The 72,089-nt window shown below is 45.1% G+C and overlaps 1 pseudogene; it reads left to right on the top strand.

Moving 5' to 3' along the window:
• Positions 1 to 32,576: 32,576 nt before the first annotated feature.
• LOC129040706 (neuronal pentraxin-2-like) lies at positions 32,577 to 43,975 on the top strand (annotated as a pseudogene).
• Positions 43,976 to 72,089: the final 28,114 nt, after the last annotated feature.

Genomic DNA, 72,089 nt, shown 5'->3' with positions numbered 1-72,089 from the left:
GATTTCTATGTTCTTGGCTCTCCTACTGCAGTAGACTGATTGCTGTCAGTTGGTGCTTACTAGCCTGGTGGTGGTGGACAAAGATGTTCCATATTTTCCTGGTCCAGCCTCAATCTTAGGCAGGTCTTGTGTCCCTGAGTCTTGGCATTGGGATTGTCTCAATGATTCTGCCCTCTTACCTATGGCAGGCAAACCACCTTGCATCCTTGGTGTGCCTTCTGAATGAGAAAATTTATTGTCCCTCAACCAGCAAAAGACCTCTGATGGAATTAGTATAAAATTCTGGGCCCAGAATGATTTCCTGCTCCTCCCTTTAAGATATATTTTTATTCTTTTACTTTTCTCTCACCTGCAATGGGTCTTCACCTGTGTCCTGGGGGTGACAGTGTTTTATGCTCTTCACCCAGCAGCTTATGGCCTTTGTTCCAAGGGGACAAGTATCTCAGTGAGTTCTGTGTCTCTCCTACAGGAGCAGCTCCTCCCCTCATCCAGGCATGCATGCATGGAGGTTTGCTCTAGTGTCCCATCCTATGTCTAACCTTTTGTGCAAGCTCCTAATGGAGAGATGAAGAGAAAAGCCCACATTTGCACCAGAGCTCTGGATTGTCATACTAGACCTCCCTTGGTCTTTAGAAATTCATTAAAATTTTTACCTAAATTCTTCTTACCTATTTATATGTCAACTGGAGCCTTTTCCTCCCACGCTCTGTCAGAGTTGATTCAGTGGCTGCATACCATTTTTCCTTAGATGGGCCCATCTTTCCTTAGATTTCAGACTATTTGGTTGCCCTGCAAACTTCAGCTTTCTGACGGGTTCAGGAAAAGTGATGGTTTTCTTATTGTTAGGATAGGAGTGACATTCTTTCTGGCATTGTACCTCCAAGGCAGAAGCAAAACTCTGGTTTTTCCACTTTGAAAAGAAAGAAAAAGCCTGGGTGTGGTGGCTCACACCTGTAATCCCAGCACTTTGGGAGGCTGAGGCAGGCAGATCACCTGAGGTCAGGAGGGTGAGACCAGCCTGGCCAACATGGCCAAACCCCATCTCTACTAAAAATACAAAAAATTAGCCAGGCATGGTGGTGGGTGCCTATAGTCCCAGCTAATTGGGAGGCTGAGACACGAGAATTGCTTGAACCTGGGAGGCAGAGGTGGTAGTGAGCCGAGATGGTACCACTGCACTCCAGCCTGGGTGACAGAGTGAGACTCTCTAAAAAAAAGAAAGAAAGAAAAGAAACAAGAAACAAGGAAAGTAGAGGAGGAACTGCAGTGGAATAGACAGGGAGTTTTTTCCAAAACAGTAACAGGATAGACCCAAAGGCTCCATTCTTCAGCAGACCCAGGATACGGCATTCTAGGACAAGGATGGGGGACGTTTGCGAAGATGCAATCAGCAGAAAAGCTTGAATCAACTAGAAGTCAAGATGTGACAATCCATTGAGACAAAGCCTGAATAATGCACTGGGGCCAAGGCTGTATCTCAGCCCTGCAGATTGATCCCATTGGAGTTGAGGGCTGGAGCCTGGTCCCCTGATATGTCTGATGGAAGGGGAGCGGGAGCTGGGCAAGTGCTGCCCTTTGCACAGTGAAAGGCAGCTGGCATACAGTACTATATCCCCAAAGTGTCCAGCAAATGAACCCCCAAATGTCTCCTCCCCAGCAATTCAGACTGCTTCATGCATGGGGGTTTTCATCTCCTGATTTGGGTAGCTTCAGAGTCCTGCCTGTTTTATTTTTCCTCCTCCAAATTTTTTCTTTCCATCCTCATTCTTTCTTTATTTTATTATTTTTTATTTTTTGAGATTGTCTCACTCTGTCATGCAGACTGGAGTGCAGTGGCACCATCATAGCTCATTGCAGTCTCAAACTTCTGGGCTCAATTGATCCCTCTGCCTCAGCCTCCCAAGTAGCTGGGACTACAGGTGTGCACCATCACACCCAGCTAATTTTAATATTTTTCTATAGAGATAGGGTCTCATAATGTTGTCCAGGCTGGTCTCAAAATCCTGGGCTCAAGCGATCCTCCAGCCTTGGCCTCCCAAGGTGCTGGGATTACAGGTGTGAGCCACTACACCTTGACAATTTGCTCTTTAAAAAGAGCTTTTTTGACATATACAGACCATAAAATTCACCCATTTAAAGTGTACAGGTCAGTGGTGTTTAGCATATTCACATGAACTGATATGTTCTTTAGATATTAGTGACTTCTGAGCAGGATTTGAGGTTATTTCTTTACAAAATTAAACACAATAGGAACAGGACAACTAATAAAAACAACACAGCTCCCCCCACATTGAAATAGTCTTTGCTGGCCAGGCAGGATGGCTCACGCCTGTAATCCCAGCACTTTGTGATCATTTGAGGTCAGGAGCTCGAGACCAGCCCGACCAACATGGTGAAACCCCATCTCTACTAAAAATACAAAAAAAAAAAAAATTATCCAGGCCTGGTGGCATGCACCTGTAGTCCCAGCTACTTGGGAGGCTGAAGCAGGAGAATTGCTTGAACCCGGGAGGCGGAGGTTGCAGTGAACCGAGATTGCACCACTGCACTCCAGCCTGGGTGACACAGCGAGACTCTGTCTCAAAAAGAAAATAAATAGGCTTTGCCAGGCACCCAAATGAGTTTCTCCATTTGGGCATTTAGTTCAGCTTAAGTCCCCCGGCAAAGAAGAGAAAAGGGAAATGGGTTGTATAATTCTCATTGTCTGATAAAACAATGAAGACACATTTCTCAAGGGAGAGATGCTCTTGATTGGCAAAGACTCCAAGTAGGGAATTTGCATAAAGAGCCATTATACATGACTCATTGATTTACCAAAGACACAATACTGACAGAACAATACTGACATTTCTCCACTTAAATAAATTTACTCAATAGATTTGTTGGCAGGAATAAAATGTCTAGTGTAACACTGCAATTAAGAACACAGGCTTTAGAGTCAGAAAACTTTGCCAACTTACCATCTTGGGTAACCTTCTGCAAGTTATTTCATCTCTATAAGTCTTAGTTGCCTCATCTGTAAATGGGGTTAATGATGGTTTTTCTATCAAAGGATGTTGGTGTAAGGATTTAGTGATAAAGGAAGGTTAGGATGGTGCCTACAATGTTTCTCCACTATGAAGGTACTACATCTCAGACAGGCGCAGTGGCTCATGCCTGTAATCCCAGCACTTTGGGAGGCCGAGGTGGGTGGATCACGAGGTCAGGAGTTGGAGAGTAGCCTGACCAACATGGTGAAACCCCGTCTCTATTAAAAATACAAAAATTAGCTGGGTGTGATGGTTTGCACCTGTCATCTCAGCTACTAAGGAGGCTGAGGCAGGAGAATCACTTGAATCCAGGAGACGGAGGTTGCAGTGAGCCGAGATTGGGCCACTGCACTCCAGCCTGGGTGACAGAGTGAGACTGCACCTAAAAAAAAAAAAAAAAAGATATGGTATCTCACCCTTTCTATCAATAAATAGGTTTTTTTTTCTGTCGCCCAGGCTGGAGTGCAGTGGTGCCATCTCGGCTCACTGCAACCTCCACCTCCCAAGTTCAAGCGATTTTCTTGGCTCAGCCTCTGGAGTAGCTGGGATTATAGGTGCCCGCCACCACGCCTGGCTAATTTTTGTATTTTTAGTAGAGATGGGGTTTCACCATGTTGGCCAGGCTGATCTCAAACTCTCCTGACGTCAAGTGATCCACCTGCCTCAGCCTCCCAAAGTGCTGGGATTACAGGCATGAGCCACTGCGGCCAACCTCAATAAATATCTTTCAAGGTGGTACTTTGAGATTATGTAAATATCCTGTTTTTCCTCAAAGTTTTACCCACTAGTTTTGTTATAGGAAAGGGGTTCCAATCCAGACCCTGAGAGAGGGTTCTTGGATCTCATGCAAGAAAGAATTCATAAAGAGTCCATAAAGTAAAGTGAAAGCAAGTTTATTAGGAAAGTAAAGGAATAAAAGAATGGCTAGTCCATAGATGGAGCAGCCCCAAGGGCTGCTGGTTGTCCATTTTAGTGGTTATTTCTTGATGATATGCTAAACAAGGAGTTGCTTATTCATGCCTCCTCTTTTTAGACTATCTAGAGTAACTTCCTGATGTTGCCATGGCATTTGTAAACTGCCATGGTGCTGGTGTGAGTGTAGCAATGAGGATGACCAGAGATCGCTCTCATCACCATCTTGGTTTTGGCCAACTTCGTTACTGTAAACCATTTTATCAGCAAGGTCTTTATGACCTGTATCTCGTGCAGACCTCCTATCTCATCCTGTGACTTAGAATGCCTTCACTGTCTGGGAATGCAGCCCAGTGGGTCTTAGCCTCATTTTACCCAGCTCCTATTCAAGATAGAGTTGCTCTGGTTTAAATGCCTCTGAGAATTCTATCATTCACTGATAGTTCTTACCCAAATCAATCACTCCCAGGGTAACCACCAAATGGTGATCTTCTAATGCTGTCATTCCTTCTGTAATTATTTGCTGACTTTCTACAGTAAGAAAGAGCTTTATGAAATAAAAGATAATCTAAATAAGTGAAAACACTTATTTAGAACATTCTTGTTCATGAATCAGAAAACTTAATATTGTTAAGACAGCAATACTCTCCGAATTGATCTATAAATTCAATGCAATCCCTGTCAGAATCCCAGCTGATGTATGTGTGTGTGGTTTTATTTTGTTTTTGTTTTTGCAGAAATTAATGAGCAGACCCTAAAATTGACATGGAAATGCAAGGTACCCAGAATAGCCAAATGATCTTGAAAAAGAAGAACAAAGTAGGAGGACTCACACTTTCTGAGTTAAAACTGACTTCAAACCTCCATTAATCAGGACAGTGTGGTCCTGGCATAACGATAAACATAGATGAATGAAACAGAATTTTTAGTGCAGAAATAAAATTTTAAATCATGGACCTTCAACTTTTGACAGAGTTGGCAAGACAATTCAATGGGGGAAAGGTTAGTCTTTTCAACCAATGATGTTGGGACAACTGAATATCCATTTGCAAAAGAATGATGTGAGATCCCTATATCAGACCATACCCAAAACAATCAAAATGGATCAAAGAGCTGGACGCAATTGCTCATGCCTGTAATCTCAGCAGTTCGGGAGGCTGAGTCAGGAGTATCGCTTGAGCCCAGGAGTTCGAGACCGGCCTGGGCAACATGGCAAAACCCTGACTCTACTAAAAAATACAAAAATTAACCGGACATGGTGGCACATGCCTGCAATCCTCCCAAAGTTAGGAGGCCGAGGCATGAGAATTGCTTGAACCCAGGAGTTGGAGGTTGCAATGAGCTGAGATCATGCCACTGCACCCCAGCCTGGGCAACAGAGAGAGACTTACCCCTGACCCCAAAAAAAGATAAAAGGTATAAATATATGAGCTAAAACTATAAAAAAATTAAAAAGAAACATAGGAATAAAGCTTCATGATCTTGGTTCAGCGTTAGGCAATGGTTTATTAGATATGACACCAAAAACACAAGTGACAAAAGGAAATAGATATAACTGGACTTCATGAAAAGTTTAAAAATGTGTGCTGCAAATGATGCCTTCAAGAGAACGAAAAGACATCACACAGCATAGTAGAAAATGTTTGCAAATCATATATCTGATAAGGGGCTTGTATCCAGAAATTGTAAAGTACCCCTACAACTCTATAGTAAAAAGATAAATCGGCCAAGCATGGTGGCTCATGCCTGTAATCTCAGTGCTTTGGGAGGCGGAGGTGGGTGGATCACCTGAGGCCAAGAGTTGGAGACCAGCCTGGCCAACATGGTGGAACCCCATCTCTACTAAAAATACAAAATTAGCTGGGTGTGGTGGCAGCCACCTGTAATCCCAGCTACTTGAGAGGCTGAGACAGGAGAATCACCGGAACCTAGGAGGCAGAGGTTGCAGTGAGCCAAGATCATGTCACTGCACTCCAGCCTGGTGACAGACCAAGACTCTGTCTCCAAAAAAAAAATAAATAAATAAATTATCTAGAATGGACAAAGGATCTTGACAGACATTTCTGCAATGAAAACATGTAAATGACCAACAAGCACATGAAAAGATGCTCAATGTCATTAGTCATTAATGAAATCCAAATCAAAACCAGAATGAGGTAAAGTTTCACATCTAGTAGGAAGACTATAATAAGAAAAGACAGACAGTAACAGGATGAGGAGAAGCCAGAAGACTCATGTATTGCTGGTGGGAATGTAAAATGCAGAATGTAAAAATGGTGAAGCTGTGCTGGAAAATAGTTTGGCAGTTCCTCAAAATGTTAAACCAGGGTCATATGGCCCAGCAAATCCACTCGTAGAAAAACCCACCCAAGAAATTAAGGCATATAGTCACACAAAAATTTGCAGGTGAATGTTCATAGCATATTTATTTATTTATTTATTTATTTATTTATTTATTTATATCGAGATGGAGTCTCACTTTGTAACCCATGGTTGAGTGCAGTGGGGTGATCTTGGCTCACTGCAACCTCTGCCTCCTGGGTTCAAACAACTCTCCTGCCTCAGCCTCCAGAGTAGGTGGGATTACAGGTGTGTGCCACCATGTCCAGCTAATTTTTGGATTTTTAGTAGAGACAGAGTTTCACCATGTTGGCCAGGCTGGTCTTGAACTCTTGACCTCAAGCAATCCACCCATCTTGGCCTCCCAAAGTTCTGGGATTACAGGTGTGAGCCACTGTGCCCAGCCGTAGCAGCATTATTTATAAGAACTAAATAAATCATGGAAGGAACCCATATGACTATCAGCTGATGAATGGATAAATGAAAATGTGGTGTATTCATACAATGGAATATTATTTGGCAATGGAAAGCAATGAAGTAGTGATACATGGTACAATGTGGATGGATGGATTTTGAAACAGTGAGTGAGAGAAGCCAATGACTACGTATTATATGAACCCATTTCCATGATATGTTCAGAGTAGACAGATCTATAGAGACAAAATAGACTAGTGGTTGCCTAAGGCTGGAGGGCATTGGGGAATAACTAGTAATGGTAAAGGACTTCTTTCTGGGATGATGAAAATGTTCTAAAATTAGATGTGGTGATGGCTGCACAACTCTGTAGGTACACTTAAACCACTGAATTGTACGATTTAAATGGCAAATTGATGTGTGAATTATATCAATAAAGTTGCTTAAAAAGCAATATATAAACATTAAAAGAATCAAATATATAAAAAGGAAGTACTTTCTCTCCCTCTATTTCCTTATTTATTTATGGCCATGTGGATTTGTGCATTCCACAGGTTAGAATCCTTCACTATCATTATTTATTTTGATGCTCAAAATTTTCCATATTTTACCAGTGGGAACATCTTCCAGCTAACCATTGTGTCCTCTTGACAGTCTCCCATGATTCTTTGAGCATTTCTTTACCATAGTTTTCTTTACTTTTTGGTACAAGATAGTCCAGGCTTGTCTTGTATATTTCTTGTCTCACCCTGGAGTCAGCCGTCTCCCCAAAGAGCTTTGGTTCCTGTTGGTGGAGAATAGTATTTAGAAACCAAAATCTGGGCACTAGGTGTGTTCGTTGCTAGTGGGGTGTCAGCACTTTCCTGAGCATGCAGAACTGAGAAATAGGTATTGGTAAATTCATGCACACATACATACATAGCTTTACAGTTTTCAGCTGTTTCTAAATCTAGTTATACTAAAATCCATGAGTTCACACTCATACAATTCAATTTCATCCCAACACTACAGGGTTAATTCCATCCTTCCCCCTTTCTACTCCTTTTCTGACAGTAAGAAACCTGACTCCCATTATCCACAGTAAATGTACTTACTCATTTGCTCAATCCCAGGATGATCGGAAAGTAGTTTCAGAATTGCTAGCTCATGTCTCTGAGAAAAAAGAAAGCTACTAATTAGAATTCAATATTTATTTAGAGTTCTTTTTGTTTTTTACCTGAGGGCATATACTTCAAATACTGTTTTCAAAAGTTAATTGGGTTTGTTCTTTTTCCCCCTATTTCAGTGATGTTATGCTACTCGTTGGAATTATGGTTCAGTTTGGGTTTTTTAAAATCAATTTTAGAATTCTTCCCAATCCTTGTTGATTTCCTTCCTTCCTTCCTTTCTCTTCCCTCCCTCCTTCCTTCCTTTTCTCCTTCCTTTCCTCTTTACTTGTTTCTTTCCTTTTCTCCTTTCCTTTCCTTTTTTCTTTCCTTTCCTCTTTCCTTCGTTCCTTTCTTTCTCTCTCTCCCTTTCCCTTTCCTTCCTTCCTCTCTCTCTCCCTTTCTCTTTCCTTCCTTCCTTTCTCCCTCCCTCCTTCCTTCTTATCACCCTCTCTTCCTACCTCCTTTCTTCCTTTCTCTGTCTCCTTCCTTCCTTCCTCCCTTCCCCCCTTCCTCTCTTTCTCCTCCTTCCCTCCTTTTCTCCTTCCTTCTTTCTGTGTAAAACTTTACTTTCTTCTTTCTCTTCCTTTCTTTCTGTGTAAAACCTTAACATGGTCCTGAATTCAGGATCATACAAAAAAATATATTCAGAGGAGTGTCATTTCCCCTCCTGTTCTTTCTGTCCTTCTTACTCCATCCCCAATCACATCCTGTAGGTAACCAATCACATTAGTCTCTTGTTTATCCTTCCTATAGTTCTCTTCAGTCAAATGAGCAGATAGATGTATATTTTCTAATTCACCCTTTCCACTGTACAAAAGGTAGCATACCATCAATGGTCGTTCACATTTGACATTTTTTTCACTTAAGAATATATCCTAGAAATTAGTCTCAATAAATTCATAGAGATCTTATTTTATTTTATTTTTTTTTGAGATGGAGTTTCACTCTTGTCACCCAGGCTGGAGTGTAATGGCGTGATCTCAGCTCACCGCAACCTCTGCCTCCCAGGTTCAAGCTTCTCCTGCCTCAGCCTCCCGAGTAGCTGGGATTAGTGGCATGCACCACCATGTCCAGCTAATTTTGTATTTTTAGTAGAGACAAGGCTTCTCAATGTTGATCAGGCTGGTCTCGAACTCCTGACCTCAGGTTATCTACCCACCTCGGCCTCCCAAAGTGCTGGGATTACAGGTATGAGCCACCATGCCTGGCTGAGATCTTATTTTTTACTGCTGCATAGGACTCCATGGAGTGGATGTACTATAGTTTATTCAATCACTCTGTTGCATTATGTGAATTTAGGTCATTTCCAATATTTTCCATTGTTGGAGGTGGTATCTTCAGCAAAAATTCCTGGAAGTGGGATTACTAGGTCAAAAAGGAAAAGCATATGTAGTTTTGTGAGCTAGACAAATTCCCTCTATAAGGGTTGTAATAATTTTCACTCTCATTGATAAGAGAGTGAAAGAGTGTAAGAGTGTCTATTTCCCTACAGTCTCCACAACACAGTAAGTTGTAATGCTTCTTAATTCTTTGCCAATCTGATAGAAGAGAAAAGGTAAATCAATGCAGTTTTAATGAGCATTTCTCTTATCATGAGTGAGGTTGAACGTATTTTTTTTTTTTTTTTTTGTCTGAGATGGAGTGTCACTATCACCAGGCTGGAGAGCAGTGGCATAATTTCAGCTCACTGCAACCTCTACCTCCAGGATTCAAGCAATTCTCCTGCCTCAGCCTCCCGAGTAGTTGGGACTACAGGTCTGCACCACCACGCCCAGCTAATTTTTGTATTTTTAGTAGAGATGGGGTTTCACCATGTTGGCCAGGATGGTCTCCATCTCTTGACCTTGTGATCCACATGCCTTGGCCTCCCAAAGTGCTGGGATTATAGGCCTAAGCCACTGCGCCCGGCTGGACGTATTTTTATACAGTTGATCCTTGAACAATGCCAAGGTTGGGGCATTGACTACCTATGCAGTTAAAAATCCATGTGTAACTTTGACTCCTCCAAAACTTAATTAATAATATCCCACTGTTGACTGGAAGACTTACTGATAACATAAACAGCCAATTAACATATTTGGTATGTTATGTGTATTATATACGATATTCCTACAATAAAGTAAGCTAGAGAAAAAATGTTATTGAGAAAGTCATAAGGAAAATATATTTTAATAACTTCTTAAGTGGAAGTGGCTATCATAAAGGTCTTCATTCTCATCATCTTCACATTGAATAGGCTGAAGAGGAGGAGAGGTTGCTCTTGCTATCTCAGGGTTGGCAGAGGTGGAAGAGGTGGAGGAGGTGGAACGGAAAGCAAGAGAGACAGGCACACTCAGTGTAATATTTATTTATTCATTCATTTATTTTTGAGACAGAGTCTTGCTCTGTTGCCCAGGCTGGAGTATAGTGGTGCAATCTCCACTCACAGTAACCTCCACTTCCCAGGTTCAAGCGATTCTTGTGCCTCAGCCTCTCGAGTAGCTGAGATTACAGGCACTCGCCACCATGCCCAGCTAATTTTTGTGTTTTTAGTAGAGATGAGGTTTTGCCATTTTGGCCAGGCTGGTCTTGAACTTCTGACCTCAGGTTATCCACCCGCCTTGGCCTCCCAAGGGGCTGGGATTACAGGCATGAGCCACTGTGCCCAGCCTGTTTTATTGAAAAAAAAATCTGCATTTAAGTGGACCCATGCAGTTCAAGTCCATGTTGTTCAAGGGTCCACTGTACTTTAAGGACCATTTTTATTTCACTTTTTCACTTTATAAATTATAAATTTATGAAGTTATTAATGTTAATATTATTTAATAAATTTATAAAGTTATTAATAAATTTTTACATGAAATTAATAAATTTTAAAGTGTCTTAGTTGTCTTTTGTTTTTGTTTGTTTGTTTTTGAGACAGAATTTTGCTCTTGTTACCCAGGCTGGAGTGCAATGCCACAATCTCAGCTCACTGCAAGCTCCACCTCCCAGGTTCACACGATTCTCCTGCCTCAGCCTCCCAAGTAGGTGGTGTTACAGGTATGTGTCACCACACCTGGCTAATTTTGTATTTTTAGTAGAAATGGGGCTCCACCATGTTGGTCAGGCTGGTGTCGAACTCCTGACCTTCTGTCTCAGCCCCCCAAAATGCTAGGATTTTTTTTTTTTAAGTCAGAGTCTCACTCTGTTGCCCAGGCTGGAGTGCAGTGGTGCGATCTCGGCTCTCTGCAACCTCTACCTCCTGAGTTCAAGCGATTCTCGAGCCCCTGCCTCCCAAGTAGCTGGAATTACAGGTGCCTGCCACCACACCTGGCTAATTTTTGTATTTTTAGTAGAGACGGGGTTTCCCCATGTTGGCCAGGAGTTCAGTCTTGAACTCCTGACCTCAGGTGATCCACCCGCCTCGGCCTCCCAAAGTGCTAGGATTACAGGTGTGAGCCACCATGCCTGGCATTTTTGCTACCTGTTGATCACAGACAATTTTGTACCTAAATTGTTTCCACAGCAATTTAACCCATTAATTTGCTGGGGACACTTTCAGTATTGCAACTTCGACAAGGACAAACTCTAAAAGCATGAATTGCTATGAATGCCTATAATCCTCTTCTGAATCCATGCTACCTCTCTGCCCCTCTCTGAATGAATATATATGCCTGGTGTAGACAAGTCACACCTATAAAATAAACTTGATTTTTTTCCAGATGCCATAAGTATGATGTTCAACAATGAGAAGCCGATAAGAGAGAAGTCTTTCAAACCGTGAAGCTGCATTTCAGAAATAGCTGCAGAGAGAGATATAAGCTATTAGGCCTTTTCCCAAAAGAACATGAGTAGAATGAAAAATCTGTCTCAGCATGGATGAAAGAAAAATAAGAAATAAGGTTTTTTGTGTGGACACAGTATTGGTATGATAAAGGGAAAACTGAACTTTGAGCATGTACAAGTCTGATATTTACGAATCACCAAATGTGTCATTTTCATCACTTTATTAGACCTCTTCATTTTTATGGTGACAGTAATAATAATCATTAGTGAGTGCTGCTGTATACTAAGTCCCACAGTCATCACTTAACAAATAAGTAGTATGTCATCCAATACAAAGACCCCATGAAAAGATATGATTAGTGCCATCTTATGGAAAAGGAAATTAAATCTGTTTTTAGGTCATCAGTTCAAGTTATAAGATTAGTAGTGAACACAGGTTTGTTTGATCTAAAGCCTGAATTCCTTTCTTATTTTTTATTTGTTAGAGACAGGGTCTTACTCTGTTGCTCAGGCTGGAGTGCAGTGGCATGATCATAGCTCATTGCAGCCTCCAACTCCTGGGCTTAAGAGATTCTCCTGCCCCAGCCTCCCTAGTGTAGTTGAGACTAGAGGTATGCACCACCACACCTGGATAATTTTTAATTTTTTTGTGTGGAGACATGTATACCATATTTTCTTTATCCTTTCATCCATTGATGGACACTTAGGTTGGTTCCATATCTTTGCTGTTGTGAACAGTGCTGCAATGAACATTTAAATGCAGGTATCCCTCCAATACACTGATTTCTTTTCCTTTGGATAAATACCCAGTAGTGGGATTACTGGATTCTATGGTAGTTCTAGTTTTAGATTTTTGTTAGCATTCGGAAGGCATCACTCCCCTGCCCTGTAGAGTTCAGTGCTGCTGCTGAGACACTTGATTCCATTCTAATCCCTGATCCTTGCTATGTGAATTTTTACTTTCTGGGAAGTTTTGCTTTGGGGACTTCTGTTTGCCTCTAGCATCCTGAAATTATATTATTACATGCCTTAGCGAAGGTCTATTTTGCACGGGGCCCTTGGTGGCCCCCCTCAATCTGAGTCCCTATGTCCTTTATCTCTGGAGACATTTATAAAATAGCTTTATTGAGATATAACCTATATACTATAAAATTCACCCATGTAAAGTGTGCGATTCAGTGGTTTTCAGTCTATTTACAGAGTTGTGCAACCATCATCATAATTTCAAAATATCTCCATCATCACCAAAACAAGCCTTCTACCCATTTGTAATAATTTCCCAATCTCCCCATCACCAGCCCTAAGTAACCACCAAACTACTTAGGGAATCATTCTTCAGAATTATTACTTTAATAACCACCCCCTCCATTTTCATTGTTCTCTGTCTAGAATAGCTATTATTCAGGTATTGGATCCCCCAGGTGTTGTTTTAATTTTCTTATTTCTCCAATTTCCATCTCTCTCCCTTTGTCTGTTCCGCTTGAAAGGAGGCCTCTGGCTGGGCATGGTGGCTCATGCGTGTAATCCTAACACCGTGGGAGGCTGAGGCAGGAGGATTGCTTGAGCCCAGGAGTTTGAGACCACCCTGGGCAACATGGTGAAACCCTATCTCTATTTTTTAAAAAACAATAATAAAATAAAATAAATAAATAGAGTTCCACAACTTAGCTTCCAAACCTTCCATTGAAGATTTTATTTGTTACAAAATGTTTAACTTGTTTTCTTGTTCTCTGAATGTCCTTTTGTAATTGCCTGTTCTTCTTTCATAGATGTACTATTCTTTTTTTTAAAAAAAGTCTCTGAAGATCTCACTTGAAGATTTCTTCCACTCCCTGCATTGTTTCCTTTAAGCTCTTCCTTTCTTCTATTTATTTTGGCCTCTGACTTTCATAGTAGAGCTTCCTCAATATGAGGTGATATTTGACTATAGACTCATGCTTGGGAGCGAAGTGCTCAGAAGTCCTCTGGTCTATGTGGTTGTGACTCATTGGCTGGTGATCTTTCCCTCAAAGGAGTGGTTCCAAGCCCACCCTGGCAGTATGTTTTCATCACCCAGAGGCTTTAAAACCAACAGAAATGCCAGGGCCATGCCCCTGGAGCATGTGGTTTAATTGGTTGGATCCCTGACATTCATATATTTAAAAGCTTCCCAGATGGTTCCATTGTCCAGGGTGGAGAACCTCAGCTGGGGGACCGGCCCCCTTCACTGGGAGGAACCTCAACTACCAATACATGCTTTCTTTCTTTAGGCTTATCATATTCCTTGGAAGAGAATCTTTCAATCTCCCACCTTATGGGTATGTGTCTAAGGTTCTAAGACCCTATTGGGGGAAGTGGCTGAGGGTCTCTTTAATCAGTATGTAGGTATGGAAATGCTGCAGTTGGGTGCAGTGGCTCCCAGCCACTTTTGGAGTGGCTGTACAGCACAGTTGGGTGCTGTAATCCCAGCACTTTTGGAGGCTGAGGCTGGAGGATTGCTTGAGGCAAAGAGTTTGAGACCAGCCCAGGCAACACAGTGAGACTTCATGTCTAGAAAAAGAAAAAAATAGGTAAGTAGATGCTCATGCTATTCCTACTCTCTGTATGGAAGCTGCACACTTGTTCAGGCATGATGACTCATGCCCATAATACCAACACTTTGGAAGGCCGAAGAAGGAGGATCACTTGAGGCCAGGAGTTTGAGACCATCCTGGCCAATATAGCAAGATGTCATTCTACAAAAATTTTAAAAATTAGCCAGGCATGGTGGTGTGTGCCTATAGTCCCAGCTACTTGGGAGGCTGAGAAGGGAGGATCACTTGAGGCCAGGAGTTGGAGGCTGCAGGTAGCTATGATTGTGCCCCTGTACTCCAGCCTGGGTAACAGAGCAAGACCCTGTCTCTAAAATAAATTTCAAAAAAAGAAAACCAGAAAAAGAAGCACACTTAACTGTGCCTTGTGTGCCTGTGCCTAGAATTGGAGTGTAAATATCTAGTGTAATCAGCCCTAGCATGAACAGTGCCTAGAAATTTGCTAGAAATGCCAGCTCTTGGGGCCTGCCTTGGATCTGCTGCCTCAGAAGCTCTGGAAGGTGGGGCCCAGCCATCTGCCCCCGGACAAGCCTTCCAGGCAGTGGGCTACTAGCTTGCCTTTGAGAACAACTCCTCTAGTCTTCTACTGGGGAGGGAGCACAGCCATTCAGTTCAAACTGGGGAATGACATTTGAGGATCCAAGTTCGTCTCTTGCAGTGTCTCAGATGGTCTTCCAGTGTCCAGCCTGACCTCCACACCCACTGTGAGAAGTGTCTAGGTCCCCAGTGCCTCCATCTGATATTTTGTATTAGAAAGCAGTGGGCCAGGCACAGTGGCTCACTTCTGTAATCCCAGCACTTTGGGAGGCTGAGGAAGGTGGATTACTTGAGGTCAGGAGTTCAAGACCAGCCTGGCCAACATGGTGAAACCCCATCTCTACTAAAAATACAAAAATTAGCCAGGTGCATGCCTGTAATTCCAGCTACTAGGGAGGCTGAGGCATGAGAATCACTTGAACCGAGGAGGCGGAGGTGGCAATGAGCCGAGATTGCACCACTGCACTCCAGTCTGGGTGACAGAGCGAGACCCTGTCAAAAAAAAAAAAAAAAGGCTGCTTGCGGTGGCTCATGCCTGTAATCCCAGGCATGGGAGGCCTGGGTGGGTGGATCACGAGGTTAGGAGTTCAAGACCCGCCTGGCCAAGATGGTGAAACCCCATCTCTACTAAAAATACAAAAATTAGCATGGACTCGGGAGGCTGAGGTAGGATAGTCTCTTGAACCCGGGGGGTGAATGCTGCAGTGAGCCGAGATCACACCACTGCACTCCAGCCTGGGTGACAGAGTGAGACTCCAACTCAAAATAAATAAATAAAAATAAAAAAATAAAAAGTGGACTGGGGCCTCTCTCCAATGTCCGGTTTTTATTTCTCTCATCTCCTAAGACAATTTCAGCTCATCCATCTGCTTTCCAGTTCTGAGATTTTATTGTTCTAAGATGTTGTCTTCTCCTTTGCAGTTCTCTTTATCCTTGCAGCTCATATCCATTTTAATCCCTTTTCTGTCACTTTCAGTGAGGTTGCAGGAGGGTATTTAATCCACCAGGTTTTCCTGAAGTCTCATGATACAGATTGAGTGAATAAAGAACACTGCAGAAAAAAATTAATACAGAAATATCTACTTTCCATATATCATAAAGAGAGAAAAACCACAAAACCATGATATATGAGTTTATATATTTGTATGTGTTTGTGCATGTATTTTAATACACAGAATGGAAGGATATATATACTCCCGACTGTTAAGGTGACTCATATCAGGCCTCCAGGAAGTTGTGTTAGAGTGGAAATGGGGAAGGGGCTATTATTTTGAAATCTATTTACCTCTTAATTATTCAGATTACTGTGAAGAGTATTGCTTGTGTAATTAAAAATATTGAAAATATATTTGCTTTGCAAAACGTGGCCATTTAAAAAAAATTCACATAGTGACCCCACCCAGGGATTGACAGACCTGGGGGTTCAGGGAAGAAAAATTCCTAATTCCCTGATGTTGTCTCAGATTTAGGCTGGACCTACCCCGAACCAGCTAAATCCAAATATCCAAGTATGTGAAGCTGGACTTCAGCCTGTTTACAACTTGATACTGGTACAGTATAAATTAGGCGTTCTCAAGCCTGACTGCATAGCCTAAACTAGTCAGCAATCACAGCACCAAAGACAGCAAAACACCTCATTGCCCCAACCTCAGACTGGTTAAATCCCTGGGTGATTCTAATGTCCAGGCAGGGTTGATGTTCATTTATATAAATGGAATTTTGATCAATGTTTAAAAATCAGTTAAACCAGCTGCTATGGTTTGAATACATCCCCCTCCAAAATTCATGTTGAAATGCAATCTCCCATATGGCAGTGTTGAGAAGTGGGGTCTTTAAGAGTTGATTAGATCATGAGGGCTCTGTCCTCATGAATAGATTAACCCATTCATGGATTAATGGATTAATGGATTGTCATGGGAGTGAGACTGGTGGCTGTAAAGCTTTATAAAGGAGAGGAAGAGAGATCTGAGCTAGCACGTTCAGCCCCCTCCCCATGTGATGCCCCACACCATCCAGGCACTCTGCAGAGAGTCCCCATCAGCAAGAAGGCCCTCACCAGATGCAGTCCCTCAACCCTGGACTTCCTCAGCCTCTATAACTGTAAGAAATAAATTCCTTTTATTTATAAATTACCCAGTTTCAGGTGTTCTGCTACGTGCAACAGAAAATGGACTAAGACATGGGCATTCTGGTGTTGCTCAGACCTTACAAAAAGATTGCTTTACTAGATTTTTAAAAATTATTCAACATTCTGACATTGCATAGCACAATACCATGTAAGTTTTTAGTCTGACTCTTAAAATACAGCCTAGTTTTGGCTTTGCTAGAACCACAGTGATCAACCGAGCAGAGTATCTCATAGCATTTTGAAGCAGATGCTCTCTCATGGGCCTTAGATATCATGCAAGTCTTCATTTCACAGATGAGGAAGTATCACCCAGGAGGATTCTTTCACAGATTTACTGTATTGAGGGTGGGTGAGAGGGAAGAGAGGGAGAGAGAGTGTGTGTCTGTGTGTGTGTGTATGTGTGTGTGAGAGAGAGAGAGGGAGGAGGAGAAAGAGGAGGAGGAGAAGAAGAAGGAAGGTAGGTAGGAAGGAAAGGAGGGAGGGAGGGAGAATGAGTGTTGTAAAATACTTGTATTACAAAAGTAAACAGGTTTATGTAGCTGGTTTATTCTATATTATGTCAGGAAGGTTCTCTAAGGATCAGTTTTACTTAACCTTGAAAAAAAAGCAGTCAAGGTCCAAATGAATTGTTGAAAATTGCTCATCTGTTCTTCCTTGCGGATTTTTACTAACTCAGCTCCAGCTCCGGCCTTGGCCTCTTGCAGAAAGTGAAGAATTTATACATTTAAAATTTCTATATCTTTACCCAGTGTACTTATTTAAGAGGTGGTGGTTTTCTTCTTCACAGTTTTATTGAAAGTATCTTGTTTCAGAAAGAAATCTTCTTGGCTTCACCTGAAATGTACCAGAATAAATGGAGTGCTGCATAAACAAGGCCTTGGACTAAGAGTTTATGAGTCTGAGAGCCACAGAAGGCTTAATGATTATGTTTTTCTTATTGAGGTCAAAGTGAGTAATAAGACAAGATGGTTCAGAGCAGAAAATAAGTTACTCATGTCATAAGCTATGGTCAGAAGGGAGGAAATAAATTAATGCTTAATAGATGAAAATGTATTATTGGTATTTCCTTTACTAAAATTATATTACATTTCCATGCTAGGCCATTACAAATGTCAGCTCATGGCCAGGTGGAGTAGGCCAAGATGAGAGGAACCCTTGAGGTCAGGAGTTCAAGACTAGCCTAAGGAATATTAGCAAGGCTCCACCTCTACAAAAATTAAAACTATTAGCTGAGTGTGGTGGCATATTCCTATAGTCCTAGCTGCTTGGGAGGTTGAGGTTGGAATATCACTTGAGCCCAAGTGTTTGAGGCTACAGTGAGCTATGATAGCACCACTGCACTCCATCCTGCACATGACAGAGAAAGACTCTATCTCAAAATAGAAATAAATGTCAATTAATTGTGTATATGTCATCTCAAATGCACAATTACAATTTTTCAGGTGTATCTGTTAACTTATATGTACGGTTATATCATAAGCTTGCATTATTTAGGTCTACACATTCTCATATTTACAAAAATGTGATCTCATGTACATGATCTCAATTGTACAATCATTTCTTTGTGTTACATCACATGGACACATGTATATGTATTACTGTGTTATCCCACCAGGTGTTCTTGGGGCCTGACTTTCCAGCTACTGGTGATAACAATTTTGTTTTTGAGACAGGGTCTTGCTGAGTTGCCCAGGCTGGAGTGCAGTGGCCCAAACATGGCTCCCTGCAGCCTCGACCTCCTGGGCTCAAGCCGTCCTCTCAACTCAGCCTCCCAAGTAGCTGAGACTACAGGAGCACATCACCATGCCTGGCTAATTTTTTATATTTTTATTAAAGATGAGGTCTTGCTTTGTTGCCCAGGCTAGATATACCACCTTTTTTTTTTAAACAGCTTTATTAGTATATAATTTGCCCACTATAAATTTCACCTGTTTTAAGGGTGCAATTCAATTATTTTTAGTAAATTTACAGTTGTGTGACCATCATCACAATTTAGTTTTAGAACATTCCCATCACCCCCAGAAGACCATTGCACTCATTTGCAATCAATTGCTATTCCTAGTCCAGCCCAAGGCAACTACTAATCTACTTTCTGTCTATAAATCTGTCTTTTCTGGACAGTTCCTATAAATAGAATTACATGTGATGTAGGCTTCTTTCGCTTAGTGTAATGTTTTTAAGCTTCATCCATGTCATAGCAGTTCCTTTCCTTTTATTACTGAGTAGTGTTCCATGGTATGGATGTATCACATTTTGTTTATCCACTCACCAGTTGATAGATATTTGGATCATTCTACTTCTTAGCTATTCTGAATAATGCTTCTACAAACATCTGTGTGCAAGCTTTTGTTGAGCAAATGTTTTCATTTCTCTTGGGGAGATACCTAGGAGTGAGGTTGATGAGTCATATGGCAAGTGTGTGTTTAACTTTATAAGAAGCCACCAAAGAGTTTTGCTAAATGGCTGTATAATTTTGTGCTCCTACAAGCAATGTATGAAGGTTCCAGTTGCTTCATGTCCTCATCAGCCCTCAGGATTTTAAGTATTTTTTGTTTTAGCCATTTGAATTTGTGTGCAGTGGTTTTGATTTGCATTTCCCCAATGACTAATAATGTTGAGTGCTTTTTCATGTACTTACTAGTCATTTCTATATCTTCTTTGGTGATCACTGGCTTATTTATTTTTCTATTTTTGTTAAGTTTCATTGAGGTATAATTGACATAAAATAAACTTCACATATTTGAGGCATACAACTTGGTAAATTTTTACAGATGTATAATCCATGAAGCCATCACTACGATCAAGATAATGACTATAATAACCATCTGCTATAGTTTGAATGTTTGTCCTCGCAAACCTCATGCTGAAATCTGAACCCCAGTGTTGGAGTTGGGGCCTAATGGGAGGTGTTTGGGTCATGGGGTTGGATTCCTCATGGATGGCTAATGAGTGAGTTCTTACTCTACTAGTTTCCACAAGAGCTGGCTGCTAAGAAGACTCTGGCAGAGCATCACTCAGGCCCCAGAGTTTGGAGCTGCAGTGAGTTATGATCACACCACTGCACTGCAGGCTGGGTTACAGAGCAAGACCCAATCTCTACAAAAATGTTTTTAAAAATTAGCTGGGCATGGTGGCACATGCCTGTAGTCCCAGCTACTCAGGAGGCTGAGGTGGGAGGATTGCTTGAGCCCAGGAGTTGGAGGCTACAGTGAGCTATGATCGCCCCACTGCATTCCAGCTTGGGTTACAGAGTGAGATTCGGTCTCAAAAAGAAAAAAAAAGACCCTATCTTTCTTGCCTCCTCTCTCACCATGTCATCTCTGCCCTTACCAGCTCCTCTTCCATGAGTGGAATCAGCTTGAGGCGCTTACCAGATGTAGATGTTGGTGCCATGCTTCCTGTACAGCCTACAGAACCATGAGCCAAATAAGCCTCTTTTCTTCATAAATTACCCAGCCTCAAGCATTCCTTTATAGCAGCAGAAATGGACTAAGATTTTGTCACTCCTAAAAGTTTCCTTTTGGCCGTCTGTAATTCCTCCCAGACTCTCTCCAGTTCTCCACCCTCCTTGCTGATTTGCTTTGTGTCCCTATAGACACACAGATCTGTTTTGCATTTTGTAGAATTTCACATAAGTGGAATTATGAGTACTACTCTTCTTTTTCTGCCTTCCCTCAATCATAATTGTTTTGAGATTCATCTGTGTTGTTGCATATATTAATAGTTCATTCCATCTCATTTCTGAGTATTTAGCACAATTTATTTATCCACACATTTGTTGGTGAATATTTGGATTGTTTCCACTTTCTGGCTATTCCAAATAAAGCTGCTGTCAACATCCATGTGCGAGTCTTTGTATAAAGGTAGCTTTCATTTCTCTTTGGTAAATACATTAGAATAGAATGGCTGCAAATGCTAGCATATGTTTAATTTTTTTAAACGTGTTTTCCAGTGCCCAACTGTTGTACCATTTTACATTCCTACATTGGTTGTACCATTTTACATTCCTACAGCAATAGATGAGCCTTCAGGTTTCTCCACATCTTTGCTAACACTTGCTGTGTTCAGTTGTTTATTATTTTAGGCAGTCTAGTAGGTGTGTACTGGTATCCCATGGCTGGAATTTGCGCTTCTCCAATGACTAATGATGCTGTACATCTTTTCATGTGTTTATTAGCCGCCTGTAGATCCTCTTTGGTGAGGCATCTCTTTAAATCTACCGTTTGTGAGTTGTGTTGTTTGTTTTCTTGTACTGGAGTTTGAGAGTTCCTTATATATATTCTGGATAAAAGTACTTGGTTAAATCTGTAATCTGAAAATATTTTTTCCAAGTCTTTTGCTTAACTGTTTTTGCATTCTCTTGAGAGTGTCTTTCAAAGAGCAAAAAAAATCTTAATTTCTAAGATGGGGATGTTCCATTGACTGGGGATTTCATGACATAATTTATTGCCATCCAATGGGTGGGATAGTAACTTAAAGAACAGGCTCCATTTCCATAATGAATTCCTTATTCAATATTTCTTGTGTCCAAGGATTAGGATGTTCTGTCTGGAATAAAAGTGATCATAATATAATAGGGCTCAAGCTGAGCTTTTAGATCATTAAACTATTTCACATGACCTCCAAGATCTTATTTCACAACCAGAACTTCTTAAACCATATTTTCTGGTCTTTCCATAGGTACTAGAAAAGATGTGAAAATGTGCTGGGCAGGCCCTCCCCCTCATTCTGCCACTTATGTTCCTGGTTGCTTCTCATTTTTTCCAACAGTAAGGCCTGTTGTGAAATTGAGTTTCAATATCATTCTTTTCCAATCCATCAGCTCAGATACTGATCACAGAGCGGGTCAGTGTGCTAGTTTTTGACAAAGCCATTTCTATTTTAGATTTGTCAAAATAGTCTTCTAAAGGCGTATGCTTATAATGATGATGATGATTCAACAAAACTTCAGAGGGGTCACTTTCAATTTGTGCTAAGAGGACCAAAAAGCCCTTTGTATCTCCTAGTTATCAATATCAGCCCACAAGGGTGGGAGCATCATAGAAATAACTCCTGTTCAATTCAGGCCAGTCCAGGGATTCTGCAAGTGTTGTACTTAAGGCAAATATTATACCTCTAGAATTATGACAACCAGCACATAAGCAATGTGGGAGGTAAATGAATGCCCTCACGTTTTTGCTTTGTATTCCTAAGATTCCATTTGCAGGGTGTGTGTGTATGTGTGTGTCTGTGTGGCTTGCATGGTGGCTGAGGTTACATAAGGAAAGTTAATTGCAATGATATGAAAAGAATAGCTGAGGCTTATTCCAATGGAAAGGTCTTTTTAGGGCTAGTCTCTCTTTTTGACTTCTTCTCCTCATAGCATCTCCTGTTAAGGTTTTCATTCTTTCTCTGGGGCAAGGCCATTCCCTCATTGTCTAATTCCCCAAAAGGCAGGCTTTTGTTTTTGTTGTTTTTCCGAGATGTAGAGATTTCTAATGTAAAATTAAAATTCCAATATAGTAGTCTTGCCTGCAATTTTCAGAAGCAAATTAAGCCATCAAGTAAGCCTCTGGATCAGGAAGTTAGGAGCCTTTTACCCTAAGACACTATACCACCAGAATCTCACAGTGTGCCACACTTGTGTAAGTGTACGCCACACTTACAATATACCAGGCACTGTTTTAGCGCTGGAGACACAGAAGTAAACAAAATCAAAGTATTTATCCTTTATCACTAGCAGTTGAGATAATATTTCCTGGCCAGTTTACTCCATCAGCATAACTTTCAGCAAGATTGGAAGCATCATGAATTGCAATTATATAATAATCTGAGGATTAATGTTGATTTCAAATGCAAAGGAAATGGCACTCTTCCCACTCACCAGCAGACACACACATTCTTTATACTTCCTAGCTTAGGTGGTTTTCAAACCAGAACTCATGATACCACTTATTTGTTTAAAGATAAAGATTAAACATCAAATCATCCACTGCAGTTTCAAGTAGCATACTTACTGCATGTTTATTTTATTACAGGGTTTGGATGTTCAGAGAATTCTTTTTGGTGGCAAAGTAGCAAAGGAAAATATGAGATACAATAAAAATAATGAAGTCTAAGCTTTGGCCTAAAATACCACACACTGACAGGTTATTTTTGCTTCATAAGCCATAAAATTTTTTTTTTTTATTAAATTGACCTTCTCTGTCAAACCCAAAGACTCAAGGCTGCAAATACATTCTGATGCCTTTGTTCTCATAACCCTTTTACTATCTTATGTAGTTTTCAGGAAGCTAGACTTAAAGACAATCATAACACAGTATCACTTTACACAAAATATTTTTTCTTCATTCTAAGGGTTTCAAACTATTTCCTAATGAATCCAACTGGGATTCATTTGAGTTAGGGAGTAAAATAAAGATTGCTTAACTGATTCCTGTTGAAGAGAGAAGAAAGTCATAGTTGGATAATTGATTTATTTAGGCTGCTTGTATTTAAGGGAAATATCTCCTACTCCCTTTAACCCAGATGGGCTGTCATTGGCTAGACTGAATCACAGAGCAAAAGAAGAAAGAATCCAGATGGAATTAGCTGCTACTTCTGCAACAAAAGCAGCAAATGTACATGAAGGGTTTAATTCACTTCCTGTGGTCTAGGGCTCAGTGGAGATGGCAATGGGACATCTGGAGCATAGATGAGCATATTTTCCTGATGGATGCTCATAATGGTACAATTCCTCTCTGATGGAAGTCTCAAATATGCAGTCTTTTTGCACTTTTCATTCAGCTAAGAGAAGGCTATCCCAGGTGTGAACATCAGGATTCTACGGGGAATAAATGACTAAATGAGATGAACGGGCAAATAAGAATTTTAGCTCAAAGCTCAAAGCGGCCCTGAACCTAATCTGTTGAGAATATACAATTGGAGAACTTGTCTTGGCTCTGACCCTCTAATTTCAGTTGTTCCTCTGTCCCAGAACCTGTAATAGTGCCGGGAGAGAGGTCTGTTCCTTTATGATTTCACTGTAACCCCTACCAAGTGGTGTTACAGAGCCTGCAAAAAAAAAAAAAAAAAAAAAAAAAAAAAAAAAAAAAAAAAAAAAAAAAGCTAAATATTTCCCTGCCATTTCTGTGACACTTCCATCTGGGAATCCAGATGGAAGAATTTCAGGAAGTCTGGAATGTGTAGACATTTCAGACACAAATTCCCGCTTTCCTTTGCTCAATTAAAAACTGAACATTGTTACTATTCACTTTGTTCATTCTTCCCAGTAGATGTTTTGGTCACCTCTCTAAAATAATGGCCCTGTCCTTCATCACAATGGTAGGTGAGTGACAGCTGCTGGAAATGGGATAAATTTATCCTAAGGTATCCTTGGAAACAGAGAACCAATGTGGAACAATGGGCTGAAAGTCAGAGATTGCTAACTACATGTTTTTTTTCTCCAATGGCTTCAACTTTCCCTTCTTTTGCCCGCTCTTCCAGATACCCAGCACTTCCTATCTACCATACCCTCCATTACCCTTTTCAACGGCTAATTTAATTTCCAACTTCTCCATGTAAAGTGACTTTGTTCTTACAAAGTTGCAGAATGGATTGATTATATGTTGAGCAAAACCTTCATTTCTTTCCCATAGTGCTATTATGGCTGTGTACAATGACATCCAAGAGATATTTATTGAAAGAAGGAAGTACATCAGACCTAGATGTTGCTACTAAAGAGCTCATAATCCAGTAGAAAAGATAATTATAATACAGGGCTTAAAGTACTAAGAGAAATAAAGAATGTTATTGTGTCATTTCAAACTGAGCAAAATCAGGGTAAGCTTTGTGGAGGAAGTTGTGAGTAAGCAGAGCCGTAAAGAATGAGTGGGTCTTGTGGTTCTAGAGATGGAAGAAAGATCATTCCAGATCTGTCTCCAGATATGGGAAACAACCTGAGTCCCAATGCCAGAGGATGAAAAACATGGGTCATGTGTGAAAAGCATGAGTTTACTTTGGAGTGAGGGTAGATCAAGGGATATAGTAAAAATTGGACTGAATAGGAGGGTGTGGGGGAAAAATGATGGAGACTAAAGAGTTTACACATTTGCATAGAGAAATAATGAAGGTTTCTGAGCAGTGCAGCTCAATGCTTTAGTGCTGTACTTCAGGAAAACTGACCTGGCAATAGAATGTACAAGCTGAAATGGACATTGTAGAGCTGGTACGTTCAGTTAGAGGCAACTGTATAGTTTAGAACAGAAGTAATGAAATTGTAGCAGTGAGAATAGAGTTGGCATATTGTACAAGGAGAATTAAGACTTAGAAATGAACTAGAATTTGATTAAAATTGGGGGTGGAGGAGATACAGATGTCTCCAAAGTTTTGAATTTGAATGACTTGGAAAGCATAAATGACATAAGAAATAGGAAACAGGAGGAAGAATAGAGGGAAAATAATGAGAACAATAAATTTACCAGACATACTGAGTTAGAAATATGGGTAGTTTATCTTTGAGATGTCCAACCTGCAATTGGTTTATTATAATCTGGAACTCAGTATAGATAGTTTCTGCTACAGTTTGTGTCCCTCAAAATTCCTGTATCATGTTTACCTATGTAACAAACCTGCACATCCTGCACATGTATATCAGAACTTAAAATTAAAATTTAAAAAGTTAATGTGTTAAAAACTTAACCCCCCAAAGCAACAGTGTTAGGAGGTGAGACCAAGTATGGATTAATTGGGTCATGAGGAGGGAGCCCTCATGAATAGATTATTGCAATCATCTTAGGATTGGGTCAATTATCACTAAAGTGGGTGGTTATAAAAGCAAGCCCAGCCCTTGGTGCTTTCTGTCCAACAGTTGCTCTCAGATATGTGCACTTTCTTCTGCCCTCCACCTTTCCAGTATGGGCCAGTTACCAGCCCCATGCTCTTGGACTTCCTACCCTCCAGAACCATGAGCCAAATAAATTTCTTTTATTTATAAGTTACTGAGCCTGTGGTATTCTGTCATAGAAGCAGAAAATGAACTAAGACAGAATCACTAATAAAACTTAAAAACTTAAAACTGTTAAGGTAGAGAGTATAGTGAGAGAAAGGAGAGAGCTATGGACAGTTCAACTTTGAATATGTGTATTGAGGAGGCAGGTAATTAAAGAAGATCCAGAAAAGAAGAAAGAAAGGAAAAAATGTTCAGAAATCAAAGAAGAAAACCAAAAGAATACAATATCATAGAAACCAATGTTGGAAAATTCTAATAAAAAAGACTTAGCCAACAATGTTCAATGCTCCAATGAGTTACAGGAGAATGACAGAAAAGGGGTCATTGGAATTAATGGCAAATTATTGATTTTTAAGAAAGCTGTTATTGAAGAAGAAACCAAGCATTCTAATAGGTTAACGAGTATGTTAGGGAGTGATACAGAGAAAAAAGCCCTTACTGGAAATCAGAGGGCCTGAGTTCCAGCATGGCCCTGCTGTTAAGTAACCATATGATTTTTTGGCATGGTTTTGAACTTATTTTGTGGGGAGGGGAAGTCTTTACTTTAAAACAATTTTAATTGACATGTAAAAATTGTACATATCTATAGGACACAGAGTGATATTTCAATACATGCATACAATGTATAATGATCAAATCAGGGTAATTAGCATATCCATCGCCTCAAGCATTTATCATTTCTTTGTGTTGGGCACATTCAAAATCCTCTCTTCTAGCTATTTGAGAATATATAAAAAAATATTGTTAGCTATACTCACCCTACAGTGCTGTAAAACACCAGAACCTAGTCTTCCTATCTAGCTGCCATATGACTTTTTAACCTTTCTCAAACTGTTCCCTAGTCTTCAAAATTACATAAAATACCTTCAAACTCTCACTTTCAAAGATTCATACAAGCTACCTGTGTGCCTGAATCATACAGAGATACTGAGCCACATGTCTTTATCAGAAATAGGCCAACTTCACCACTTGTAACTTGTGTGAAAGTTGGGCACTTTCTTAGTGTTTCCTAATATAGAGAAATTAAGACTACATTTATAGAAGATTTTCTCAAAGCAAACCAAGTTAACGATGTTCCTTCCTTCAGCCTCCTCCCACTCCCAGTCTATCATCCTTTAGTTTTAAAAACTGAGGTAAAACATTATCCCTGGTATATCCGGTGACTTGTTCTATTGCTTGAAATCAGAGGATGCCACCAAAAGCCTCTTTTGGTTTGTTGAAATCCATTGAGTAATATGAACAACCAATTCCCCTAAATCATGGCTCTCTAGCCACATGTGATAATATACTTGTACAGGGACACCACTTTGTGAAACTCGGTGTCTCATCTCACATGCTCCCAAAATTTAGCCAGAAATATGTTATTCAAGAAGAACCCAGATGCACCGAAAAAAGAACATTTTGCTTTATCTGAGGGGCTTATATCTATTTGGATCCTGTAGCAATGCAAATTCAGAATCACTGAGATGTCAAATATTACAAATCTTTTAGTTGGGTCCAGGCATGCAGTCTGGTGATATATCTAAGTGTAGGTGTGAAATAGTTCACGTTGAATCCTCTGATTAAAGCTCAATAATACCATGCTTTATCTTAAAAAAAAAAAAAAACTCACAAAGTAGTATATCTTTATCTTGCTGAGACACCAGAATATTTTCCTGAAGTTTTCATCCCTTGTCTTTCCTCTTGGGAGGTGGGCCTGTTCTTTCTCAAGTATTCTTGCCTTATTTAATTCTAAAGAATATTGCAGAAAGTGAAGAATTTTTTTCAACTTTGTTTTTAAAGGGACTTTTTTTCATGACATGTATGTACAATTTTATTTGTCGATTTAAAAAGTAAAATAAACATTTAAAAAGAATACAGTATCATGTATTAAATACAATATACAGGTTGAATGTTTAAGAATACAATATTGTATGATTGCTACTGTGTTTAAAAACATAAATGTGTATGGGCAAAGAGTAAAACCAACAAACAGAAATGATAGTAGTGATATTAGGAATTTGAAGTTTTTTCTCTGAACACTGTTAGATGTTATAATATTGTTTTTACAATTGAGAGTGAGGACCGGGTAGGGAGGAGGGAGAGAAAGCCAAATTTGCTGCAGAGAGGGTATGATAACCTTTTTTTAAATTTGTTTCTATTTTACTTTATTCCAAAGAGGTTTCAAGTAGCATCTAGGGCTCTCGACACAATTTTACAGTAAGAGGTATTTATCCTACTTCTGCTTCTTTTTTTATTATTATACTTTAAGTTTTAGGGTACATGTGCACAACGTGCAGGTTTGTTACATATGTATACATGTGCCATGTTGGTGTGCTGCACCCATTAACTTCTCATTTAACATTAGGCATATCTCCTAATGCTATCCCTCCCCCATCCCCCCACCCCACAACAGGCCCCAGTGTGTGATGTTCCCCTTCCTGTGTCCATGTGTTCTCATTGTTCAATTCCCACCTATGAGTGAGAACATGCGGTGTTTGGTTTTTTGTCCTTGTGATAGTTTGCTGAGAATGATGGTTTCCAGCTTCATCCATGTCCCTACAAAGGACATGAACTCATCATTTTTTATGGCTGCATAGTATTCCATGGTGTGTATGTGCCACATTTTCTTAATCCAGTCTATCATTGTTGGACATTTGGGTTGGTTCCAAGTCTTTGCTATTGTAAAGGGACTTACATAATCCAGGTCTAAATTCAGTGGTGAAAAGGGGAAGAAATGGACAATTATCGTCTATTGTGTACTGGCTATATGACAAACATGTTCACTTACATTATCTCACTCAAGCCTAACGACAATATTTTGTAGTAAATTTAGCTTTGATTTTAGAGATAAGGAAACTGAGGCTTGGAGAGGTTAAATCATTCTCTCAAGGTAAAGTGGCAAGTCATAAAACTGGGACTGAAACTAAAGCAGTCTAACTCCAAAGCTCAAAGTCTTTCCACACTACCATGCAGTTCAATCTAGTGAAAAAAAAATCCACTCTTGAAAGCATCTTAGCATTTTAAGCATAAAAGTGCGTTAGTAGGGATCCTCTGGAGCTTCCAAATTCTGTTTTATCTGCACTGAATTTTACACACACGCACACACACACACACACACACAAACACATCTCTCTTATTTCTCCCCTTCCTATTGAAATTCAGCACCGAGGACAGTTCCCGAATCATGTCTGCAGAAAGTGGTCCTCTCATTCTTGACTTCTTGAGCTCACTCTCATTCTTGACTTCCCAAGAGGCACTGAGAAAGAGAGAAGGAAATCTACGAATGTATGAGGTGGGATCCTCTCACACCATGGTGGAAATCAGCACATTTCCCAGAAGACCAAGATAAAAATGCATGTGAGAAGAACAAGAGAACCAAACTGATGGGGCAATAAAAATGGAGGTGGAATGAGCTCATCAGGATTCCCAGCACACGGCTTAAGTCCATACTGGGCTCACAGCTGACCTGGGACCAGCTGACATAGTGAATGAATGGGTGGTTACTATGCTGCAGCATCAGTTACCCTAAGAGATTAGGTGGAGCTGATTCACTGTGGCAGATCTGCATGACTTTTCAAGTGGAGGAAAATCTGTGGGCCCTGGTCTCTGCCACTCACATAACCATCCTCATGAGTAGCATGAGTCATACATGCAGGATCTTTCAGGTAGACAAAGTTGTTGTGCTGTGAGATTTTGTGTTGTCGAGAGCAGGTTTTAACCACAGCTACAGCATCTCTGTGTATGGTTTACCTGCTGTACCACACAACGACCCTGCCTTTCCACATTCACCTTTGGCTACAGGTGGTTCATAACATGCACAGAAAAAACAAGTTTCTGAAATGTTCCTCACACCAACAGTGATTCCTTCTTTTCCAAACTACCAAGCTCTTGAGTACAGCTGAAGCACTTTAGATAGTTGAGTCTAATCCCCTTATCTTTTTAAAATTATTATTATTATTATTTTGAGACACAGTCTCGCACTGTGGCTAGGCTGGAGAGCAGTGGCGTGATGTCAGCTCACTGCAACCTCTGCCTCCAGGGTTCAAGTGATTCTCCTGCCTCAGCCTCCCAAGTAGCTGGGACTACAGGCGGGCACCACCACACCCAGCTAATTTTTATATTTTTAGTAGAGATAGGGTTTCACCATGTTGGCCAGGATGGTCTCGATCTCTTGACCTCGTGATCTGCCCGCCTCAGCCTCCCAAAGTGCTGGGATTACAGGTGTGAGCCACTGTGCCCAGCACCCCCCCACCTTATCTTATATGCAAGGAATCTGAAGTTCAGAGAGGAGAAATGACTTGCCACAAACCACCTAGCTAGTGACAGAGTTAGAATTAGCACTGGATCCCTCATTCCTAAGCCAGCAGGCTTTTCATTACACCAGCAAGATAAAATATAACTGTGAATAGCATGTACTCTGTTAACTAAGCCTCTAATTATACTGCCACCAAAGAAAATAACATTTCAAATGTCTGGGTCTTTCCATTTGGGCTTTGGCAATTTCAATGATCACTTCTCATACTGGAATATCTTTTAAGACGTTTAGGAGTAATTATGTTGGGATATATGCTATCTTTACTCTTGTACACTGCTTTCTTTGTTCAGGAGGAAATTAGAATTCTGGAAATACACTTGATTTTGTTTAATTATTAAAGGGAAAAGCTTCCATTTCAAGTAGTTGCAAATAAGAATGTATCAGTCTGTGTGTCAAGAAAGGATATATGGAACAATATAGGAATGATAATACTCTATTGTCACAACCAATTAAGGGCCACCTAGGTCTATAACTAAAGAGGAACATCAAAGCTATGAGTGAAAATGGAAGTCACATTGTTATCTGAACAATTTTGAAAACGTCTGGATTTGGTGCCTTATGAATCATCTGAAATGTAACAAGGCATAAAGTGCTTTGCAACCCTGTTGCCTTCATTATTGTAATTTGTGCATACGCAGGTTTATTTGAACTTTTTCGAGTTTTCATCCAGCTGAAAAAGGATGTGGGAAGAATGAGCCCAGTCAAGGTCATACTTACAAGGTGAAACTGACACCTCTTGGGGATGCAGGCTAACAGAAACATGAGCCCATTACTCACCCCAAATCTCCCATCCTTACCTTTTTCTGCTAATGAATATTCTTACCTGAACCATCATTACTTCCATTGTCCTCTGCTTTGGATACCTTGTAGACCAGGTTCCTGTCTCTCATTTTTACCCACGAAGAGATTTTCATGAATAGAACTTTTCTTGTAATTTAGCAATAATGTCCTTGAAACCCTCACAACTATTTACATAACAGAAGCTATTGTTTGAAGTGCAAAGCAGGTCAGAATTTGGTTTCTAGAGATTAATCACTGCAGTCTAGTTTATATTATCATAATAATTTCATTTATTTTGATACAGTTTGCTTTCAGAATCAACCTTGGCTTCTGCGCACAAGTGACAAATCCATTTGTTTCTTGTATAATGGATAACGTGATTAATGACCTTGCAACAGGATTTCTTAAAAACATAGAGAGGAAAAGAAATAAAGATTTCCATTTATAAATGTCCAGTAAACCAGCTCAGTCTAGCTGTGCATCAAAATCCCTCTGAACTTGTTTTAAGCCACAGATTTGGAGAGATTCTGAAACAAATTTCCTCTTGACTTTTGGGGGTTTCTGCTCATACCTGCTGTCTCCAAGAAGCTGAGGTCAGTGGCCTCACTTTGAGGAAGTGGTGACACTGGTTACAAGGACACAGGGCACTGTTTGACCACGTGGCTCCATCGCGATAACTCCAGTTAGATGTCACCCCCCTACCCCCCAGCTCAGGTCTTGCTGAATAAGGTCACAGCCCCGGGGGCAGTCGATGAACACGTGCGCGAGGGCTCTGCGAGTGGCCTCGTGACTTTGTCACCAACTCCGGGTGTCCCCTCCTTCCTGTCAGCGTCCGGTGCCTGGTCCTGGTCCTGGTCTCCGAGGCCCCAGGGATTCTTCCTGAGCGTTTTCCGAGTCGGCGCGAGAGGCGTAGGTGGGGCCATGAAGCGCATCCCGGGGACCGTTGCATCCAGAGGCGGCCGTCGTGCGGCTCCTTACCGCCTGGAGAATGAGGTGGTCGGGCCTTGACGAGGAGGCCCACGCCTGCCGCGGGGGTGGCTCGCGATGGCAGTCGGGGTTCGTGTCCTGCCTGGGGGGCTACTCCTGCTGGAGAAAACGCCTCCCTGAGGGCGGCGGCGAACGCGCAGCAAGGCCCCGCGCCGTGCCGGAAGCAACCCTGAGGAAGGGGCACCGGGGCACCGAGGGCTTCCCAGTTTCTCCTTAGCCAGTCACCCGTCTTCGGGTGGGTTCGAGGGGAGCCCGGGCACGGCCAGCCGAGGCTCTAGAGAGCCCCAACGTCGTTTTCCACCTCAGGCCTCCTTTCCTGAGGCGGGGCCCAGGACCTCGCGCTCTTGACTCAGGCTCCGGCCCACTTGCCAGCCCAGCAGCCAGGCGCGCAACGGCAGGCGCGCCCCGCCCCGCCCCGCCCTGCCCACTGCGTGACGCGCACCGGCCGAGCCAATCAGAGCTCGTGGCGCGCGCCCCACGCGCCGGCCCCCTCTGCCCACCAGCTTAAGAAAGGGCGCGCAGACCGGCCCGTGCCAGAGCGCCAAGCAGCGCGGAGGGTGCGGCTGCGAGATGGCAGCTAGGAGATGGCGGGAGCCCCGCGGTGCACGTGACCCTCGAGACTACAGCGCGGCTACTGCCAGCGGCGAAGGCGCCTCCCGCGGAGCTCCCCGACGGCGTCCGCCCTCCCATGCAGAGCTAAGCACTGCAGCAGCGGCGGGATGCCGGCGCTGCTGGCCTCCAGCTTGGCGCTCGCCATGGCCGCTGGGGCCCAGGACAGCCCGGCGCCCGGCAGCCGCTTTGTGTGCACCGCACTGTCCCCGAAGGCGGTGCACGCCGGCTGCCCGCTGCCCGCGATGCTCATGCGGGGTTGCGCGCTGAGTCCCAAGGAGGAGGGCGGGCCGCGGTGCTGCAACTGCGCGAGTTCGTCTTGCAGCGGAAAGAGACGCTGGGAGCTCAGAGCGAGGCCATCCGCGAGCTCACGGGCAAGCTAGCGCGCTGGGAGGAGCTAGGGGGCGGCAAGGTGCGCGGCGCGGGGGCCATGGGCATGGACACTATGGGCGACCTGCCGCGGGACCCCGGCCACGTCGTGGAGCAGCTCAGCCGCTAGCTGCAGACCCTCAAGGACCGCCTGGAGAGCCTCGAGGTAGCGGCCTGCAGGGAGCGCGGGGGACCTGGAATGGGGACTCTCCCTAGTTGGGGGCAGAAGACTCGGGAGGATGAGGAAAGGGGACCTGGCCCTGGGGAGGGTGTGATCGTCCGTGGGGTGACCTGGACTTGAGGGTGAAAGGCGGGGGTCTAGACCCTGCTCGGGAGCTCCCCTGCGTGGTATCCCTTCCCACACCGCTGCTCTTGCTGGAAGGAAACGTTTAAATTACACCCCCTGGGCGCCGGGACTGCCCGCGGGATCCGCCCAGCACTCTGCAAGGTCCGGGGTAGTGAACCCAGATGGCCAAGCCGGGGCGTCAAATACCTGGGGACGCGGTAGCCTCTATCTTTTTGCAAATCTCCAAATCTCCGCGAGCCGGGATGCGCTCCCGCAGGCTGTGCGGGTTGCTGCGAGGCTGCAGCAGGAGGTCAGCTGCCCAGGGCGTCTGGTGTTTCTTTCTATAAATCAGGTCAGGCTGGATTAGAGGGGGCGGAAGTCTGGGGGCGGGGGTGGCAGAGAGGCGAGCGCAGGGGGTCACCGGCGACCCCAGAGCGCTCATTAAAGGCAACCTCTGGTTAATTTCAAAGACTCCCCTGTCTGCAGATTGGACCATTTTAAGGTGCTCTTCCGGATTGCTTCAGGGGAGGGGACCTTATTCCCTTCTCTCTCTCTTTCTCTCTCCTCTCCCTCCTCCTCGGCCTCTGTCTCATCTCTATCTCTGAAGATGCGTGCAGTTTGGAACTTTGAGAGAAAAATCTTCAATTATTTTTCGTCTTTAGGCTCCACCTTTTTTAAGAAGTGTGGACATTGCTGTTAATCGCCTTTGTGAAAATACTTCTCGGCAAAACTAGGTTTAAATTACAGGTGGTAATTATTGCAAAAATGACTCGAGGGTTTCTTTTGGCGTGAGGGCTGAATACAGTATTTCCAGCATCTGTATATCCCCTGATTCATTGTGATTGCTAGCAGCTAACTTTTCTGGAGCACTAAATATGAGTCAGGCACATTATTTAATTTTTTAATCCTTGGAACAATGAATGGCACGAGGCAGGTCCCTTTATGGCATTTCACAATTTGGAACACTTTGTGGAGAAGGATAAATAGCTTGCCATGAACTCATGGGTAGGCAGCCTGCCACAGCCTCCAGAACCACATGATGGTAGAGGAGAAAAAGAAATAGGAAGTGAGGATTTAGAAACAACATTAAAAACAAAGATTGCTGGAGTTCAGAATAGCAATGTTTTAGATCTGCCATTTTTCAGAAACATCTCTGCATGCATTGTTATTTACCTTCGTGCCAGACCGGAACTTGGGGGCTGTTTTCATTTCTAGGTGAAAGCTCCTTGGCTTTGTGTAACCACCGATTTACTCTTAAAAAAGAAAAAAATCCTAGAGCTGAGTTTTGGTCTCTACCCAACATAGAATTATAGGTGTTGGTTAGAATGTTGACTTTTTAGTAAGACGAGAAAAATGGCTTTTTGAGAAGGGAAAATGAGATTCAGAAGTTTCAAATATTGCAGCAAAGTAATTCTTGTCTGACTTTGAAATCTTTTCCATACCAAAAAAGCATCAGTGAGATGCTCCCCTGCCTGCTAGTGCCACGATTCAGTGCTTGCGTTTTGGAAGCTTCTCCCTATGTGGTCGGGCCATCACAGCCACATTTCACAATTTCTTTTTAACTCTTTCTGTGCCCCTCCCTCCTCCCCGGTGGCTGGAAGCACCAGCTCAGAGCAAACGTGTCCAATGCTGGGCTGCCCAGCAACTTCCGCAAGGTGCTCCAGCGGCGGCGGGGGGAACTGGAGAGGCAGCTTCTGCACAGGGTGGCAGAGCTGGAGGACGAGAAGTCCTTGCTGCACAATGAGACCTCAGCTCACCAGCAGAAGACCGAGAGTGCCCTGAACACGCTGCTGCAGAGGGTCCCAGAGCTGGAGCGAGGTGTGTGCCTGGCCTGTTTCTGTGTCTGGGAGTGGCCTGATTTTCACCACTTGTGGTCAGACATGCGATTCCGGTTGATGGACAGCAGGGATTGTGACACCACATGGGCCTGGTTCCCAGGTGTGTGAGCAAATAATAAAGGTGACTGACCATGCCATCTCAGGAATGAGCTGCCAGCCCCCAGCCCCACTGGCGTTATCCAGGGAAAAGTGAATGTGCCCAGGACCAGCTTCGATAAGCAACCACAGGGGCGTTTCAGTCCTTTCTTAACTAGTTCTGGCAGCAGATTCTGCATATCTTTCTCTTCTCTGCTCACACTGTGGTGAGTAAGTTTCTCCCACAGGAGACAGAGAGAGAGGGATCGGGGGATAATTCAGATTGCATCATCAACCCCCAAACCACTGGGTGGCTTGGGTGTGAAGTTGTAGGTTTGCCCATAGTGGGTGTTTATAGGACTGGAATTTTCCCAGATGCACTAACCTGATGAAGCCACTTCCCCATGACTCGTTTCATGCATTGATAGGAGGATACCCAATAGCAGAACATCCAATGACTTTGGCCGAGGTGGGGCAAATGGAGAAGGGGCTGGTGTTACTGTTCCATTTTACAGCCAGCATCCACAAGCTCCAGGTCTCTTTCATCCTTTTCCTAGTCTCTTCCTCCAGAAAAACCCATCCTTTCTTCCTTGCCCTTCTCAGGAAAAGGTGAGTATGGCTTACCTGTTAGATTCTTGAGTTTCCAAAAAATCTTTCTCTCTGTCTCCCGTCTGTTGCTGGGTGGCCTCAGGAGACTTCCTTAGGCCTCAGGAGCCATCCCTGAAGGTAAAGCAGCTGCTGCTGTGGCCCTCCTCCCATGACAGGAGGAGGAAGCATCTAGGCACAGGTGAACGTGGCTCCATGGACCCAGCCTGAGCCACAGTGGATCCTCAGGACACCCGGGGCTATGGAGCTAGAACACTAAAGGTAGTTTGCCTCTCGAAAGAGGAGCTGTGGAATGAGAGGAGGGCTCTGTGAGAGACCTTGGTGGCTGTGAACCTCCCTCTGCACAGGGGCCAAGTTGCCATGAGGAGGTGGGTAAACAGCAGAATGCTGAGCCAGAGCCTCAGTCATGCCAGGCAGGAGCTCAGACTCCTGGTATACCCATTTCACAGATGAGAAAGACACTCCGTTCTCAGCGGGACATGTATCTTTTAGGGAGAGGGTCCCAAAGTGGGGCCTGGGCCACTAGCTGATAAACAGTGACAGTCACATCAACCTGCACCTCCCCCTTCTCTTTCTCTGACTCAAGGCCGATGTCATTTCACTGGGCTTACTCCTAAGGTAAGCCATCATCACGGCTTTGGCCACCCAGAAGCTGCCACTTTGTGACTGTCCCTTTCAGCCCCAGCCTGTCCGTTACCAGCCAGAAAGAAACAGTCAGGACTCAGGCCCTGCCAGCCTGACTCTTGATCCTTTAGTTTCCCAGAAAGCCCTCAGAGCTTGTCTGGCACAGAGGGAAAGTTCACCTCTATGAGGGCAAACATCCTGCTGGCCATTTATGCACCCCAGAGAGGTGGGTCAGCCTCTCTTAATCCCACCATGGGAACTCTAGAATCCTTCTGTGAGCTCCACCAACTCAGCTCTGGGATGTGCTTTAAGAAAAGCGATCATTTGCAGACCAGTTTGTCTTCTGGGCAACTCTGAGTTTACATCTGTCCTGTTTGTGACAGTTGTAGAGAGATGTGTAAATGCCCAGCCCCCCAAATGTACTATGATTGGAAACGATGCCAAGTTTCTTAGACACATCCCGCTGAACCCAGAGTAGCTAGACCTTAACCTCATGACAGGCAGGGGGCCTTGGTGGGGGGACTCTGGCCTTTGGTCCATCATCCTCCACCCCTTAGGGACCAGATGCTCAGCTGTGAGTTCCACATGCTGTAATCCCTGCCACGACCCTGCAAGGTAGGTATTAGTTCAGATGAGGGACTCAAGTCAGAGAGTTAAAGTGATGCCTGCATTCACATCGCCAGCAGATTGCAGAGCTGGGAGTGAAGTTGGTGGGGCCCCAGAGGAGTGACGGAGGCTGCAGCCTGGAGCGGTGTGTGGGCCCCAGCCCTGCTGGGCTGGAGGCTCCTTGGAGCCCCCAGCAAGTGCCCGACCCCTGGCATATGGACACCCCTGCCGCCCGGGGCCCAGGGTTGCTTGCTTTTCTTTGCTGTGACACCTGCTCCTCCACAAGGGCCTCCAGAGTCTGGGCCAGCTGTCCAGGCATCGCCCGGCTCAGTGTTGAAATAAATGTTGCTGCTGAGAAAACCAAAGCTGCCTCTCTTCCAGCCCCAGGCTGCCCACCCCCTGCTGAGCCTCTCTGCCACCTGCAGTGTCTGATTTATTGGTCAGGCCTTTTAATTCCTTAATTGGTTTTAACCAAGTTCCTCCAAACTGCCAGGCTGTTTTATTTAAATAAAAGGCACTGGCTCTCATGGTACAGGCCCCCTCCTCTGCCCGTCGTCTCTCCCAGCTCTAATTAAACATATCTGTTGTCACCAAGCTAACAATATTACCCACACAGAGTCGTATCAGATTGGCAAGGCTGCCCTCCCACAAGTATAGTAGCCATTTCTGTTTATTAGACAATGATGCCTTCATTAAGGACATGGTCATTTGCCTCTTGAAGATTAAGTGTGAGTGGCTATGTGTCATAGAAAGAGGGACTCCCAGCCCCTGGCCTGTCATTCACTAGCTGTGTGACCTTGGATACGTCACCTCACTTCGCTGAGCCTCCGAGCCTCAACTATGCAACCTGCAAAAATGGGGGAGTAGGGACATTCTGGTTCTCTCTCTCAGTTTTGCTTTTCAGCCTAATGAGGGACTAGTCCCAGCCTTCACTCTGGCCTGGACCCTTGGCTTCTTGGGTGAGCAGGTCTTCCCAGCCCTCACCAGGTGCCCAGCAGCTCCACAGTGGCATCGAGAGGTGCTCATTCTTAGGAGGTCAGGAGCAATCAGGAGACAACCATAGGCAGATATGAGTACATGCAACACGTGAAGCCCAGATTCTAGAATGTACACACTGCCTGTTCCAGAGAGGTTAGAAAGGCGATAGGGGGTTCTGCTGTGCTCCTTTGCAGAAACCCTCCTTAGATAGATGTGAACTGTGGCCCCCAAGAGGCTTTTGTGTGTATTATTCACTCTGAGGGAAAATGAGTTTGGGGATTGTGGTGAAGAAAGGTTTATCTATTCTGGCTCGTGTTCTGCAGAAGGGACTGATTTAACTCCACAGTGACACAGGCAGTTCTGGCTCCAGAGAGCCCGCCTGTCTCTGATGGCCTCAGAGACTGTCTTATCCCTTGTGGATGCTTAACCAACACTTGTTGAATGAGTGAAGGGCGTTTAGATTCCTTCAGCAGCAGGGTCTGGTTCTCAAATAAGAGGGCAGCCTTTGCCATGACAGCTGGCACAATCAAATGGTGTCCCGCAAACTTTGGAATCTGTGATGCCTGGACAAGGGCTGCTGCTGTGGTTTACTTGATTTTGAACTTCAACCACGGCTGCATTGGAGATTACGTAAACCCATTCTAGAGTTTGTTTTCAATGATTTTAGAAACGCAAATGACATGGGGTGGCCAGTGGATTCTCACCAATTAAAGGAAGTTCTTGAAGGGCCAAGGATTTGGCCAGGTGTGTTCCCCTAAATGAGGAGAGACACCCTGCGGTTCCCCTGCCTCCCACTGGCTGCAGACTACAGGAAATGATCAATAAACTCAATCTTCTCTTGAGGAAGAGAGGAAAATGCTTTTCTTCAGGGATTTAGACCAAAAAGCCACTTCTGAGTTAAGTTATGGAGTCAAGACCCGGGAGCCTGACTCCTTCGCCTTGGCAGTGGTAATTCTTTCATGTGAGGAGTGACACAGACTCACTCACTTGACAAGTGTTTTTTGGGTGCCTGGATCCCTGTAAGACTTCCTTCTTCTAAGCCCAAGTCCAGGGTTCCTAGATCCTGCCAAGATTTCAAGGAAATATCTGAAGATATAAGATGTGGCTAAGGAAGCAGTTTCTGGCTTAACACAAGAAAATTAAATCTACCTTTCTTCTGCTCCTTCCTCAAGCTTTCTAGTCATCTAATATGACTTCTGAAAAGAGAATATTAACCAGAAGGAACCAGAGTTTTTCTTTTCTTTTCTTTTTTTTTTTTGAGACAGAGCCTCTGTCACCCAGGTGGGAGTGCTGTGATGCAATCATAGCTCACTGCAGCCTGGACCTCCTGGACTCAAGCGATCCCTACCTCAGTCTCCCGAGTAGGTGGAACCACAGGTGTGTGCCACCCTGCCCACCTAATTTTTATATTTTTTGTAGAGATGAGGTCTTGCTATGTTGCCCAGGCTGTTCTTGAACTCCTGGGCTCAAGCAGTCCTCCAGCCTCAGCCTCCCAAAGCACTGGGATTACAGGCATGAGCCACTGCACTTGGCTAATTTTTTAATTTTTTGTAGAGACAGAGTCTTGCTATGTTGCACAGGCTGGTCTTGAACTCTTGGCCTCGAGCAATCCTCCTGCCTCGGCCTCCCAAAATGCTGGTATTATAGGTGTGAGCCACCAAACCCATCCAAGAGCTTTTTTTCTTCTAGATTTCAAGAGGCCTCTTTTCCTGTCCTAAAAGACAGAGCTAAATTTGGTGCCCCATGCAGTGCCCATCAAATCTTCCTTTTCCTTCCTTTCCTGGGTGTCCTTGGGGCCCCGTACTTGCTGTCACCTGTGTCTGGGGTTCTCTTCTGCAGGTCTTTCCAGGCCTTCCCTGCATCCTCTGCCTTCCCTCCCCCAGCCACTCCCCATCTTAGCAGGAGCCACTGCCTGGCCTTCCCTCGAGTACCTGCTCCTGGTTTCATGTCAGCTTCCGCACCCGAATGTAAGCTCCTTAAGGACAAGGACTCCATCTTGTGTCCTGAATCCTGCCAGACTTCAGGCTTTTTATCAGTGGCTGGCATGGAGCAGTCTTTGGTCGCTTGCTGGAGGGTCCAGCAAGGCTGTGTGAGGGACCTTCTTGAGGGTCTCACAAGATGTGGCTCTGGGCTGTGCTGGTGGGTGTGGGGGGGGTGGCCTAACACACTGCTGGCCTCTCTTCCTCCCCACCCCAGGCAACAGCACTTTTAAGTCACCAGATGCGTTCAAGGTGTCCCTTCTCCACACAAACTACCTATACAGCAGGATCAAGAAGACACTGCCTGAGCTATACACCTTCACTATCTGCCTGTGGCTGTAGTCCAGCGCCTCACCGGGCATTGGCACCCCCTTCTACGTGGTGCCAGGGCAGGCCAACGAGATCGTGCTGATCAAGTGGGACAGCAACCCCATCGAGCTGCTCATCAATGACAAGGTGAGGCCCGCCTGCACTGCCACCCTCCCTGGAACCCATCGTGCAGTGGAGGGAGCCACAGTCCCCAACCCAGCTGTCCTCGCCCTCCTCGGGCCATACCACAGGGGCCCAGATGTGGGACTGTGGGTCTGTTCTCCTTGAGCTGGGGATTGTTTTGCACATGCCGGGTGGCTCACAGGGGCGGGGTGGGGAGGGGCAGCTGCAGCTTGTGGGAGTCTGAGCTGTGAGTCCAACCACGAAGCAGCAGAAGGTCCAGGCACCTAGGCCGTGGAAGGGCAGAAGGAGCAGGTCTCCATGTGCAGCCTGGATTGAGAGAGGACTTCAGGCTGGTCAGTGAGGGCTGTTTCCCAGGGCCACACTGATTAAGGGTGTGTGTGTGTCTCAGTGTAAGAGACTCCTCATGAGCGTATTTTGGTAGGTCAGGTTTCTAGAGATAGAATTTACATACAACAAAATATACCCATTTTAACGTACAATTCAGGACGTTGTAACAAATGCACACAGTTGTGTAACCACCACCACGATGAAAAAATATAAAACAGTTCCATTGCTCCCCAAAACCCCCTCATACTGCTTCATAGTTAACTCTGATCCCAGGCCCATCCCATGGCCACTGCTGACCTGTTATGTATACCCATAGTCTTGCCTTTTCCAGAGCAAATGCCCCTTCTTAATAGACAGCTTGGTTTTGGCATTCAGGAGTGGTCTTCTCAAGAGATCTGCTCCAAGGGCTGGGCATGGTAGCTCATGCCTGTAATCCCAGTGCATTGGGAGGCTGTGGCAGGAGGATCGCTTCAGCCCAGGAGTTCGAGAGCAGCCTGGGCAACATAGCAAGACCCCTTCTCTATGAAAAATTAAAAAGTTAGCTAGGTGTGGTGGTGTGCACCTGTAATTTCAGCTACTCAGGAGGCTGAAGTGGGAGGATGGCTTTGAGCTCAGGATGTTGAGGCTGCAATGAGCTATGATCACACTACTATACTCCAGCCTGGGTGACAGAGCAATACCCTGCCTTAAAAAAAAAAAAAAAAAAAAAAAGTCCACTTTGGGCCTCCTGGGGTCCTCTTACAGCTGTGCTTCCAAACTTTCATTGTAATGGCAGACACCATATAACAAAAAGAGCATTCTCAGAACCTGGTGCCTGATTTGGGCATTCGAGTGGCTTCGAAAACTCCCTGCCACCCGGGCCACCCCTGGTGGAGGCAGGGGCAGTTCAGCCCCTCACTCTGTTTGTCTTCACTGAACTGCCCTGGGTGGAGTTTGTCGAAGTTTAAGAAACCCTGTGGCATCAGCCTGCTGGGATCCTCGTAGTTAGACCCCCTTGCCTGAGCCAAGGGCTAATTGTTCTAAATAACACCTTAGGACACAGTGGGGCTGAGAGCCTTGTTGTCCTCTGGGTTTGGACGGCTTGTAAACATTGAATTCCTGGGAGGGAGGCTTCGGGTTGCTAGGAGACCAGCAGCAACAACGCGGTGGTTCACAGGTGAGCCTTCATGGAAAGTGCTTGCAGTACCACCAGGGACGCGGCCAGTGGCAGCGTCCTCTCCCCAGTTCCTCATGCTGTCTGTGAGCTCCCTGCTCACACAGACACTCACACACGTGCCGCTGCACAGGGAGGACAGGGCACACCTCCAGCACAGAGACAGATCCCTGCATGCCACTATGGAGGTTTGGGACTTGGCGTGAAGAATGAGGATCTCTGGTCTGTTTTCCAAGGAGACTAGCCCAGTGGAGCTCTGACTTCCTGAGGTTCTCTGGCATGGAGAGTTCGGGGCCAGCGTGGAGGTGGTGACCCTCATATCTGCTCAGTCCTCAGCCACGCCAGGCACCAAGGGTGTCCCATTAATGTGAGGGCTGCTCTGGGGTCAGGGTTTCCACCGAGGCTGCCCCCTTTCATGTTGTCCACGCATGACCCCAGGTGACAGGAGGAGCAGTGAGGCCTGGGGAACTGCGGGGTGCCCTTCCCGCTTCCTGCCGTGGGGGTCCCCAAGGGCATGGGCCCGGCAGGCCCTTACCTGCACATTGCTGCCTGCAGGTTGCACAGCTGCCCCTGTTTGTCAGTGATGGCAAGTGGCACCACATCTGTGTCACCTGGACAACATGGGACGGCATGTGGGAGGCGTTCCAGGATGGAGAGAAGGTAGGCACTGGGGAGAACTTACCCCCCCGGCACCCCATCAAGCCTGGGGGCGTGCTGATCCTTGGGCAAGAGCAGGTGGGTGCAGGGCAGGTGCAGGTGGGCACAGAGCAGGTGCAGGGCAGGTGCCGGTGGATGCAGGGTGGGTGCGAGTGGGCACAGGGTGGGTGCAGGTGGATGCAGGTGGGCACAGGTGGGTGCAGGATGGGCGCAGGATGGCCATGCACCCTTCCAGGGATGGTGTGAGGAGGGGCCAACCCAGCAGCATGAGGCCAGGCCTGCAGCTGTTCCTGCTCCTGGCTCCAGCTGTTGGCGCCTCAGACCTGGCTACAGTGTCCTGACAGCCAGGTTGGGGGAGCGAGAACTCCAGCAGCGTGGCCCTTGCTGTCCTGTGGTTAGAGGTTGGGTGTGGGGACATGGCCTGCATGGCAGGGACCAGGTGGGTGTGGTTCAAACAGATTCCAAATAGAACCTGGCACAGAGGGGTGTGAGTGTCCCTGTGGTCATGGGTCATCTCATGACACAGGCTCCAGCTTCTGTCTGGGAGGAGGCTGTGTGAGGGAGTCTCCTGGGGTGCTCATGATACTGACTCAGGATTGTGGGACTGGTGTCTTCCCCGAGCCCCCCACTCAGGGTCTCAACCCTGATACCCAGCAAGGGGCACTTAGGTAATCCATGGTGGGTCCTCAGCACATGGGGAGACAGGGAGGAAAGGGTGGCACCTCAAAGCGCCCTCAAGAAACTTACCATCTAGGGGAGGGAATGGCTAAGTTGGCTGTCTGGTCTAGGACAGATAAGCGTTGGCATTTTAGTCTGTGTTTGGGTTTTTGATGATGGACAGTGGGGAGTAGACGCCAGGTGCACTGTGGGGCTTTGAGTCTGGTTCCTCCTGGGCCCACTCCTCCCTCAATTTCCCCTACTACATCTCCACTGGGATGGGCTGGGAGTCATGAGACCTGGCTGTGATCCAGGCTTTGGGACTTTGAGCAATGTCTCCCCTTACCAGCCTCAGTTTCCCCTATATAAAATGGGGAGATTTAAGCAATGCCATCTCCCAGTTCTGACCTGCCTGGGAGCTTCAGAACCTGCAGAAGCAGGTAGTGTTGGTCAGAGCTGGGTGGGCATCAAAGAAATGCCCAACTCTCCTGTCTGCACCCTGTGTGCAGAGGGACTTGTGAATGGGCCCTGACTCAGCTCTCTTGTTCCCATTCCCCAGGACACCCTGGGGGGTAGATTTGATGCCACTCAGGCATTTGTCGGGGAGCTCAGCCAGGTCAACATATGGGACCACATCCTTCACGCACAATAAATTGTCAACATTGCCAACTGTTCCACAAATATGCGGGGCAACATCATCCCGTGGGTGGACAATAATGTCAGTGTGTTCAGAGGGGCCACCAAGTGGCCTGTGGAGATGTGCAAGGAGCGTCTCCTTGACTTGTAGCCACCTTCTCCTCTGTCAAGGAAGCCGGGATCAGGCTGTTGCCATGGAAGTTCAGGGCCGTTGACTCCCCCACTTAAACTCTTGCCAGTCTGGGCTCAGGGTCCCCAGAGCTCATTCTCCAGGAATCTCTAAGACCAGGGCTGGGGCAGTGTCTCTATCACTGGCTTATTTTTTCCCTACCAAAATTCTATTGCTGTTTGAAGTAGTGCTGGGGTCCCCTGGGAAGATGCCCTAAACCGTGAGTGGGCGGATATCTGCCTTCCTGCTGCAAGTGGAGGCAGGTCCAGCAGCCCCTCTTCATAGCCCCTGTAAATGCTATCACAGCCTGAGCCCTGCTGCCTTCCAGTTCCTTGGTGTCCCATGCACCCCTTCTTTCTGTCCCCTTTCACGGCTGTGCAGCCGTCCCACTGGAGTGGCCATGTCCCTTGTGCATTGTGTGCATTCCCGCTGGTGACTAAGCTCGCAGCAAGCGGCTACCCACCGATCTGCAAAAGGGCCTCTCCCTTTGTGTTCCATACATTGTGAATCTTCCCATCTGAAGAATGCCCAGCCTTTCCAGGCAAAGCCCTGCCTTCCCCAAAGCAGAGGGGCTGTCTGTGTCTCCAGAAAGGGGACATCACGGTGGGGGGAGGGGACCTGAAAGGGGAAGGGCTGTGATGTCCAGCCACTTACCCCGTCATCTCTCTTAGACCAATGCTTTGACTGAATCATCACTAGCTATGGCATTAAAAGGCCTCTCTTCTCATCTGGTGCCAAAGGTTCCGCTGCAGCTTTTTACAATCATCCGGTGTGGTTTGGAGGATTTGTTTTTTGTTTTCTGTTTTCAGTTTTTCCAAACAGAAAAAAACAGCCATTGAAGAAGGATCCCATTTTTTGATGTTCCACCCCACTGTGAAGAGTGTGCTTGTTTTAAATTCATGTTGATTCCTGTAAGCACTTGACGGTCTTCATCAAGTATTTCCCTACAGAACTCCTCAAGAAAAAGGAGATCATTTGGCTGGAGATTGGCCGAGTGACTCCAAGCTACTCACTGTATTGGACAGGGGTAGTAATTTATTTTAAAGATAAAGTGACAAAGTGGGGAAATTTATAAAGCTAAATATTATATATTTTATTTTTCATACATGTTTGAAGTGCAAATCTGTGGATATTCCATTTGTAGGACCAAGTCGACATGCCCATCCTGACATTGTATGCTACGAGAACTCTTCTGATGATGGAATTTCGGTTAAAGTGCACTGAAAGATGCTTCTGTGTTTGTCATCCTCATGTTCTGGGGCTGAAGTTGGGAAGGGGTAGGGCTTTGCAACTTCTGGCAGAAGGATGATGTCTCTGGTTTGCTGGAGCCTGCATCTGGTGGGTTTGGGGGCACTGAGGATTGTTAGAGGAGGGTGTGGTCCAGCTGTCCATCCTTCCTATTTCAGTGTCTGGCTCAGGCTGTGGGTGCCTGGCAGGCTGTGCCCAGGCTCCTTGGCCCCAGCCCACCCCTGTCTTCTCAACCAGGAGAGCCAGCTTAGCTAGAAGACCTGCAGCCGCCTTCCAGGTGTGGTACCTGCGTGGCATCTACTCTGTGTAGGTGTTCTTTAGACATCATCTCATTGAATCCTCCTGAATGAGTTAATCCCATTTTACAGGTGAATACACAACCGTTAAAGCTTTTTGGGATCATACAGCCAGTAGAGGATGGAGCTGGGCTCAAAGCCGGCCCATGGCTCCGAGGGCTCTGTCCCTTCCACTGCTCACTCCAAGGGGCCCAGTGCCATTGTGTCCTCCCAGATCTATCTCTCTGTGCCCACCTGGCCCTGGCTGGTGTGTTGATGGTCTTTCCCCCTCCACAGGCATTAGATCCCCCCCACACACACACACCACCACCACCTCTTTCCACTTTTGTAGCTTTACTCTGTCTTGGTAGCTGCAGAATGTAACTTAGTTTGTCCCTTTTCCAAGTAGCAATATCAATTTCTATTATAATAGCAGAGCAGAGCCTAATCATGGAGCCAACTGACACCGTATGCCAGATGTTCTTGATACCAAGACTGAAATGGAAGCCATAACCTCTAAAACCAAGACTGGCAGGTCATGGAGTTTCCTGGAGTCCATTTTTGATGTTGTGAAGTATAACTTGGCAAGAACTAACCTCTAAAACCAAGACCCGCAGATCATGGAATTTCCTGGAGTCCATTTTTGGCATTGTGAAGTATAACTTGGCAAGAACTGAATACCATTGGTGTTGGGTAGAACATGCAATGAGGCCAGATATCCTGCTCAGGGACCTTCAAAACTCAAAGTGCTGAAACCGGTGGAGAGCAGTTTGTTTTGAATGTCCTTCATGCTGGAAACACCAGCTACTCAGATCTCCCCCTGAAAGGTGCTGAGAAGTTTCCTCATTTCATATGCATGCCAGGCACAGAGCTGGCCCAACTTATTTCCCAGGCACTTTCTCCCCCAAGAGCATCGCTTTGCATCAGGGCTTTGGAAGCCCTGCTGAGCCAGTTAGCTTCCTCCCTGCAACTGGAAGAGCTTTGAGCCCACAACATGGGATCAAAATGCTCCTTGCTGATCTGACCTAAAAATGAGAGAACCACGTCTCCATCTCATAGCTGCACACTGGTCCTCCTGTTGGCAGTTTGGTCCTCCTGACAGACAAGCAGAAACAACAATCATTTATGCAATCCAGGAAGTTCCTTATGCCTTGACCCTCCCATGTGAAGGAGACCTGTGGCCTCAGTTTTCCTCACTCAAGACTCTTATCCTTTGTACAAGGCTGGAAAATTACTGATAGCAAACTGGGTTCTCCAAGAAGGGTGGGGTAGAGATTGTCCTGGATGATGGAATATTCAGGTTGGTTAAGGGTTGTCATGGAAACTGTAGCCAAATGATCAATGATTAATTAATTGAAAAGTAATAAAATGCAGCTAAATCAAAGGCAGCCTGGGACCAGGTCTCCACCAACAGGAAAGGCAGACCAAGAACCTGCCCAGCCTCTGGGGGCTTTGACATCAGCTCTCCTTATACAGAAGCTCTCAGAAAGAAAAGGTGACTTCCTTTTGAGCACAGATGTTATCATTTATTCTATCAACAAATATGTGGGGCACCTAATTTGTGACAGCAACTATTCTCAGGCACTCGAGATGCAATGGTGAGCAACATAGCAAAGTTCTCCTTTTAAATGTAGATTAATTTCAGTGGAAAGTGTAGATAGAAGGCAAATATATAAACAAGAAAAATGCTGGTTATCTGATAGGGAGTAACTGGGGAACTACTTTCTGGGGTCACATTTAAGCTGGGACCTAACTGACAAGAGGGAACCCAATCTTGGGTGGAACCTCACAGACAAAGGGAACAGGAAGTGTGAAGGCCCTAAGGTAAAGCTGAGCTCGGATGTTCAAGAGAAGAAATAGCCAGGGTGACTGCATTCACTGGAGAGGGGAGGAGTGGATTGGATGAAGAGATTGTAGGGTCAGATCACAAAGAACCTGTGTTGAGATCTCAATGAAATGGGAAGTCTGGAGGTTTCAAGCAGAGGAGTGATAATGTGATTAATATTGTAAACCCACTACTCTTCCTGGTGGATAGAGAATAAACTGTAGAGCATTGTAAAGGGAAGTAGAGAGACTCATGAGGAGGCTACTGTACTAGTCCAGGTAAGAGGTTATGATGGCTTGGACTAGGGAAGTAGCAAAGGAGACAGAAAAAAAGTGGAAGGATTTAGGATATACTTAGAAGTAGTCATCCTGACTTGCTGATATTTGGAATTTGGGGGGAGAAATAAAATACAATTTTTAAAAACCTAAACTCTAAGTAGGATAAACTGAGAGAGACTCACACCTAGAAATATCATAAACTGTTGAAAACCAACTAAAGACAGACAATTTTGAAAGCAGCAAGAGAGAAGAGTTTCGAGATGTACAAGGAATCCTCAATAAAATTTATAGCTGAATTCTCATCAGAATCTATGGATACCAGAAGGCAGAAGGATGACACATTCAAAGTGCTGAAAGAAAAAGACTGTCAACCAAGAATCCTATATCTGACAAAAAGCTATCCTTCAGAAATGAAGGCAAAATTAGGACATTCCAAATAAACAAAAACTGACAATTTAACACTAGTAGATCTGCCCTACAAAAAAATAGTAATAGGAGTCCTTTAGGCCAAAGTGAAAGGATACTAGACAGTAACTCAAATCTACTTGAAGAAATAAAGGGCACTGTTAAAGGTAGTTATATATGTAATTATAAAACTATAAGTATTTTTTTGTTTATAACTCTTCTTCTTCTATCTGATTTAAAAGACAACTATAGGGTGGGCACAGTGACTCATGCCTGTAATCCCAACACTTTGGGAGGCTGAGGTGGACAGACCATGAGGTCAGGAATTCAAGACCAGCCTGACCAACATGGTGAAACCCTGTCTCTACTAAAAAATACAAAAATTAGCCGGGCATGGTGGCGCCTGCCTGTAATCCCAGCTACTCAGGAGGCTGAGGCAGGAGAATTTGTTGAGCCAGGGAGGCAGAGGTTGCAGTGAGCCGAGATCGCACCACTGTACTCCAGCCTGGGTGACAGAGCAAGATTCCATCTCAAAAAAAAAAAAAAAAAGACAACTGCATAAAAAATAATTATAAATTTGCATTGATGGGCATAAATGTATAAAGATGCAATTTGTACAACAATAACAGAACAAAAGAGTGGAGAGGGGGTGAAGCTATGTAAAAACAAATTTTTTGTTACTATTATAATGAAGTTGGTGTTAATCTAGATTCAATCATTATAAATTAAGATGTTAATTGTACCTCAGGCAACCACTAAGAAAATAATTTGAAAGAATGTATTAAAAGAAGCAACAAGGGAATTAAAATACTACACCACAAAATGCTTATTTAACATAAAAGAAGGCAGTAATGGGGAATAAGCAAATTAATTACACATTAATTACACAATAATTACACAAACACATTAATTACACAAATAAAAAATAGCAAAATGGCAGATATAGACCCTACCTTATCAGTAATTACATTAAATGTAAATGTATTAAACACTCCAATTAAAAGGCAGAACAGGGTTTCACCACTTTTGGCCAAACTGGTCTCCAACTCCTGACCTCAGGTGGTCTTCCCACCATGGCCTCCCAAAGTGCTGTGATTACGGGTGTGAGCCACCACATCTGGCTTTAAACGACACGTTCTTAAAAAACCAATGGGTCAAAGAAGAAATCACAAGGGATACCAGAAAGCTTAGAGAGAAATGAAAATGAAAACATGACAAACCAAAACTTATGGAACATAGCAAAAGCAGTGCTAAGAGGGCAATTTATAGCTATAAATGCTTACATTAAAAAAGAAGAAAGATCTCAAATCAGCAGCCTAAATTTAGAAAGTAAAGAACTAGAAAAAGAACAAACTAAACCCAATGCTAGCAGAAGGAAGAGAATAATAAAAATTAAAGTAGAGGTAAATCAAATAGAAAATAGAAAAACAATAGAAGAAAACACCAAAATTGAAAATGGGTTCTTTGAAAACATTTAACAAAATTGGCAAACTTTTGGCTAGACCAAGATAAAAGACACAGCCTGGTGGTGCGTGTCTGTAATCTCAGCTACTTGGGAGGCTGAGGCAGGATAATTGCTTGAACCAAGGAGGTGGAGGTTGCAGTGAGCTGAGATAGTGCCATTGCATTTCAGCCTGAGTGACAGAGCAAGAGCAAGACTGCCTCAAAAAGAAAAAGAAAAAGAAAAAAAGACACAACCAAAATCAGAAAGAGGAGGCAGTACTACTGATCTTACTGAAATAAAAAGAATTATAAGAGAATACTATGAATAATTATAGACCAATAAATTGGATAACCTGGATAAAATGCAAATTCTAAGAATGATAAACTACTGAAACTGACTTAAAAAGAATATGAATATTCCTAGTAAATAAATTGAATTAGTAATTTTAAAACTTCCCAGAAAGAAAAGCCCAGGACTAGATGTTTTCACTGGTGAATTCTACCAATAAAGAATGAACACAAATCCTTCACAAAGTCTTCCAAAAAGTAGGAGAGGACACTTAGGACTTTCTAACTAATGTTATGAGGCCAGCATTACCCTGATACCAAAACCAAAGACATTACAAGAAAACTCTAGACCAGGCCGGGCGTGGTGGCTCACACCTTTAATCCCAGCACTTTGGGAGGCTGAGGCAGGTGGATCACCTAAGATCAGGAGTTTGAGACCAGCCTGGCTATCATGGTGAAACCCTGTTTCTACTAAAAATACAAAAATTAGCCAGGCATGATGGTGGGCACCTGTAATCCCAGCTACTCTGGGGGCTGAGGCAGGAGAATCACTTGAACCCAGGAGGCAGAGGTTGCAGTGAGCTGAGATCATGCCACTGCACACTAGCCTGGGCAACAGAGCGAAACTCTGTCTCAAAAAAAAAAAAAAAAAAGAAAGAAAAGAAAAAGAAAATTCTAGACCAGGCGTGGTGGCTCACGCCTGTAATCCTAGCACTTTGGGAGGCTGAGACAGGTGGATTTCCTGAGCTCAGGAGTTCATGACCAGTCTGGGCAACACAGTGAAAGCTGGTCTCTACTAAAATACAAAAAAAATTAGCTGGGCATGGCGGCATGTGCCTGTAGTCCCAGCTACTTGGGACGCTGAGGCAGGAGAATTGCTTGAACTCAGGAGGCGGAGGTTGCAGTGAGCTGAGATCCTGCCACTGCACTCCATCCTGGGCAACACAGCTAGACTCCATCTCAAAAAAAAAAAAAGAGAGAAAAGAACATTCTAGACCAATATCCTTCATGAATATCGACACAAAATCCTTAATGAAATGCTAGCAAAGTGAACCTAATAGGAATTAAGATAATACACCATGACAAAGTGGGATTTATTTCAGGAATTCAAGGGTGGTTCAATATAAGAAAATCAATCAGTGTAATACACTACACTAATAAAAAGAAGGAAAAAAGGCCAAGTGATAATCTCAATAGACACTGAAAAACATTTGAAAAAATCCAAGTCTCTTTCATGGGAAAAGCACTCAATACACTAGAAAGAGTAGGGTACTTTTCAACATGATTAAGGGCATTTATGGAAAAACCCAAAGCTAACATTCGACTTAATGGTGAAAAACTGGATGCTGTCCTTATAAGATCAGGAAGTTGGTCGTGGTGGCTCATGCCTGTAATCCCAGCACTTTGGGAGGTGAAGGTGGGTGGATCACTTGAGGTCAGGTGTTCAAGACCAGCCTGGTCAACATGATGAGACCCTGTCTCTACTAAAAATTCAAAAATTAGCTGGGCGTGGTGGTGGGCACCTATAATCCCAGCTACTTGGGAGGCTGAGGCAGGAGGATCACTTGAACCGAGGAGGTGGAGGTTGCATTGAGCTAAGATCACACCACTGCACTCCAACCTGGGCAACAGAGTGAGACTCCATCTCAAAAAAAAAAAAAAAAAAGATCAGGAATAAGCCACATATTTCTATTCTCATCACCTCTATTTATTACTGCGTTGGAGGTTTTAGTCAAGGAACTTAGGCAAGAAAATAAAATATAATGTACCCAGATTGTAAGGAAGAAGTAAAACAATCTTCTTGTCATATAAAAGTAAAGGAAGTAAAACTATCTTCTTTATAAAATCATAAGGAATCCACAGAAAAACTCACTAGAGCTAATAAATAAGTTTATCAAGGATGCAGAAAATAAGGGCTATATACCAAAAATCTACTGTATTTCTCCTGTATACACGATCAATGAACAATCTAAAATTAAGAAAGCATTTCTATTTGCAACAGTGTCAAAAATTCAAATACTTAGGAATGCATTTATTTATTTATTTATTTTTGAGACAGGATCTCACTCTGTTGCCCAGGCTGGAGTGCAGTGGCATGATCATAGCTCACTGAAGCCTCAACATCTTGGGCTCAAGCAATCCTGCTGCCTCAGCCTCCTGAGTAGCTGCAACTACCGGTTTGCACTACCATGCCTGGCTAACTTTAAAAAAAAATTTTGTAGAGATGGGGTCTTGCTATTTTTCCCAGGCAGTCTTGAACTCCTGTGTTCCAGCAATCTTCCTGCCTTGGCCTCCCAAAGTGCTAGGATTAAAGGAATTAGCCACCACTCTCATCCAGGAATAGAATTAATAAAATAAGGGAAAGAATTGTACTTTGAAAGCCATAAAGCATTATTAAAAAGAATTAAAGGCCTAAATAAATGGAAGGTTATTCATGTTTATTTATTGGAAGACTTAATATTGTTAAGACTGCTGGTGTGCAGCCTGACCAACATGGTGAAACCCCATCTCTACTAAAAAATGCAAAAACTAGCCGGGCCTGGTGGCACGTGCCTGTAATTACAGCTACTGGGGAGGCTGTGACATGATCATTGCTTGAACCCGAGAGGTGGAGGTTGCCATGAGCCAAGATTGCACCACTGCACTCCAGCTTGGGCAACAGAACAAGACTCTGTCTTAAAAAAAAAAAAAAAAAAAAAAAAAAAAAGACTGCTGGTGTGAACATTCAGTAGAAAAAAAATGTGTCCAGATGTTGAGTCTGATGACCCCACATATACACACACCAAGAGAGTGTGAAAAAGTTGATTACTCACTATGATGATTAATATTGAGTGTCAACTTGACTGGATTGAAGGATGCAAAGTATTGTTCCTCGGTGTGCCTGTGAGGATGTTGCCAAAGGAGATTAACGTTTGAGTTGGTGAACTGGAAGAGGCAGACCCACTCTCATTCTGGGTGGACACCATCTAATCAGCTGCCAGCCAGCTAGGATAAAAGCAGGTAGAAGAACGTGGAAGGACTAGACTCCCTGAATCTTCTGGCCTCCATCTTTCTCCCATGCTGGATGCTTCCTGCCCTCGAACATTGGACTCCAAGTTCTTCAGCTTTTGGAATCTTGGGCCTACACCAGTGGTTTGCCAGGGGCTCTCGAGTCTTTGGCCACAGACTAAAAGCTGCACTGTCAGTTTCCCTACTTTTGAGGTTTTGGGACTCCGACTGGCTTCCTTGCTCCTCAGTTTGCAGATGGCCTATGCTGGGAGTTCTCCTTGTGATTGTGTAAGTCAATACTCCTTAATTAACTCATTTCATATATACATCTATCTTATCTTATGAGTCCTGTTCCTCTAGAGAACCCTGACTAATATACACTCACATAATGAGGATTTCTGAGTAGACCAGGGTGGGTCCCAGGAAGGTCCAAAAATGGCTTGAGAGAGCGGGAAAATAAGTCTGGTTTGGGTTTTTTATGGTAGTTAGGGGACAGGGCCAGAGTGATGGGAATATTCTGAAAGCCACTGAATTATACATTTTAAAAGTAAAGGTGAATTTTATGGCATGTAAATTATATATCAGGTTTTGTTGTTGTTTGTTTTCAGAGACAGACTCTCATTCTGATACCCAGGCTGTAGTGCAGTGATGCGATCATAGCTCACTGCAGCCTCGAACTCCTGGGCTCAAGGGATCCTTCCACCTCAACCTCAACCTCCTGAGTAGCTGGGACTACACATGTGCACCACCAATGCTGGTTAAGTTTTAAAATTTTTTGTATAGACAGGTCTCTGCCCTGTTGCCTAGGCTGGCCTCGAACTTCCGACCTCAAATTATCTTCCTGCCTGGGCCTCCCAAAGCACTAGGATTACAGGCATGAGCCACTGGACACAGTCTCATTTTTTAAAATAAGGTTTTGGTATTTGCCATTTACTGATGGAGAGCTGGAGGGGGGCAAAAAGCAGGTTTTGGGGTGGGGGAAAATAAAGAGTTCTGTTTTGGACTTAAGTGTGAGAACATACTTTAGTGTGAGAACATACTTTAGTGTAACTGTCAAGTGAGTAATTTGACAGTTTTTGAATTTGGGAAGAGGTCAGGGCTGGAGATAAAAAATGGGTTAGGCTGGGCACAGTGACTCACATCTATAATCCCAGTGCTTTGGGAGGTCAAGGCAGGAGGATCACTTGAGGCCAGGAGTTCAAGATCAGCCTGGGCAACATTTCAAGGCCCTGTCTCTACAAAAATACAAAAATTAGCTAGTCATGATGATGCATGCTTGTAGTCCCAGCTACTCAGGAGGCTGAGGCAGGAGGTTCACTTGACTCAGGAGGTCAAGGCTGCAGTGAGCTGTGACTACACCACCACACTCCAGTCTGGATAACAGAGTAAGACTCTGTCTCTAAAACAAATAAAATATAAATTTTTGAAAATTGGATTAAAAACATAGTCCTTGCCTCTAGGTACTCCCAGCCCCCCTGCTGTTTGAAAGTAAATATACAGAAACAGACATGTTCATCCTTACTTAGACCATTGACTCCTCACTGGTAGGAAGCATATTCACGCATAAGCCAATTCAACATGCATTGTTCTACTGTGTGTAGTGTCTACATGAATGAGACAGGGTCTTCACTTCACAATCTAGTATGAGAGACAGACAGTTAAGCCAATTAAGCAAATTGTTGTATTAGAAAGCCTTCACCTGGCTAAGGCTGAGGGAGGAGGGGTAGTTTCCATAGTGACTTCTTTAATCATCCATAGCTCTACCTTCAGCTACACACTGAACCAGTCAAGAAGAGTTATTGACCTCAGCCTTGGTGGCTCACAGAGCAGCCAGATGACTCTGCAAGGGGTTGGTATTGAGCAGTCACACAGAAGAGATTTGATTGTTCCTGGGTATTTCAACATGGTAAGAAGCTTGTCAAGGCTGGGATTGTGCAAGTTGGATTGTATGACTTGGCCTTGATGAACGGCAAGCTTCCCCATTGTTTTCTCAAAGAAGCACCAGACAGATTTACCAGGTTGTTTTACTTTGCTCTACAATGCGATTCTGCTGTCTGTAGTTGTCAGTGCAAATATTCACAGGTGCATTTTAAAACCCTGTTCAAGCAGAAATAAATCACAGAAGACTACAGCTGGGGGGCAGATTGACATTTCTTTGTCACTCATCATCATACACAAGGGATCATGCCCTTTGGGAATAATATGGTCAACCCTGGCTTTCTGTGCTTAAGAGGGCAGCATAGATTGTGGAAAGTCTGTGTCTCAGCTCAAGACTCAGATCTTGCAAGAAATATCACACCTATTTATCATCTTTAAAGTATATTTTATTATGAGACACCATAGATACAACAGACCAAGTATATGCATATGCACAGTTGAAAGAATAATCATAAATGAATATTTGTGTAACAATGACTCAGTTTAAGAAATATTTAGTTAGTGCCTATTTTATACCAGGTACTTTGCTGAGTACTTTGTTGAAATCAATGAACAAAAAAGAAAAAGACTCCTAACCTTGTGGATCTAACATTCCAGAGGAAGGAGAATGATGATAACTACTAGACAGATGAGTAAGTAAATTATATAATTTGTTAGAAGATGATAAGTGCTCTGGGAAAGGGGGAATGGAATGTGGTTGTTGGGAGTTCACAACTTAAGGTAGGGCAATGGAAGAGGCCTCTTTGAGAAGATGATATTTGATCCAAGACTTGACGGAGATGAGAGAATTGGCCACACATATCATTGCATGATCAAACTCTATGAGTTCTTCTGTGACTTGCCTTTTTTTTCTTGATACTATGTTTTTGAGATTTCTCCAGGCTGATGTGTGTAGCTTTAATTCATCAATTTTCACTGCTATCTAGTCTTTCCTGATGGCATATACTATGGTTCTCTATCCATTCTCCTACTCAGGGACTGTTGGATGGTGCATATCTACTAATGCAGTGTGCAAGAATTATCTCTACGGCCAGTGCCTAGGAGTGCAATGGCTGGGTTGAAATTTGACACACTCTGCCTTTTACTTGGGGAATTTAGACCATTTACATTTATTGTGGCTATTGATTACTGGTTTTGGGCAAATCAGTAATGATGTCTTTGTCAAGATATGTGTTGGCCTTTGGTCAAGGCTTGGGTCCAGGTTACAGCTGGATGGGGCAGAGATAGGCTGAGAGAGTTCCTCTCTCAGGTGGTAGGTGGCTGAGGTCAGCTGGCTGATGGGGGCTGAGGCCCCAACCAGCAGGCAAGGAAGATCTGGCGGAGGCCACAGAGCCCTACCAGGGAGGAGGCCTGCCAGCTGCCACCTGCCCCAGGGGCCTGATAGAGGCTTCCAAGAGCCTTATCCCAGCAAGTGTTCAGTGCCTCCCCATCTGGGGATAAGTCCTCAACTGAGTGTGGTCTGTCTGCCATCCTTTACTCTGCATCTGCACATCTGTCCAGGGACAGTGGAATGACTGAGCAAGCTGTCTGCCCCAAAGGGTGATGGGCTTGAGTGGAGGAACTCTCTGATGTCCTTCCTCAGGGTGCAGGTTCTATAGGCCCCGGATCTCCTGCCTGTTCTGAACTGGCCTTGTGTGGTAGGGAGGTCCCAGGAGATGGCCATGCCTAGCATCTCCTTGGGCAAGCAACCCCGAAGCGCAGGATCAGTTCAGTTGCTGCAGACAGTGTTCATTTTCCCCAGGGCAGCCCTTCAGCTGGTCCCCAAGCTGCTCGTTAGAAGCAGGGGCCTTTGGTAGAGCTGAAGAATCCAAATGTGGCGTGGATGAGGAGGGCATCCCACGCCTAGTGGGCTCTCGGTTTAATTCTGCATCAGAAAGGGCCACTTTGTTGCAGGTCTCTCTATGGCATGGGTTTGGAGGGTGAATTTGAAGGCTCACCAAACAGCTTCCTACTCCTGGAGCCTGGACCATTCCTTGGGGACCTCCAAGAAGAGCCTGTGCCTGGGGACCTCTCCTCACAGCCCTATCTCCTGTTCTATTTTAGGGATGTCCAACGCAAAAACAGGGAAATGAAAAAAATAAATATACATGAGCTTTCAGCAGAGAAGAGACAGATGGAGATGCCTCCCGGGAGACTTTCAGACCAGTGTCTCATGAGAATATTCGGACTCACTCTGAGCTGGGGGGAATTCGGAGCATGGACACCACCCCATTTACAGGTGAGGATCCAAGGCCCCAGACTTCTGAAAAAGCAGATGCTCCATCCTGGATCTCTCCATAGTATTTCTGCATGCTAGCTCTGCACACCTCATTCTCTTAAAAATAGGATGTAGTCTGTTTTTTACCCCTGAGATGTAATTTAAATATAAATGCAGCATTTGGCCTATTTATACATCAAAGTCTGTATGTGGACCAGTTAACCTGGAAACCTGCGGTGATAGGGACCGCCCCACTGGGAGAACCCAGGGTCCCTTCCCGGTGGCTTAGGCCTGCAGAGTTCTATTTCCACCTTCTCTCTGCTGAAATTCGCTCAGCAGACACTGTCCATGCGCATGGCTCACCCAGGGCCCTGACCCAGATTGTAGCTAAGCCCTGAGCACATCTGCAGGGAAGCCTGGCTCAGCCATCCATCCCAACCACATCCTTCACAACCACATCCTTCACAACCACACAGCTGGTGACAGCTGAGCAGGACGGGCCCTCATGGCCTGAGATGGCAGCAGAATGAGGTAGTAGCTCAGTTCTGGGTCCCATTGCACTTGCTGTGTTGCCCTAGGTAAGCCTCTTTCCCTCTTTGGGCTATCTGGAATATGTCCTGGAGCTCACGACATCACTCTGTCCTGGAAGCCAGCCATGGGATCTTTACAATAATCCCTCAACAGGATGCTCTAGATGGCGACGGCTGGAATTCATTTTATTTTTTAAATTTTTATTTATTTTGGCCAGGCACGGTGGCTCATACCTGTAATCCCAGCACCGTAGGAAGCTGAGACAGGTGGATCACTTGAGGCCAGGAGTTCAAGACCAGTATAGACAACATGGCAAAACCCCATCTCTACTAAAAATAAAAAAATTAGTCAAGGATGGTGGTGTGCACCTGTAATCCCAGCTATCTGGGGGGCTGAGGCAGGAGGATCACTTGAACCCAGGAGGTGAAGGTTGCAATGAGCCAAGATTGCTCCACTGTACTCCAGCCTGGGTGACAAAATGAGACTCCCTCTCCAAAAAAAAAATAGTTTTTATTTATTTATTTTTTTATAAAGACAGTGTCTCACTTTGCTGCCCAGGCTTGTTTCAAACTCTTAGCTTCAAGTGATCCTCTGGCCTCAGCCTCCCAATGTGCTGAGATTACAGGTGTGAGCCACCATGCCTGGCCTGGAATTCTCTTTAGCCACACACCTCTGAAAACACAGGCCAGTTTGCTATTCCCATTTCACAGATGAGGAAACTGAGGCTCTGGTAAAAGAAAGGACTTGTCTAAGTTCACATGAACAACTAGGTCAAGGGAGGCCCACCTGAGGTCTGGTCCTGGACATGCTGTCCTGAGAGCATATTTTATGCAGAGACCTGGGGGAAAGAGTGCTTAAGATGGGGCATGGGACCTCCTGACACCCCCACAGACACACACTCCACCCAGGCACAGGATGGTAGAGAAGTTGTTACTGGAGGCATCTGAGTGCCCCCTGCGAAGCCAGGGATAACCCCCCAGCCATCTGCAGGTGCCTAGGGCCCAGTCCCAGCTCTTTCTCTTTTGGCAAATATTTGCTGTTGCTGTTGTGAGCCGCTGCCATGGTTACAGGAATCCCCGGAGCTGAGGGTCCAAGTTGGACTTGAAACCTCTTTAAAATTCAAGACCACAGTAAACAGCTGCTTCTTAAAACCCCAGTCCTGCAGGTGACCACATCTCATCGCCCCAAGCTGTAGGCTCTTTGCCAGCTGAGGGTTTGGGGAAGTGGAAGAGGAAGCTTCAGGTTTTCACCAAGCCTGGCAGCCCTGGAGTTGGGGGACAGCCTGAGACCACAAAGACCCGCCTTGGGGAGACACCCCAGCGTTCCTCCCTGCCCTGAAGAGGTGCCACTCCTGCACAGCAGGGCGCCAGCCTCCAATAACCCCAGGTGACTGAGTTCTGGCAGGGCACCCCTCCTCACCAGCTGTGCGACCCTGAGTGAGTCGTGGTGGTCTGACGTGTTTGCTTATCTGTGAAATCAGGGCGATGAAGCTTCGTGGGCTTATTTTGAGGAGTTAAGCCTTCAGCCTAGGTCACACTTGCTGAGTAGGGTGGTGTGGTTGCCGATGGATGGAAAGCCCAGAGATCTGATGCGGCACCGGCTCCAACAGATGCAAACCCTCAAGTTTGCATTTCTCTGCCCAACTTCCTCTTTGGGTGATTGTGAGCTGCTGTTTTCTGCTTGGACCAGGGGAGAACAATAGTTTTGCACAGCAGAGACTTCTCCTGAGGACTGATGGAGCTGAGCGTATTAGCTATCTGTTGCTGCATAATGAATGACTCCAAAACTTACCAGCTGAAGACAACAAACATTTAATATCTCACTGTTTCTGTGGGTCAGGAGTCCAGGAGTGGCCTTGCTGGGTAGTTCTGGCTCAGGGATCTTTCATAAAGTCACAATCAAAATGTTGGCCAGGACCAGGTGTGTTGGCTCATGCCTGTAATCCCAGCACTTTGGGAGACCAAGGTGGGTGGATCATTTGAGGTCAGGAGTTTGATACCAGGCTGGCCAACATGGTGAAAACCCATCTACAAAAAAATACAAAAATAAACCAGGCATGGTGGTGCATGCCTATAGTCCCAGCTACTCAGGAGGCTGAGGCACGAGAAGTGCTTGAACCTGGGAGGTGGAGGATGTGGTGAGCCAAGATTGTGCCACTGCACTCCAGGCTGAGTGACGGAATGAGACTCAATTTCAAAAAAAAAAAAAAAAAAAAAAATTGGCCAGGGCTGCAGTCTCTGAAGACTGGACTGGGCTGGAGGAGCCCTTTTCATGATGGCTGCTGCACATGGCTGTTGGCAGGAGGCCTCAGTTCCTTACCATGTGGGCCTCTCCAAAGGGCTGCTCATGGCCGGGCGTGGTGGCTCACACCTGTAATCCCAACAATTTAGGAGGCTGAGGCAAGAGGATCACTTGAGTTTAGGAGGTCCAGACCAACCTAGGCAACATAGGGAGACCCCATCTCTACAAAAAGTAAAAAATTATCCAGGCATGGTGGAGCACCCATGGTCCCAGCTATTCAGGAGGCTGAAGTAGGAGGATCGCTTGAGCCCAGAGGTTGAGGCTGCAGTGAGCCATGATTGCACCACTGCACTCCAGCCTTGGCTGCAGAGAGAGACCCTGTCTCTAAAAAGAAAAAACAAAGCAAAACAAAACACAAAGGGCTGTTCGTGACAGGGCAGCTGGCTTCCCAGGGTGAGCAATCTGAGAAAGCGTAATGTGGTTTCTAACCAAGCCTTGGAAGACATACCCTCACTTCTGCTGTCTTGTACTGGTCACACAGACTAACCTTATTACATTATGTGAGAGGCTGTGAATACCAGGTGGCAGAGATGGCTGGGGGCATGTCTGGCCCACAGTTCCTGCTGTGAGGTTGGCTATCATGGTAAGGAAAGGACTCCCCCAGGGCCCAGCACGCAGCAAATACTTAGTGTATGGGAGACGACACAGTTATTCTACAGTACACAACTCCAGAACTTAGAATGCCTCAGGGTTGGAGAAGGAAATGCAGGAAAGAGACCAGACCCAGAAGTGGGACCTCAGGCCCCAGTGGAGACACATTTCCTGGACCAGGCAAAGAGACCTGGTACCCAGCACTGCCATGCCAGGTGGAGAAGGGGCAGGTGGAGGACCCCAGTAAGGATACAAGATTGCAGGAGCCAGGCCACCAGCTCAGACCCAGGGCAGCTCGGGTCAGTCAATGGCTGGGAATCCAGCTGAACTCTCCACCCTGCCTGTCCCTGCCCTGCAGAGCAGGGAGGCATTTGGAGTGGGTGTGGTGGGCACCCTGAGCGCTCTTGTCCTCGGAGTTTCCCTCTGAAGCTGCCATCAACCTGTGAGAATCCAGTCCTGCATGCTCTGTTCACACCCCTTGTGAGGTTTCCTGAGCTGTCTCCTTTCTTGTGCCTTACTGAGTGCCTCCTCACTCACCTGGGTTCCCACTGTTTCATTCACCTGCTTTGGAGCCAAGCACTTCGAAGGTGCAAAGAGCCTAGAATGAGATTCTCTCCAAGCACTGACTCCCTCCTTCTTGCCACCCAGGAAAATGCTCAAGGGACACAGCCTCAGAGGGGCCTTCCCAGACCTCCTTCTCTCCTGTGCCCCATCCTTCCCTCCCTATTACCTCATCTGCTTTATGATGTCTAGAGTACAATGATTTCCCATCATGATCTGGTGTGTTTATTATTATTATTATTTTTAGAGACAGAGTCTCGCTTTGTAGCCCAGGCTGGAGTGCAGTGTTGCAATCATAGCTCACTGTAGCTTTGAACTCCCAGGCTCAAGCAATTCTCCCACCTCAGCTTCCCAAATAGCTGGGACCAGAGGTGCGCACCACCACATCCAACTAATTTTTTTTTTTTTTTTTGAGACGGAGTCTCAGTCTGTCACAGCCTGGAGTGCAGTGACAGCATCTAGGCTCACTGCAACCTCTGCCTCCCAGATTCAAGTGATTCTCCTGCCTCAGCCTCCCAAGGAGCTGGGATTACAGGCATATGCTACTGTGCCCAGCTGATTTTTGAATTTTTGTAGAGATGGGATTTCATCATGTTGCCCAGGTTGGTCTTGAACTCCTGACCTCAGGTGATCCACCCGCCTTGGTCTCCCAAAGTGCTGGGATTACAGGTGTGAGCCCCTGCGCCCAGCTAATTTTTTTGTATTTTTTACAGAGCTGGGGTCTTGCTATGTTGGCCAGGCTAGTCTGGAACTCCTGGCCTCAAGCACTCTTCCCACATTGGCCTCCCAAAATGCTGAATGACAGGCATGAGCCACTGCGTTTGGCTTCTGGTGTGTCTCTTGACTACTTGTGCATTTTCTTTTCTTTTTTTTTTTTTTTTTTGAGATGGAGTCTCACTCTGTCACCCAGGCTGGAGTGCAGCGGTGTGATCTCAGCTCACTACAACCTCCACCTCCCTGGTTCAAGCAATTCCCCTGCCTCAGCCTCCCAAGCAGCTGGGATTACAGGCGCACACCACCACACCTGGCTAATTTTTGGATTTTTAGTAGAGATGGGGTTTCACCATGTTGGCCAGGTTGGTCTCGAACTCCTGACCTCAGGTGATCCACCCGCCTTGGCCTCCCAAAGTGCTGGGATTACAGGTGTGAGCCACTGTACCTGGCCTGCTTGTGTATTTTCTGTCCCCATATGTAGGACTGAAAGCAGAGACTGGGTCTGCCTTGTTCATTGTGCACTCCCTGAGCCCAGCCATGTGCCAGGGCTCAGCAGATTCTCCCATGAGTATCTGGAGAGTGAGTGGAGGAGAATGAAGAAGGGAAGATGACCCCTAGGCCAATCCAGCTGACACTCACTTTCTAGGCCAAGGGAGCATCTAACAGGCCCGATTGAGTGACCAGTCTTTTTTATTTTATTTATTTATTTATTTTGACACGAAGTCTCGCTCTGTCGCCAGGCTGGCATGCAGTGGCCCAATCTCGGCTCACTGCAACCTCCACCTCCTGGGTTCAAGTGATTCTCCTGCCTCAGCCTCCTGAGTAGCTGGGATTACAGGCACCCACCACCACACCTGGCTAATTTTTGTATTTTTGGTAAAGACAGGGTTTCACCATGTTGGCCAGGATGGTCTCGATCTCTTGACCTTGTGATCCACCTGCCTCGGCCTCCCAAAGTGCTGGGAGCACTTTGGTGAGGTGAGCCACCATGCCCGGCCAGTCTTTTTTATTTTTGAGACAGAATCTTGCTCTGTTGCCCAGGCTGGAGTGCAGTGGTGCGATCTCAGCTCACTAAAACTTCTGCTTCCCGGGTTCAAGCAATTCTCCTGCTTCACCCCCCTGAGTAGCTGGGATTATGGGTTCCTGCCACCACACCTGGCTAATTTTTGTGTTTTTAGTAGAGACAAGCATTTCACCATGTTGGCCAGTGATCCGCCTACCTCGACCTCCCAAAGTACTAAGACTGCAGGCATGAGCCGCTGCGCCCGGCCTGGAGCGGCCATTCTATTTTGAGCCCCAGGCAAGCACAGCCCCTAAGGCTCCAACTCCCCAACTCCTGGAGACCAGAGGCCAGGTCAGCTTTTCTAGCTACAATTTCAGACCTAGATGGCATTTCCTTTTCATCACAAGCATGTCCTCCCCATTTCCATCTCCATTGATCCGGATCAGGCTAGATTCAGAAGCACGCCCAGGCAAAGGCTGAGGGAAGGATGAACCCAATATTAAATTCCAATGAGCTGGGAAGCAAAGGAAAAGATGAGACTGATGCCAGCTCGAGTGGAATGTCAATCATGTTTTCTGCAGGAACGTGGAAATTTTCACGTCTTTTATTGGAGCCCTGCTCCAAGAGTGGTTTCCATGCTATTCTATTGGGTCGATGTGAGTGATTAACTGTAAATATGGAGCAACAACTTGGCTCAGCAGGAAGAAACGAAGAGGCTCCCCTGCCAATGTGGGTGCCATTGCCAGCTGTGTAATTATTAAGTGCCTGTTGTGTACTAGCTGCTGGGGGAGGTGCCTGGAAATATCCCAGGACATCAGTATCTGCTCAGGCTGTGACCCAATGGTGATGCCCTTTCTTCTCCATCTGTCCATACTCTGCCTACATCCTCAGGCCCCAGCTCATTCCAGCTCCTCCAGGCTGACCAACCAGCTGACTTCTCACCCACATTGGCATAGCAGTTAATAGCATAAGTGTGCTGGACACCATTGGCTTCCACATTCTTTTTTTTTTCTTTTTAAAGTCAGGGTCTCAGTCTGTTGCCCAGGCTGGAGTGCAGTGGTGCAATCATAGCTCACTGAAGCCTCCAACTCCTGGGATCAAGTGATCCTCCTGCCTCAGCCTCCCCAGTACCTAGGACCACAGGTATGTGCCACCACAACAGTCTAATTTTTATTTTTTTATTTATTTAGTGATGAATTCTCCCTCTTGTCATCCAGGCTGGAGTGCAGTGGTGTAATCTCGGCTCACTGCAACCTCCACCTCCCACGTTCCAGCAATTCTCCTGCCTCAGCCTCCTGAGTAGCTGGGATTACAATCATGTGCCACCACACCTGGCTAATTTTTGTATTTTTAGTAGAGATGGGGTTTTACCATGTTGGTCAGGCTGGTCTCGATCTCCTGACCTCAAGTGATTAGCCCACCTCAGCCTCCCAAAGTGCTGGGATTACAGGCATGAGCCACCACGCCCAGCCTAATTTTTTAATTTTTAGTAGAGACAGGGTCTCACTATGTTGCTCAGGTTGGTCTTGAACTTCTGAACTCAAGCAATCCTCCTACCTTGGCCTCCCAGAGTGCTGGGATTATAGGCACGAACCCCTGTGCCCAACTGTCTCCCCATTCTTTATACCCCTCCCCCACTGTAATGGGAGGGGCCCTGAGCCCAAACCCATTTCCAAAGATGGGTTCTGGCTGATCTAAAACAGTCAGGGTAACTCTACATCTTTGGCATGAATTGTGTTTCTCCAAAATTCATATGTTTCTGTCCTAACCCTCAGTATTTTGGAATGAGACTGTTTGGAGACGGGGCCTTTAAAGAGGTAATTAAGTTAAAATGGGGTCTTTATATGGTGGACCGTAACTCAGTATGACTGGTGTCCTTATAAGAAGAGGCGATCAGGGGCTGGGCGCAGTGGCTTATGCCTGTAATCCCAGCACTTTGGGAGGCCGAGGCAGGCAGATCACGAGGTCATGAGATCTAGACCATCCTGGCCAACATGGTGAAACCCTGTCTCTACTAAAATACAAAAAATTAGCTGGGTGTGGTGGCACACACCTGTAGTCCCAGCTACTCAGAATGCTGAGGCAGGGGAATCGCTTGAACCCAGGAGGCGGAGGTTGCAGTGAGCCGAGATCACACCACTGCACTCCAGCCTGGTGACAGAGTGAGACTCCATCTCAAAAAAAAAAAAAAAAAAAAAAAAGAAGATATTAGGACACACAAATTCACAGAGGGATGACCATGTGAGGACACGGGGAGAAGACGGCCATCCGCAAGCCAAGGAGAGAGGCCTCAGGAGGAACCAAACCTGCCGATACTTTGATTTCAGACTTCCAACCTCCGGAACTGTGAGACAATAAACGTCTATTGTTTCAGCTGCCCAGTCCATGGTACTTTGTTATGGCAGCCCTGGGAAATGAATACACCCACCCCCTGCTTCGGTAACTCAGGCCTAAGGGGCTGGTTCGGGAAGGGGTAATGCAGCCCAGTTCTGGCCTTGGGGAGAAGTGTAGGGGCACCTAGAAAAATACTTCCTTGCTCTTCTGAGAGGGCTGAGAGAAAGCCTCCCCTCTGTGGGCCGTGGGGTGTGGGGAGGGATGAACAGGCCAGTGGTTGCCATGTTGCCTCCATGCGGAAATGTCCATGGAGAGGTCCTAACTTGGTCCTTGGATTTTGTTGTTGTTGTTGAGACAGAATTTCACTCTGTCGCCCAGGCTGGAGTGCAGTGGTGAGATCTTGTCTCACTGCAACCTCCACCTCCCAGGTTCAAGCAATTCTCATGCCTCAGTCTTCTAAGTAGCTGGGATTACAGATGTGCATCACTACAGGGGGCTAACTTTTGTATTTTTAGTAGAGACGGGGTTTCACCATGTTGGCCAGGCTGGTCTCAAACTTCTGGGCTCAAGTGATCCTCCTGCCTCGGCCTCCAAAAGTGCTGGGATTACAGGTGTAAGACACCACGCCCGGCAACCTGGTCCTTGTTGAAGGTCCTGGGCCGACCCCATGGGAGCATCGGGCATTCTGTCTTTTGCACCATGAAGTGCACTGCCTAAGCTCCAGCTGCTATCAAAGTGCAGCCCAGAACGACCTGCCTACAGGTTTCCAGACAATGCCCTGAGGACTCTGACTCAGGGAATCTGTAGGGGCCCAGGATTCTGCATAGTTTATGAACTCCAAGATGATTCTGATGCTGATTCACTGCAGCTTTGAACTCCCAGGCTCAAGCAGTCCTCCCACCTCAGCCTCCCAAATAGCTGAGACCACAGGCTATGGGGATGACAGCAGATGCTGCTTGGTGAAATACCAAGGCTGCACGGCAACGTGCACTCTTGGAGAGGCTGTCTGCTGTGGGACTGAGAGCAGGTGCCCTGGAATGAGGCAGCTTACATCAGGCCCCACTCTGTCCCCTCCAGCTGTGTCTCCTTGGGCAATTCAGTGATGAATTGCGGCTCAGTTTACTCATCATACACAGCCTGCAGGACGGATCTGTGCACCTTCCATTCTCAACCCAGCAACCAGGTGATCTCTAAAGCTCAGATTCAGCCTTCCTTTACCTTATTGGAGGATCTCCTTGTTCCCACATTAAGCTCCTGGACCCATGGTAGGTAGACAATGCTCTGTCTGCCCTGGTCTCGGTTTTTGTTCCAGTTAAAAACCAATTTGTTGGTTCCAAAGGCAGCCAAGAGCTATTCTTTGTCTCTTAAATAAGTGGGACTTCCCATGGGGAATACAGTGCCAGGTACAAGGAAATAAGAGAGAGAGGAGGGATTCTAGCTATCTTTAGCTGAGTATTGGCCAGCACATGTATGTGAGAAAATTACTGGCTGGGTGTGGTGGCTCACACCTGTAATCCCAGTACTGTGGGAGGCCAAGGTGGGCTAATCATCTAAGGTCAGGAGTTTGAGACCAGCCTGGCCAACATGGTGAAACCCCATCTCTACTAAAAATACAAAAATTAGCTGGGCATGGTGGCGGGTGCCTGTAATCCCAGCTACATGGGAGGCTGAGGCAGGAGAATCACTTGAACCTGGGAGGCAGAGGTTGCAGTGAGCCGAGATCATGCCACTGCACTCCAGCCTGAGCAACAGAGTGAGACTTCTCTCAATAAAAGAAAAAAAAAAAGAAAATTACCTGAGGCCAGGGAAAGAATGACCCAAAAGGATTAGAAAGAACAATTCAAGGAGCTCACGCAGGAATGGGAATAGTTTCTGTTCCCACCAGCCAGAGTAGAAATTCTCATAATTCACAGGGTAGCAGGGAGAATATTCAGAAGGGTCTTGCCTCAGTAGTGGGGGAAAATTAGCCCCAGACTAAACACTTCTCTGATTCTACCTACCAAATCTTAAAGAGCAAGCCCTGAAAGGATGAGATTGTTAGGGAAGCAAGAGCCTCAGAGAGCCAGAGTAGCACCATTTTAAGTTCAGCTCCATCTTGAGACTAACAAGGCACATTCCTTGCCAGTTAGGACCCATGGTCATAAGATGTTTACAGCTAAGAAAGCAGATTAGTAATGCTTGCAAGGACAAATACCTACAACAACAGAAAGTCCCAGTGTCCCAATACCCATAACAATACATGCTTTCAAAATAATTATAGTTATGCTTTAATGTACTTATCCACTAAAATGTCAAGGATAGTTTTCTTTAAATCAATAGAATAATACATTTTGCCACACTGTCTGCCTGCCCACATGTAGACACAGCTTGCTTTAGTCTTTACATAGACAAGACTTCTATATAAGAAAAACTTAAAACAAAGACAGTACATTCCTCCTCTTGCTTTCTGAGGACGTCCTACTACCTAAGGAAGTAGGTTTCAATAGACTCCCTCTTTTCACTGCACTCTGTGACTTGCCTTGAATTCTTTCGTATGCGAGATCCAAGAACCCTCTCTTGGGGTCTGGATTGAGACCCCTTTTCTGGTAACAAAATGGTTTTCAAACTACTTATTTATTTATTTGAGATGGGGTCTTGCTCTGTCGCCCAGCCTGGAGTGCAGTGGCATGACCACAGGTCATGGTTGAGGTTGCAGCCTCAACCTCCCAAGCTCAAGTGATTCTCTGGCCTCAACCTCCTGAGTAGCTGGGACTACAGGCATGCAACTACCATGCCTGGCTAATGTTTTGTATATATATGATCCACCCACCTCAGTCTCCCAAAGTGCTAGGACTACAGGCATGAGCCACCATGGAGAGCCCCCAAACTACTTAAAGATATCCCCAAATAAAACAGAACATTTGTGGTAATACAAAATTATCCAGAACCCAGTGAGGTAAAATTCACAATGTCGGGAATCCAGTCAAAAATGACCAGACATTCAAAGAAGCAGAGAAATACAACCAAAAATGAGGAGAAAAAGCAACCAATTAATGCTGAGCCAGAATTTGTAGAATGGCCAGAAAAGGTCATATTCCATATGTTCAAGAAGCTGGAGAAACGATTGAGCATTTTAGTTAGAGATATGGGTGATATACCCAAAAAAGGTCCAGATTGTACTTCTAGGTACAACAATAACAAGGTCTGAGGTGAGCCATTAATTCTATATTTGGTGAAGCCATCCTTTGGGAATGAAGGGGAAACAAAGACATTCTCATATGAAGGAAAATGAAAAGAATGTGTTGCAAGTGGGCTTACCCTTAACGTTTAGCTGAAGGAAGTTTTTGTAACAGAAAGAAAATAATAAAAGAAAGAATCTGGCCAGGGGCGGTGGCTTATGCCTGTAATCCCAGCACTTTGGGAGGCTGAGGCAGGTGGATCATGAAGTCAGGAGATGGAGACCATCCCGGCCAACATGGTGAAACCCTGTCTCTACTAAAAATACAAAAATTAGCCAGGCATGGTGGCGCATGCTTGTAATCCCAACTACTCAGGAGGTTGAGGCAGGAGAATCACTTGAACCCAGGAGACAGAGGTTGCAGTGAGCCGAGATGGTGCCATTGCACTCCAGCCTGGGCAACGAGAGTGAAAGTCCATCTCAAAATAAAAAAAAAGAAGAAAAATAAAAAGAAAGAAAGAAAGAGAGAGAGAGAAAAGAAAGAAAGAAGAAAAAGAAAAAGAGAAAGAAAAAAAGAGAAAGAAAGAAAAAAAGAAAGAAAGAGAAAGAAAGAAGGAAGGAAGGAAGGAAAGAAAGAGAAAGAAAGGAAGAAAGAAAGAAAGAAAGAAAAGGAAGAAAGAAAGAAAGAAAGAAAAAGAAGAAAGAAAGAAAGAAAAGAAAGAAAGAAAGGGAAAGAAAAGAAAGAACGAACCTTGGAGCATCAGGAAGGGAGAAGGAACAATGAGGAGGGCAGAGATCTGGGTCACATACAATAGATTGTCCTTCTCCTCCTGAGCTTTATAAATCATATTTGATGATTGGAACAAAAATTATGAAACCGTCCAATACTCAAGACCAAGGTATTTAAAAGTGGGAAAGAGAAAAAATCAAAATTGGAATCAGGTCTTACTAGGAGATTATAATAAATTACATATGTGTATTGTAATGCCCAGGGCAACCACTACAAAAACTAGACAGAGAGATGCACTGAAAAACACTACAAAAAATGAAGATGGAAGATTCTGCAGCTCTTCCAAACAATCAGTAGATCTGCATGTACTGATATGGGAAGATGTCCAAGACACTCAGTGGTAAAATAAAAGCAAACTTCAGGACAATATACATGTAATCCCTTTTAAGTAAAAATCACATCTGTGTTATTTGTGTCAGCTCAGGTCCTCTGAGGAACAGGCTGCAATGTGGAATTACATGGGATTCAATGTGCAAGACATTTATTGCAGAAAATGCCTGCAGGGAAAAATGATGGGGTGGAGGGGTGCTGAGGAAGGTGGGGGTATGGACAGTCCCTATGGAGGAGTGAGAGGAAGGATGGCTGGGTCATAAAGTGGGCTGGATATTGTCCCCCCCAAAAAGATGTATCCAAATCCTAATCCCTGGTACCCGTGCATATGACTTTATTTGGAAATAGGTTATTTGCAGATGCAATTAAATGAAGAATCTCAAGATGGGATCATCCTGGATTTGGGGTGGACCCGAAGGTCAATGAGTGTCATCTTTATAAGAGGAAGGAGAGGGAGATTTGAGACACTCAGACACAAAGGGGCAAGGCCATATGAAGATGGAGGCAGAGGAGCCAAGAAACTCCAAGGATGGAGGGCAGCTGCCAAGGATGGAGGGCAGCTGCCAAAGGCTGGAGAGAGGCACAGAATAGATTTTCCCTGAAGGCCTCCAGAGGGAACCAACTCCGCCTACAACTTGATTTCAGATTTCTGGCCTCCTAAATGTGGGATGATACATTTCTGTTGTTTGAAGCCACTCAGTTTGTGGTCATGTGTTTCAGCACCTGTAAGAAACTAATACAAGTAGGAAGAATCTTGGGTCAGGGCGAGGTGGCTCATGCCTATAATCCCAGCAATTTAGGAGGCCAAGGTGGGCCAATCACTTGAGGTCAGGAGTTTGAGACCAGCCCGGCCAACATGGTAAAACCCCATCTCTACTAAAAATACAAAAATTAGCCAGGCATGGTGGCAGGTGCCTGTAATCCCAGCTACTCGGGAGGCTGAGGCAGGAGAATCACTTAAACCTGGGAGGCGGAGGTTACAGTGAGCCAAGATCACGCCACTGCACTCCAGCCTGGGTGACGGAGTAAGACTCTGTCTCAAAAAAATAAAAAATAAAAATCTTAGACTAAGAAAGTTTTGCCAAAGCAGATGGGGTGTCCTCGGCAAAGATATTCATCAGAGGAGTCCTGCATGGCCCAGGAACGGGCCTGCCCCAGTGTCCCCGGCACACTACATCATGGGCTGGGAGCAGCCTGCAAGACATATGGCCTTTGCATGAACTTGGTGATGGATTTCAGAACAGGCAGCTGGGGCTGTGGGCCAGTCACCCTCCCTGCAGTGGGAAGTCTAACAGCACCCCGGTGCCTGTCATGACCACCCCGGTGTGGATGTAGAATGCTGACCCTGAAAAAGAATCCAGTTGCCTTGGCAGAGATATTTTTGTAAATAACTTTTTTTTTTTTTTTTGAGACAGAGTCTCACTCTTGTTGCCCAGGCTGGAGTGCAATGGAGCGACCTCAGCTCACTACAACCTCCACCTCCTGGGTTCAAGCGATTCTCTTGCCTTAGCCTCCCAAGTAGCTGGGATTACAAGAGTGCACCACCAGGCCTGGCTAATTTTTGTATTTTTAGTAGAGATGGGGTTTTGCTATGTTGGCCAAGCTGGTCTCGAACTCCTGACCTCAGGTGATCCACCCACCTTGGCCTTTTAAAGTTCTGGGATTACAGGCGCCTGCCACCACATCTGGCTAACTTTTCATATTTTTAGTAGAGACAGGGGTTTCACCATGTTGGCCAGGCTGGTCTTGAACTCCTGACCTTCTTCTCAATTTGTTCTAAAAACCTAGGTTTTTCATGCATAGGGCTTATCTGCATGGGGCGTCTATTGCTATGATGGCTGGTCCTGCCCCTTGGTGACCTCCATGTCCAACCCAGGGCACCACCAGTAATCCTATGCAGAGTCTTGGAACAAATCATTCAGGTTTCCTTCAGGTGACTTGACGTATGCTATGTGCAAGTGTGAGAGTCACATCGGCACATGCTTGCCTGGCCTCCCCAACACCTTCCCCTTTCTCCTGACAATGACCTTGGGGGATTTGCACACAGACATGACCCTGACACATGCAAGCGCCCTTCCACCCTCTTAAAATGCTCTTGCTTGGCAGAAACAGATTGCACTCTGTCTCCAGTGAGGAGGAGAGGAAGTGGCAAATGTCAGGTCCAAGCTTAAAGGTCTCCGAGATGGATCAGTGATCGCTGCACCTCTGAGATGGATCAGGGATGAACCTAGGACCCCACACAGGCCCTCAAGATATGAGGAAGGATCTGCCAGGTGCTGCTATTTTGAAGGATATTCTGAAACTCTTTCCCTCTGTCTCTCTGTTCACCAGCATTGACCTCACTCAGATGTGGATATTTCAAACTCATTCAAGCAGAGAGTAGAATGGCGGTTGTTAGGGGATAGGAAGAGAAATAAATGGGGAGAATGTGGTCAAAGGGTAGAAGTTTTCAATAATGCAAGACAAACCATTTCCAGAGAGCTCAGCCTGGGCAACACAGGGAGACCCCATCTCTACAAATAATTTAAAATTAGCCAGACATGGTGGCGCATACCTGTGGTCCCAGCTACTTGGGAGGCTGAGGCAGGAGGATTGTTTGAGCCTGGGAGTTTGAGGCTGCAGTGAACTATGATCACACCATTGCACTCCAGCCTGGGTGACAGAACAAGACCCTGTCTCAGAAATTTTAAAAAGTTCCAGAGAGCTAATGTACAGCATGGTGACATTAGTTAATACTCTGTATTATATACATGAAATTCACTGAGATGTAGATCTCAAGTGTTCTTACCACAAAAAGGAAAAAAAAGGCAGTGACAGGGAAGGTCGATGGCTTTGTTAATTAGCTTGATGATGGTGATCATCCCACAATGCATACATATATCAAAACATCAAGCTGTACTCCTTGAATATGTGCAACTTTTATTTGTCAATTATACCTCAATAAAGCTGGAAGGAAAAAGCACACGTGGCAGGTGGGGTTCTCTGGATGCAGGTGCTAATATGGAGTTTGGGG

The sequence above is a fragment of the Pongo pygmaeus genome, chromosome 6 (genome assembly GCF_028885625.2).
Source record: "Pongo pygmaeus isolate AG05252 chromosome 6, NHGRI_mPonPyg2-v2.0_pri, whole genome shotgun sequence".
Taxonomy (NCBI): domain Eukaryota; kingdom Metazoa; phylum Chordata; class Mammalia; order Primates; family Hominidae; genus Pongo; species Pongo pygmaeus.
Note: the sequence above shows the minus strand (reverse complement) of the source record. Positions and strands in the feature narration are given on the sequence as shown.